Here is a 71,588-nt window from a genome sequence, read left to right as displayed (position 1 = left end):
CTCTCCAAAAATTGAATTTCAAAACTTCAACTTTAAAGTTTCATATTTTTATTTGTATTTTAGTTCTTGCAATTACACATCAGATTATGATTCTTAATTATTTTGTCGTTTATCATTGTATTCCTTAAAAGTTTTATATCTTATAATATTTCAAATTTCTTTTCTAAATTTTATTTTTACACATAAAATTAAAAAAAAAACTTTAAAATAAGATTTAAATATTCTAAAACTAGATTTAGACAACACAATATTACAAAAAAAAATACATATCAATTTTTTTTTAAATTACACGAATAAAAAATTATTACAAAAATTTAAATACTACAACAACACTTATAGTCAGGTAAATTTGATCTGAAACCTTCAAAATCCCAAAAATACTGCCCAAAATGTTTTTGTATAACCAAAATATTTATTGTTGTTGTTCGTGATGTATTTTGCGTCAGACCAAATGTAATCACAAATATTAATTTCAGCGATAGAAGCTAACTTTTTAGCAATATTTTATTTTTTTCTTTTGCTTCTTTAAAAGCTAATTGTTTACCTTCATTTTGCATTAGTAATTCAATCATCACATAACTCTTTCTTGTTACACTTTCTTATAAAAAATCAAGGATTGTTATGGCTGATAATATCAAAGTATCAACGGCCGAATTATGACCTTTGGTAGTCTTCTTTTGGAGTTTTGCTTTCTTGGATCCAATAGAACGTTGTAATGACTAATGAGTTTGATTCTCCATTATCAAAACTTTAATTGATTGAAAACAAAGGCATTCTCGGAGATTGTGATGTCGGAGAGACAGAAGTATTTCTTTCAGTGTTAAGAGTATATAGGATACCGATGTTGACATTGTTTTTAAAAGACATCGCTCATCCAGCTAATATGTGTTATCATTTAGCTGATGGTATTTATCCGAAATGGTCTGACTTTTGGTCAAACAATAAGCAATTTCCAAGGTCCAAATAAAAAAATTGTTTGCAACGAAACAAGAAGCATCGAAAAGAGGTTAAACGTGTATTTAGAGTTATGTAATCCAAATTTGCTATCATAACATGATCATCATGTTAAACGTGTATTTAGAGTTATGTAATCCAAATTTTTATATATATATGCTAGTTATTTATAATTTTTTTATAAATTTAAATTAATTATGACACATTTAAGAATCATAGTATAAAATACAAATACTTTTAAAATTAAGTCTGAAATTTTATTTTTGGAAACAAATGCCATCAAATGTAAAATATGAAATTTTGCAAACTTCAAATAGAATATTTTTTTTAGAAACGCTCATCGCTCATTCGTTTTCTTTGTCGTCTTTTTCACCACCAGTGTTTGAATCCGACGAAACTTTATTTTTGTTTATGTTTACCATGATCTTATTTGTAGACTAGTATATCACAATAAACTTGCAGGAATTTTTTGCAGGAATTTTTTAAAACATTTCATGATTTTGATAGGATTGTTGGCTCTCATATCATATTAAGAAAAAAAATATTGAAGAAATTATCTTCTTAAGGTTAAAGGTAATTAAGCACTTTTGAATTAAAATAAAAACAAAAAAAAGGTTAAAGGATAACGAAATAAATATATTATGGCAGACCAACGATCTTATTTTAAGGCGAGAATTGATTTACTCTGATCAATTAGAACTTAGAATAAATTTTCTATGCATGCCCATATCATCAAAAAGTTTATCACAACAGAATTCTTAGTAATTAAATTTACGAAAACAATAAAAAATAATAAGTCAAGCCATAAAGTTCAGACCCCATGCAACTCTTCAACCATTTTCACCATTTCACTCATAACGATTAACATTGAGTTAATTTCATTTTTGCATAAGACAATATGCGTATAAATCTAAACAGACAAGTTCTCTGTTTTGCTGCAAGGGAGAGAACATCTATTGATTTCATCCGTAGTTGTACGTAAAGTAAGTTTGCCTTTGGGCCTTGGGTCCTCCTGCTATGTTTATGGGCTAAGTTAACTGAATCTTACTCCAATTTCAGGAATCAAGATCTTAGAAAAGTATTAAAATTATTTATTTTATTTTACTACAAACGCCGTCCAGAAATGCCATCATCTTTTATTAATTGTAGACCTTTCCCCTCAACCAGAGACTGAATTTTGTTTACTACTTCCACGAAAAATGCACATGCACGTACCATTAGTAATTATTATCAATCCAATTGAGCAAATGATGCGACGATAGAACAAAACAAAACTGAAAACATCATTTTGTTTTAATTAACAGAAATCAAATATTGACAATACATATATATTTGACCAAAAAGAAAGACAACACATATATGCTCAAGAAAAACTAGTGTTTTGATTTTCTTTTCATATTTTAAATCAGCTAATACTCGTACGTATTTAACCAGTAGAACAACAAAATACTTGAAAAACTTTTGAGACAAAACGAATACTATGAGGCACCAAAAATACTTTATGTCTGAATTCAGATACCTTAGCCACTGACATCGATCAGCCATTCAGGCCCCATTTTGCTCACCAAAAGCCCCACTCATGTTTTCTTCTGGCCTCTATTTTTATCCTATTTTCATAAGAAAATTTTGGGTCTAAGAAACATTTTTGTTTTAAGCACTGTGATATTTCATGTTAGGTTAATGATATCCGAATTAAATATATAGATGTCATCTTCTCCTCCCGCTATTTGATAAACTTTCAGATTAGTGTTATACAGTAAAGGGTACAAAAGAAAACCTTTTACAAGTAAAGTCAGCAAATGCAACAGTGAGACACCGTTCCGGGTTCTTGGTCGTCGAGGAAAATTGTGTCACCAACTCTTATTATACTACACATAAATTGCGACCGAAGTCGGCTATCTTTTTTCACTATTTGAAAACATGTTCTCATTTCTAAGACAAATGGGTATAAAACTATTTATCACATTTCTTTAATAGGGCACTATATTTGAATATTTGATAGCTGTATGATATTAGATTAGACCACATAAATTATAATATCTTGGAAGCAATTATTGTCGGCAGCCCATAACTTGTTTGCTTGATTCACCTTTTTATTATGTATATCTTGTAACAGAGTATGCGATAGGTTGTGTACAACGTGATCAAACACGTCGTCTTTCGTATTTTAGAAATTATAAGTCAAATAATATTCATCGGACAAAGATAAATTCGTTTACATGTCAATTAGTACAAGCTTCTTGAACTCAGTTTCATGATTTAAATTAATTGTATATTAACGAGATAATTGTCGCACAAGTCAATTCGACTATTTGCTGCTTTGTCAAAGCCTGAACCAATTATTATTCCTCTAATAAATAGATAAAGCCAAGTTTTACCCAAAAAAGTTATGGATGTGGGGGTTATGCTTGAGAAATGATACTCTTATTTTTTATGACAAAAAGATGATACTCTTATAATAGACAGTATAAAGATAATAATTAAAGATTGGCATCGCCTACATAGATTTCCTGTCGCTGGAATTTTGTGATGCATAAGTACTGAAAAAGTGATGACCGGTGGTTAGTAATTGAATAATTTATCTTGTAGACTCTTTTATATATTTTTGATAACTGTAGATGTCTGGCCGAAATTTAAATAATTATTCAGAAGATAGATATCTTTTTTTTGATGAAATGTTAAATTTATTGATCATCAATGAAAAGAATATTTATGTACAAAGAATTTAGAAAAAAATGAGACTAAGTATGTGCTTGAAACCATTTCTACATTAAACCTCTCAGCTTCGGCTTCTCCCAATATCTAGTAGCCAGGATCCTGTTGTGCACTGTCTTGTCAATAATCTTAGCTAACTGGTTATGCTGTTGAGGCTTCTTGAGGTGCTTTCTATCATTTCTTTCTCTCCAAATCATATAGATTGTAGCTTGAAATACCAACAGCAAAAGAATGTAGTGAAGATAGGAGAACATATGAGTTGTGAGATGTTCAAGAGTAACCTAATCTTCAATTTCTAAATAAAATTTGAGACATGGTTTCATGTCGTCTGATTAAACAAATGACAATTAGTTTCTAGTAAGAATCGAATCCATGAGATTCTTTCATATATTTGAAAAATTAATTAAAATCAATATGGGATAGTCGCTAGTTAAAACAAGTTTTATACCTTTTTTGTCAATATATAGTATGGAAATTTTAACGTCAATTATTAGATGACATAGATATCAAACATCAACATTAGTTTTTAAACATTTCTATGATCTCATGTAACAGTTTGTTTTATTCTTTTTCATCATTCAAATATCATTTTAAACTATCATATATAAATTGGATTTTGTGATAATATTGTAGTTCGGTGTAGACGTGTATACATCATCTCTTGTGTGTGCTACTAGTTTAACACACATTATGTGCCAATGTGTACATAAAGGAGCATGAAGTAGAGGATGCATGGGACCGGACGTGTTCATGAAAACGCGTGAGCGCGCCAATGTTTCTCTGTTGATCGGCAACACCAGAACATGTCCATGTCACCCGCTCTCTTTTTTTCTTCTTCTTTTTGTCATTCTTCACTTCCTTTTCTTCCTCTATTTTAAATTTGATGAAAACATGTTCATCTTCTTCTTATTTTTTTCTCTTAAAAGGACCTACCACTTAATGGTATTGGACGTCACAGATATGTTACCTACATCCACCGGAGAAAACATTAGTAATTTAACTAAGCAGTGGTAGCTTGATGATGAAAAAAAGCATTTGGAGAAATACATAAATTCGTCGGTCCTGAATTTGAATCTTTCTAAAATATTAAATTATTTGTTTGATCAGATGACATGGCATCATATTTTAAACATTATTTTAAAACTCAGAACAAAATTAAATTATTCGTTGATATATATTTCTGGTGCCAAGAACGCAATTGAAAATTTGATTGGAAACTTGAAGACGAATATTTTTTGGCGTTCGAGACCTGATACAGCGTAAAATTAAGATAAAATGAGTTATTTTTATTTTTATCATTATAATTATTTATGTAATTATTTTAGATATTTAGATAGACTTTGATTGGTTTTTAAGTTTAACTCTTAATATTTGATATTTATCCAGTAATAAGAATTTTGCCTATAAAGCTTTTATACTTTTCGTTATGCAAATGAGATTTATAGCGCCGAAAAGAGTATTTCAGGTTTTAAATAATTTTTGATTAAGAACTGAAGAAAATATTCTCAAACTCTATAAATTTCCACTAGATCATTGTCCCTTTTGAAAAATTAATTAATTATACACCAAGTCAATAAAAAGTATTTTAATTTATAAGTATTGAAAAACTTGGATTGGCTGAATACACCTATACTGTTTTAAATCATTTTGAAAATTAAAAAATCATCATATAAATATATAATAATCTATAGATTACTTGATTCATTTTTTGAACTAAAAAAAGAAAAAAGAATCAAGTAATTTTTTTTTGTTATTTGATTCCAGAGAATTTTCAACATTTTTTAAGGAAAACCAACAATTTAAATTTCTTGAATGCAATTTTTTTCTGATTTCAGTGAGAATTTCGATGTAACATGTTCTTAATTTCAACGCAAATGTTGTTAGTTGTTAGTGAAATTATAAACTTGCCTGCTTATTTTAATTAACATTAGTCAAAGGGCTTACAAGACAACATGCTTATATGAGGAGGAGGAATTATGTAGATATAAATAATACAATAAAGATATAGATCGAAATTAAACATATAAATATAAAGAATACAATAAACATTTTGGGTCAGTAAAAATATAGATAGAAGTATGTAATATTTGTTTGGTAAAATACTATTGTCATTACATAAGGTAAATAGTTATACCGTATACGTGGAGGTGTAGCGGTGGAGGCCCATTTTGGAGTCTTACGTACTGTCCATGCTCTTGACTTTTCTCTGCCTCCACGACTTTATGTTTAGCTAATTAATATCGTGAATAGGGATGGGCACGGGGATACCTTGGTGGTATTTGTGATTTTTTTTGGTGGATATCAAATTTTTTGATTTGTTTTACTTAAAAAAAATATGGATATCTAAAAAATCTGATATTCAAAAAATATGTAGATGTTTCCGGATATATCATTTCGTTTTAGTTAATACAAATAATCCAGAAAAAATAAGCTAAATTTGTTCTTTAAAATATTTTACATGAAATATATAAGAAAAATAAAAGAAGCTGTGAAATTATATGTTTGTAAATTTTAAAATTAATTATAAGAAATACAAACTTAAGAAAAAGTTAGAGATATTATAAAAAAATATTTTTTTTTATTTTAATACCCTTTTAAATAATAATGTGAATATAATTTATTAAATCATATGTTAAAATAAAAATTAGATAAACTTATACATTTAAAACTCTACATTTAATTAATATATATATATATATGTATATGTATTTATAGAGCTGTCAGAGCGGAGCAGATATCTGATTATTAAAATCTTAGTATTTGTGATTTGTTTCGTTTTTAACGGATATTTATTTTTATTATTTGATTTACTCTGAGACTTAACGGATATCCAAAAAATTTGGATTGAATCGAAGAAAATAAACTATCGAATCAAATTTAACGGATAAATATGTCTGGTCTTAATCGTGAACATGCTTCGGCTTGGCATAATTCTAAAGATAAAACATTGACAAAATAAGATAATTTGACAAAATTAAGGGTCTTGTGATACAATATGTTAAAAAAAAAATAACTTCAATTCATTAATTTTTGGGTAGAAGAGCTGCAAATAAAAGTAGAGTTTTTAGTCTTGGATAGCTCATCACAGAAATTGTTGAAACTTCAACAGTGTTCAACGGAAAAAGGTGAACGAAATTACTAAAGTAGAATACAAAATTTAACTAATGTTGACAATGTTTGGATATCTAATAAAATAAAATAAATTCTAATTATTTTCCATAATAATAAATTTGAAAAAAAAAATTTACGATTCTATATGGCTAAAAATAGATAAAAGCATAGTGTTTTGACCATTTTAATGAAAATAAATCTCAGAAAATAATTCCTTTTTCTTTTATTTTGGTACATTTTTTTAACTGCAACTTTTATTTTGGTATATTATTGTTTAAAAGTTACAACACAAATAATCAAAATCATATATCTCTCTGTATTTACTATTAGCATTAACAGTTTTCACCAAATTTATATAAAAAATTTTGAAACTTTTTTCCAAAAACTTAACAATTATTCAAAAATAGAAATTTATGAAAATTGCTATAACTTTTAAGTTACAAATAATATTTCCGGTTTTTCTTGAAGATATATGTGATTAAATATCTTATAAAAGCTAGCTTGTATTTTTTTTTTACAATTGTAACAAGATTTGTATATTATCGCTTTACCGTGAACACATGATGAATAGTGTGATATGTGTGTGTGAAAAAAAGTATATGATAAAAAAAAACAACATCTTTAAAAAAAAAAATCCAAAGTTGAGAAAATATCGACAAAGTATACATTTTTTTTTTTTACCAAAAAAGTATACATATTTTGTTAATGAACCAGAGCGTTAGTAAGACACTTTCTTAGTAGAAATTGATTTCACTTGTCATAACTCAAACTAGATAAAAAGAAGACTCCAAAATAAAAAGAATGAACCTAAAAATGTGAAACTTGTGAGCCTAACATTTGGCGGTCGCGTGATGACCGCCGTTGAAAATGGTGGCCGGCGGCTTCTATATTTTGAAACACATAAACTTCAGCAACACCAAACTCCTCCCACGTGTTACATCGTATCTAATATACCTATCCCAAGAGATATAATCAGCCTACCTAACTAATTAACTAAATTAATCTAGTAGTATTAAATTGATTAACTTGATTCACTACGTACATAGGACTCAACTTGATTCACTAAAGATTATTCTGATTACTGCATACTTGATTAAACAGTCTTTGTCATCTCGTTCATGACTAATCCCTTTCTTGTCAAGTCAAACTTATCTTCTTCGTTTCTTTCTTTTCTTTTAGTTTCATTTGATCTTTTACCTGGACCTCCTTGCAAACCAATATAACCTTTTTAAATTAATATTGTATAAATTAATATCCACTAAAAACATGTATAAAATAATATAATTTTATAGTTTCAAATTAAGTTTTTGGTTCAATTAATATATCGATAAATTAATCTCTATAAATTAATAAAAAATTATAGTTTAGTGTAATCCCAACATTATTAATTTATAGAAGTTTCACTGAACATTTCACATTTTGGAATAACAAGTTTTTGATAATGTGTATCTTTCTGCAATTAATACTTTCACTTTTCTTCTTCTGGGTGCTGTCTAAAATTTCCTAAATTCATTTTTCATATACAACTAAAATTGTCAAGAATCTTATTAAGTGTGTACATAACTTTGGAACATTTGATTTGTGCTCCTCAATTCATTTTTCCAAATTACTATATAAAAGAAATTTCATGGATTTCTTTTCAAAAAAAAAAAAAAAAAAAGAAATTTCATGGAAAAAAAAAGAAATTTCATGGAAAACATAATGTTTGAAAATTCTAACCTTATCGTACTAATTTGCTATGCATGCATGTGGTAGAGTCTCACTTTAGACTTCTATTTAAAAGAAAGAAAAACAAGCCCAAAAGACAAATAGTGATTCCACCAATTCATTAATGAGTCGCCTTTTATCAACATTCTAAAACAGGATCTCTCTCTCTCTCTCTCTCTCTCTCTCTCTCTCTCTCTCTCTCTCTCTCTCTCTCTCTCTCTCTCTCTCTCTCTCTCTCTCTCTCTCTCTCTCTCTCTCTCTCTCTCTCTCTCTCTCTCTCTCTCTCTATTATATCAACTATATATACATCATACTTCATGCTTTCATATCAACCTCAAGGCTAAGAATTTTATTGAATTCATCTCTCTCTCTCTCTCTCTCTACTATTTCTCAGAATCTGATATATCAAAAGCTTTTCATGGCCGTACGTTTAGTGACGATCTGGCTTTTCATAGTCTTAGCCGTCATCATCGTGGCCTCGCCGTCGCCTGTTTTTTCAAGAAAGCTGTTGGAGATGAAGAAACAAGAGAACTTGACGGTGAGAGAGGAAGAAAAGAGTCACATGCCTCACGTGACCAAAACCACTACCCTAACTGCTCTGCCAAAGGGCAAAATCCCAAACTCGACGCCGAGCAAAAAGGGTCATGCCGCCGTCATCTCCACCGTAAAACTCCGATCTCGACATCTCTCCACCGTTAGCCGGTTTCTTCAATCCGTTCCCAGTCCCGGTGTTGGCCATTGATAGTCTCCGTTAGATTCCTACTTCATTTTTCAAAAAGTTTAGTGCATTCTTTTCTTCTAACTATCATAATACGAAATTTCCATGAGACTTTACAAATTGTTTTGTTTTATTTTCGTTTAAAAGTACATTTATTCAGGTATCCAAATTTTCCTTCTGTAAATTAGTTGTTTTCAATATCACACGGGGTTTTAACATCCCATCTTGTAATTAATTAATGAATGTTATTTCACTTTTCTTCTAGCTGTCTTTTATTGGCCAAGATTAGCAATTCTTATTCAGTAGACGTACTTAGTAAGTTTAACATTTATATACAGCCACGGTCTTGAAAGTGGCAACTCGGTTAATAATACAAATGAGAGATCTCAACTTACAAAAAATATCAAAATATCTCAACTAACAAAAATATCAATATCGCATGGTTCTTGTCGCATTGTTTAATAATGTACTATTAGCGACATTTCACAAACTAGTCAGAAATATTTGTATCCAATATTATTTAAGTCCACGTTGAAGATTCGAATTTATAAAAATTATTGGATATCTAAACCTATTTTTAATTCTAGGTTCGTATTTAAGAGTATATACTTATTATATGAGATATCAAAAGGAAAAAGGTGTTGTTAGTTACTAGTAGAGGTGCATAGGGTTGAACTGGCTCCCCCTAGGCCACCGCTCCATTCAGAGATTGGTATATTTTTCTCTTGATGATGTTCAAATTCGAATTGATTAGAGATGTCATCGTCCTAGAAAATTTTCGACTGTAGAAATACGGTAAACTGAAATAATGTAATAGTGTTCTTCGATAAGTACACACATCTAGCGCACAGTTCTTTACATTTTATGATACCATTGTATTATGTTTCTTTCTTTGATATACCAATTTTCTCGCGTATCAATTTTTGGTTAGTTTCGATAGATCGCTATATTAGTACTCCGTGAGTAAGTCTAGAAACTGTAAGTGTTTTCACAATTGTTTGAAACCAAGTTGATTTTATGGACTGTATTGAATCCAACGTCACTATAAACGTTAGCACATTTTCCCCAAACTCAGTGAATCCTTCTCTTATTGAGGTCAGAAATCCACCAAAACATTGCAATCGCTTTAGTAATCTTTGAAAAGGCTAGTAAGAAGTTAGACATGATATGTAATTTGAGAAGGTCAATGCAACTAATTCGATTAATATGTTATAATCGTGGACCGAATGTTTTAGGGATCGGACGTTGTTAACTGGAGAACCTTTACCGATGGCCGTTAAACTTTTTATTTATTTCTGTGTTACTGAAAGAAGTAGTATGCTGCAGGGGCGTATCTAGGAGAGTTTTTAGTTGGAGCATTAATTTTAAGTTTCCGTTTATGCATCGTACATTTGGAACATGGCAGAGTGAGATTTCAAATTGAGAAGAGTATTAATTTCTGATATATTGTTAAAAAATAATTAAAGGAAGTGTAAAAACAAAATATCCATCAACCAAAAAATCAATCAACTCCACGCATGAGTTTGGTGTTTTAAGGTAATTAGTTCGGTTGACAAAAAAAGAAGAAGGTAATTAGTTCAATTCGATAAGAGAATCAACCAATGGGCCCAACTGATTTACAAAAACCCAATTGTTGAGTCTATTCCGTTGCATAATCTATTGTATTATTTTGGAATTAACAAAAAAATTCTAAGCAATATTGAATGACAGATTTTTAAAAAGAATTCACACACACAGACAAACATATATATATGATTGGTAAGTGTTGTACCTTTATATTTTTTGCTGTAGAATTTAATCTGTATATTTATTTGCTGTAACTTTACTTGCTGTAGATTTCTAAAGCACTAATTTTTTGCTCTGGAAATAAAGCTCTCTACAGCCATATTTTGATTTTGTAGAGATTTTTTTGCTGTGAGTTTTTTAAGGAAAGCAAATCTCGATTGGTTGACATATATAGTTGTAGACTAAATTTTGGCTGTCCAGAGCATCTACAGCACCAACCAATCATCCATATCAACCAGAAAATACTGTTTGATAGACGAAAATCAAAATTTATGGACAATCCTAAAAAAGATACAATATGTTTACATGTTTTGAACTGTAATTTTTTCTACGCAATTTTTACATAAAATTTAAACATTCGCAAAAGCGATTACAAATATGTTGAAATGGTAAAGGTAAGAAAACAACAAACGTGGAGTCTTCCTTAGCTTTCTCTTAAGCAAAATACCCCACAAAAAGTTTTTGTGTTCTCCTTTGTCGTCGACGCCTATCTTCCGATGCATAATCCCATGTTGGGTATCGAAAAACCGCCTACTTTCAGCCTTTCTTGTTAGCTGAGAAAACTCATCCATTAATTTCAATTCCAAATACCATTGCTCCTCCATGAGCTGTAGTTCATGGTGAAGAAAAGGCTCTTGACCTACCAAAATCTCTCTCGATTCCTATACCTCTATTATTGGATTTGAGGCTAATTTCAGTTCAATATATGCAATTGGGCTACACTCTTTGTCTCTTTGATCTCTGTGTGTTGATTTGGTTTCTTTCAGATTCAGCGATACATTTCTCGCTTTAGTGTGATTTTTTACTGTAGTATGCAACCTATTTCTTGAATATATTCCAAATTCCATATAAAATGCTTACTCCGAAAACACTAGCGTACGGTCTAAATATAGCATATACTCAATTTCATTAAATTTAATATTCAATGCTATATTATTATTAAAAAAACAACCAAAATTTTCTTAATCTTCAATCTTCACTAATAGATTTTGGAATGACTCTAGTGATGAGTTTCTACTATTGTGCTCCTGCAAGAATTTAAGTACAAGAACACCACATATAATTGTTTTGTGGTAAGTTCAGTTCAAAATCAAACTTATCAATAATGACTATCCTTAATCTTCCTCTTCTTATATATATCTCATCGTTTCTTCTTGAGATGTTTACCATCTAAGGCATATTTTGAGTCCTTTTAACATCTAGAAACATATTGGGCTTTTGGACATTTTATTTGGACAGCTGTCTTTTTTTCTTATCTTTATGCCCTCAAGCCTAGTTAGTTATATTTTGTATGGTTAGGTTAAAGTAACTCAGCTGAATTGTGGACATTAAAGAAGTTCGGTATATGGAAATGTGTGTTTTAATCTGAGCCACAAGTTTGAAATTGCCTAAAGAGATCTAACGGCTGGGAGAGGTGTACAATGTTTTTGCTTTAATAACGATGGCGACGTGCATTTATCATCAGCTCGTCATAGGTTTTTGTCTTCGGCTCTAGCGTTATCTAAGATTTGCAAGAGACATGGCATTGACGTGCCGCCAGGTCAAACAACTTCCCAAAACAAGAATCTCTAATCGTCTGAAACTCAGAAGTGCCGCGGAGAACATCACAGACGAATGCGAGCAGATCTGGTTTGGAGTAAATGTTGAGGCGACGAATGGGGAGTCTATCGGTAGCAAACAGCCTCTAAGGGAGACGGTTGTCGGGTTCATCGTCTCATAAGATAGATAACCAAAAAATTAGAAGAAGGAGGTCAGATATAGGATTTTGAAAATTGTTTCTGTTTTTAAGAATAGATCTATGAAATCAATAGTTTTTAAGAATAGATCTATGAAATCTGAAGAAGATTTAAGAGGACAACAAACCTTGCATGTCGGAGAGCCGATTCACATGGAGGTGATATGATGAAGTCAAACCCAGAAATCTAGAATCACGATGGACGGAGAGAAAGAAGAGAATAGAAAGGATGAGACTGAGATCTAGGGTTGAGCTATTGTGAAGGCGATTGAGTTCCGACGGGATTAGGGTAAAATTCACACACACGTGTGAGACAGTATGTGCGCGTGTTACAGACAACGAAACTGTGGTTTGGTTAGGCTTAGGGGTCTTTATGTCTTTACTCTTACACAATGTGTGTGCAATATCAAATGTGTACCCTGCAGTAATTGATAACTGATAAAGTGTCTTGATGGGTAAAATTCTCTTTCTTCTTCATGTATACAACAGCTCAATTTCTCTTCTTCTTATCTCTATTGATAGCTCTCAAAATTCACAAAGAAACTTACAAAGAAAAATATCATCAAAGTTATGAAACACGTCATAAGATGTGTGTCCAAGTTGTGAATGCAACAATCAGTGTCTTGAAATCTAAAAGAGGCAGCGAAATCCTTAAAAAATTGTGAATGCTGAAAAATGAGTTCTAATAACAAGTATATCAATGAGAAAGTCTCTGAATATTTTCATTTTCGAAGATGAGAATCGATGCTATAGGAAAATATTTTGTTGAGATTTCAATAAAGTCAAAATGAAATGAGAAGAAATGTAACAAAACATTGTTTCAATAGAGGAAGATCATGTTGATGAGAAAGTATTTCTTTATTTGACTGATTGTGAGCAAATAAACTTTATCTATTTTGTTTGTGTTTTATTTGTCTTGGGTGTTCAGATTTATAAAATTTTACAATTTAGTAGAAGCTTAACAATCTTCATGTTGAATATGTTGGTTGAACATTATTTACCATTTAAGTTATAACGTAATGACTGTATTTTGTTAAACCTATTTGTTGAATCTTCTTCAATAATTTTCCAGCAAAGTTGACATTAATTTTGGTTTTTAAAACTATGAGTTTATAGTTTCAATATTCAGTGCAAGATAAAACATTAAGGTATTTTGAGCAGTTTTTGAGCAGTTTTAATGCAATAACTAATTAGTTGATTAAAATAGTTTATAATATACTTTTCAATTTAAAAATAAACATGCAAGGCATTGTCTATCATTCTTTTCACAAATGAATTTACAAATATATATCATTTACTTTCAGTCTATTGTAATATAAGATAATTAACCATTATTTCAAATTTGTGTATGTCTCTTTTAGTAGTGGATCAATATAAAATATTTTTATGATTGATTTTTCTAATCAAAAAAAAATTAAAGCGTTTCACGGATTGTTTGATTGTTTTGATGATTTCATTGAATGGAACTTTCTCTTTTTTTTTTGTTTCATTATAAACAACATTCATTTTATTTAAAAATCCCTCAAAACTTAACATGATATTTTTAGATATTTTAATTATTTGTTTTGATTTGCTAGATATCATTGATGTAAAATAAATTATTTACTTTCTTTTTTTTTTTAGAAATTTCAAATCAATGACTCTATTTCATCTTTCTCCTTATAAATATTCTTCATCTTTTTTTCATGTTCACACCATATCTTTCAAAAAATTTTATTTTTTTTTTCTCAATAACAACCATGAAAACTTCAATAAATGACATCATTAAGATAATCTTCAATGGAGACTTGAAAGTGAAATTTCACCGACTACTTTCTCAATGGAAAGCTTCTGCTTCCTTTTCATATTTGAAGAGGACCAAGTGGAGTGAGAACAATCAAACCAGAGTGAAGAGGAAATACCTCAAACCCTTGTTGATTGGAGAAGGAGAATAACAAGTGAAGAATTAAGAACAAGTTTATGTGTGTTTGTTTTTCTCTGCTAATGTTTGTTGTATGTTTGATGTTTTCGTATAAGTTTAATAATGTTTATTTTTATCTATCGAATGTAGTAGTTCAAGTATCATGTAATGTTGTTTGTTGAATGAATTTTTGTGTTTATTTACGAACCTGTGTTGAACATCATACTTAAGAGTACAAATTGCATACACGTTAGTATTTTCAAATAAGATTGCATTGAAAATAAAAAAGAAATAGTAATTCATGTTATATGAACATTGTTAAAGCCAATGATCAAATTACATGCATGATAAGTCAATAATTGATATTATTTCCATGCTATATGAACATCATTAAAGCAAATAGATCAAGCAAGAAAACACTATCTCTCAAAAGTTGAAATTTCTCTAATAATCTTCCAACAAAGTTGAAACGACTTTGGTTTTACAACAATTCTAATTGATATCTAAATTCATTTATAGTCTTTAAAAATAGGTATAACAGTTACGGTTTCAACAATAATGAAAGATAAAATATTAAGAGGTAGCAAGATTATTAATCGTTGCATTGCACATTTTAGTGCAATAAATTATTAATTATTTTAACTATTTGTGTTATCATTTTCAATTTTATAATAACTATTTGAAGTATTTGTCTATTAATCATTCTAAAGTAAAATTATGAATATATATCATTTTACTTTCACTATATTGTAATACAAGATTATTAATCGTTGCTTCAAATTAATGCATATCTATTTTAGTAGTAGATTCATATAAAATATATTTTAAAGTTGTCTTCTTAATCATCAAAGCAATCAAGTAATTTACAACTTATGGATTGTCTAATTGTCTTCACTGGATGAAACTTTCGTTATTGGTTTCTCTATAATCACCATTCATCTCTTCTTTTTTTTTTTGTCTCCACACATTTCAATTTCTCCTTTCTTTCATATCTCTTTGATTTCTTTCACTAAGAAATAAAATGCAACCAACAATGAAGTCCATTAACTCATTTTATCAATTAATCCATTTATACCCATTTTTTCATGAAGATCTATGATTTCCATTGCGTTATTTTTACTGTTTTCACACCTAATTAAGGATTTTTATTAAGATATGTATTTACTTTAGTTTTCTACTATAAGTTTATTATAAATATATTTTATAATCATCAATATTTTATGTAATTATTTCTTTGAAAATATTATTATGAAATAAGAAATAAATACAAAAATATAATGTATTAGAGAATTGATAAAAAAACACATGTTTCTTCAAATATTTATACTAAAACTACTTCGTAATTTTTCTGAACGTAATAAAATAGAATATAAAAAATTTAAGTTAATATTAAATATTAAATATTAAAACATACATCAACGTTTACTCTCTGAGAAAAAAACGTAACTGATATTAATGATAATTACTTTAGTTTGTTTAAGTTATGTTAACAGAATCAAAAGTGTTTTTATAATTATATTGACATTTATTGGCTTATAAATATGAAAATTAAGTTGGATATAATTATTCTAATTTTTTATAGATTTATTATTTTAAAACTAAAATTTATATAATACTTAAAAAATTGAAGTATATTAGACTGCTCGTTGCATAAGTTAAAAACGGCTATGATTAGTTTATCAGAATAAGCTATCATATTTTCCAATAACCACTCAACAACAAATGTTCAAAAAAGCACTCTAGAGAAAACCGACTTAAAAACATAGTACAAGAAAACACTTAATGTGAAGCATACTCTTCTCGCAAGATATTGTTAACTCAACCCAAAAAGACTACCTCACTATATCCAAAAATAGAGAACCCTTGGTATACGTAGTGTTATGAGTGGATTAATCTTATCTATTAAACCACAAGTCATGATTCTTTTCATATGTGTTTTTTATTTGAACCATTATTTAAACTTTTATTAAATGTATTTTTTTGTTTTCTTAAAAATAAATTCAACTTTAAATTTATATATGTATTAATTGTAATTTACATTTTATGCCACTAATTTTTAACCAAAACATAATGAATTCATTAATTAAAAATGACATTTATAAATTTTGTATGCTTAACCCTAACATTTGATAATTATGTATTAATATTTCATACTACATCGTTGACAAGAGTGTGGGTAAATATGATCGATAAATTTGAACTATTTCATTTTGAAAGAAAAATGTGTTTTTACCATTTTGCTGGATATGTGTTTATTTGTTAAATAGCCCCTCCCGGCGCGGATCCAACTTGAGCAGCGGAAGACTACTATCACTCTTTTTTCCACTGGGTCAACTCTACGTTGATAATTTCAACTATTTAAAATAGAAATAAATAGAAAAATTGTTTAATATTTGAATCAATTTGATTAAAAATATTAATATACTAATTTTACGGACAAAGACAACCACAACTATGAATCAACATTTAGTTTATAAATCATATTAAAAACAGATCTAAGAATTTAAACAAAAAAATAATCCAACAAATTAACATATCTGGTTTAATTATAAGTGATAAAATATTAGAATATTCCTATAATACTTTTCTAAAAAAAAATAATATAAAATATTTTTTTAATAAACAAATAAAGATTTTAATTTAAAAAAAAACACAAAATTCATTATCTTACCATTTATTTTTTGATTATACCTAATTAACTCATTTCTAATTTGATCATTGGATATCCAAATGTTCAAATAGTTGTATTTCCAAATCCACAATATTTCATATTAACGATTCCTCAATAATATATGGTAACTTAGTTAATACCAATTTGTTTGAAAAGTTCTAAACACACACGCTAAACTTATTAAAATTCCTTATGAACTTTGAAATTATTTTGTATATAAATAAATTTTGATTCATTATAAATATCTCTATAACATTATTTGAGAAGTCAATTTCCTATGTGTCGCGCTTATGTTAATTCTCACGATGGTTTATTACATTGTTAACTTTAATGAATTAATATTATTTTTTAATTGTCATTATCAAAAAATTTATTTTAATTTTTATTAATAATTTTTTTCTTATGTAAAAAAGGAAAATATCTATATTTTTAAGAAATATTTCTAAACTATTTTTATTTTTCGTTTTAAATATATATATGTATGTACATATATATAATCATATCAATATCATAAAGACATTTAGTATCAAAATGGAAATATCTTAAAAGTAAAAATACATAATAGTTTGTTATATTTAAAACATGTAATTTGACAATAAAAATTCTCCTTTTATATAAATCCCAATTTCATAAACTATTTACTAATTTCCATTACTAATATATCTATTTATATTTTCTTTTTTTGTAATATTGTTTTTATAAAATCATATCAATATCATAAAGGAATTTAGTATCATAATTAATATCTTTAAACAAAAATATAGTGATTTTTGATATTAAAACATGTGATTTTTAAAAAAGCAGTTTCCTTTTATATAAATCTCACTTTCATAAAACTTTCTTGATACTTTTTGTTTAATAATGTTTTCTACGATTGTTAATAATGTTAGTTAAATATTGTTCATTTTAAATATAATAACTCTTTTTCATAAGAAAAAGTCAATTCAATTACTAAACCAGTATTTACTTTTAATACACTAAAGAAAATTATTATTTTTAATTATAAATTTTCTAAAATAATATTTACTTTCTGGATAATTATTCAATCTCTTATTTTAAACAAATTCTTTCACAATTTCATACAATTTTTATTTTCATATTTACAGATTCTCAAGCCTAATATTATGTGAATGTTTCAATATTTATAAAAATAAACAAGTAATTATCTTAAATCCAATTCCATTAGAAATTGTTTTCCTATGAATGTGGTATTTGATAAAATTAATTAGGTTACTCTTACATTCTAAAATTCTAATGATCCACATGTTTTAAAAATATTTCAAATTTGATTCACTTATACAACTTCTGATTAACACTTAAAATTTTTTCTCATAAATTTAAGCCAAAACAAAATATATCAATTTAAAAATACATATTTACAAATCTTAGAAGGATTTGAGGGTTTGATGGGGGCAAGGAATGTACGGACTACTCTCTCTTCTTCATGCAGAGATGGAAGCGTTATTATGGGCTATGGAATGTATGAGAAAGACAATTTCAGGTTACGTTTGCAACAAATTGTTCTCAATTGGTGAAGATGATTTTGGAACCAAAAGAATGACCAACTTTTGCAAGTTATTTGGACGATATTAAGAGCCTGAAAGAAAGTTTTCTCCGATCAAAGATTATCTATGTACCAAAGACACAAAATAAAAAGGCGGATAGCCTAGCACGTAGTGCCAAGAAGTAAACGTCTTTCGTCGTTCATATGGATCAAGATCTATCGATGTGGTTCACATAGTCAATATGAATATGTAAAGTTGTCGACAAAAAAAAAATAATTAAATTGTATATATAATCTGATTTAGTATAATTAAAATTCAATTGAAAAATTATACAACTCAACATACTAAAAATAACTTAATCGATCCAAATTATTATACCCAAAATTATATATTTAATTAAGATAATGTAGTAATATAGTTTAAAACAATGTTATATTTGTCTTTCTAATATACAAACTACAAAATAATTTAAAATTATCAATAATTAGAAATCAAAAGTTAATCAATTATAATAATTTTATTATTTTGTAAATATTTGTATCCGTGCATGCATATGCATGCAATCACCTATTAGCATAATATTTTGCTATGAATAATCGACACAATCATACTAAATGGTATGTTTTATAAACAAATACATTAAAAAAATTTTATTAGATTTATCAGATGAAAAATGATTTATATGCCATGTAACTTTGCTTTCTTGATTATCCAAAACCAATGTAAACATCATCCCACACCATATAAAAACAGTAAAAACTTGATCGATATATTAAATTTCAAAACAAGAATCAGAGATGGTTGAAGACTAGCGATGGCGAAATCTTAGAGCTTCTAGCGGTGGTTGGTAGCGAAGTCCGGCGGGGGCATGGCGGTGGATCGCCGCCCGGTGTTGTCCGTGTCACACTATTTCTATCTCGTGTGCTTGCACGTGTCTTCTGACTTCTATGCATAACGTGGCTTCTTTTTGTTCTTACATTTACCAATAGATTGGATATATTGTAAGTTGTGTTAAAATCTTATCAAGTATGTAAACGGTGGAATTTTGGGCTAGCCCAATCATCTCTGTAATGCCCATTACGTGCACTTATAATCCAGAAAGCGAGGTAATTCATTGATCGGTCGACTAACGCCTCCGAGTTTCCATGTTCGTCGCTGTTCTACGTAGTCTCAACTACACTTGTAAAAACCACCATTATTATAAATGTATTAATTTTTTAGATGTTAAGTTTTTTCCCCAGCTTCATACACAACTGACTTAAGGTAGGGAATCAAACAATTAATTAAATGCCTGATGCTATTGACGAGAATTATACTTCATTCTATATATATACGTCCTTCACTCCTCCTGGTCTATATAGTAATTTGTAGGAGTATTAACTTTCTTTTGGGTCAAATATTCTTTGTATTAATTAAGATCACTAAATTAACGATTCTATCAAAATTCGCAAGAATTAAATACTGTGTTTAATAATATGTCGTGTTCTTTGTACGTTGCCGACCTAAATAAGTTGTTCACCAGTTGGTCAAACAAAACTAAATAAGGGGCAAGTAGTGTTTTATTTACGAAAATGCTAATCGAAATCTTACAACATACTGTAAAAGAAAATATGTTCACCAGTTGGTCAAACAAAACTAAATAAGGGGCAAGTAATGTTTTATTTACGAAAATACTAATGGAAATCTTACAACATACTGTAAAAGAAAATATGTCGATACCAGTACTGGTTGATACATACATACGAGACTCGTAAATAGTATTTTTGGTAGAAGACATATTGACTAGGAGTCGGAATGGGTAATTGTAATTAATTTATGTATGTTCCTTAGAGAATTAGAGAATGATTAACCCTAAGATACCCAATTGGATTCTTAATGATTTTTTAGTAATTAATGGTAGTTAAGAACTTGTGGTTAAGATACTTCTAGTTTTTGAGCTCCAATGGCAGGTTCTTAATTTGTGGTTCTTAAAAAAAAAATTATTAAACAAAATTTAATTAAACATAAAATTTATTTATTAAATAAAATATATTAAAAGATAACATTTTAAACATAGATAAAAGAAAAAACACGAAAAAAGATTAGTAAAATAAACGAGAATAATTTGAAAGAAGCATCCAAGCTCAGTTGTTATATTCATCACGTCCGAATTTATGCCATATATGTTCAACCAGATCAGCTTTCAGTTGTTGATGCATTTGTTTATCACGAATTCTAGTTCGAACAACCATCATATTGGTGATATTTGAAGGGTACTCTGTAGAATACGTGAGATCGACATGTGAACTTCCGTTGTCCTCTGCTTGTTGGAACTCTGAAACGTCAAATTGCGTATATCCATCTCGTTCGTCTTCTACTATCATGTTATGGAGTATGATACATGCTCTCATAATCTTCCCAATTTTGACTTTATCCCAAAAAAAGGCCGGATTTTTAACAATGGCAAAACGAGCTTGCAAAACTCCAAAATCACGCTCGACATCTTTTCGAACAGCTTCTTGATGTTGAGCAAATAAAACCGCTTTCGGACCTTGTGGTATTGGAATTGATTGAATAAAAGTTGTCCATTTCGGATAAATACCATCGGTGAGATAGTAAGCCATATGATACTCTCTTCCATTGACATAGAAGGTGACTTGCGGAGCTTGACCTTTTATTATGTCATCAAAAACAGGTGAGCGATCAAGAACATTGATATCATTTAAGGTACCTGGAGGTCCAAAAAACGCATGCCATATCCATAGATCATACGAAGCAACCGCCTCTAAAACGATTGTTGGTTTACTTGAACCCCGAGAATATTGGCCTTTCCAAGCGGTGGGACAATTCTTCCACTCCCAATGCATACAATCAATGCTTCCTATCATCCCGGGAAATCCACGATGCTCACCGATATCAAGTAGCCGCTGAAGATCAGTCGGTGTTGGTCTTCTTAGGTACTCATCGCCGAATAAATTTATAATTCCTTCCACAAAATGTTCCACACATGACCGAGTGGTAGTTTCACCGAGTCGGAGGTATTCGTCAACAGCATCAGCCGCAGTACCATAAGCCAAGACACGAATGGCTGCTGTACACTTTTGAAGAGGAGAGAGACTACGCCTTCCGAGACAATCTGTCTTTTGACGAAAGAATTCAACTTCATTTGAGAGTCGATCAACAATATGCATGAACAATGGTTTGTTCATTCTAAAACGTCGTCGGAATAGATTACGAGAGTATGTTGGAGTTTCACTGAAATAATCATTCCATAAACGCAGATCACCTTCTTCACGATTTCTTTCGATATAAACTCTTTTTTTTCTTTTTTTCTTTTCTTCTTCTTGATTACCGATGGTTAAATTTTCAAAAGTTTGATCAAAATATTGATCAAAGTATTGATCAAAATATTGATCAAAAGCCTCATCAAGTGACTCGTCAAATGGGTTTTGAGAAGAAGATGCCATGAGATAGTCTATCGACTTTGAGATGAGATAGACTTGTGTAGAAGAAGTCAAAGAAAAATCTTTATAAGAAATTTGGTGTTGAGCGAAGTAGAGAAGAAGAGAGAACAAATAGTTTTTTCTTGACTTATATGATTATATAGAGAAGGGGAGAGGAAAATATATCAAAAATTTGATAAAGTTTGTTTTGATTTATATGAATATTTAGAGGAGGAGAGGAAGAGAGAACACAATGTTGATCAAAGAAAAGAAAAGCTTCTTACGAATACACTTTCATTTTACAATGTCTATATAAACTCATAAAACATGAGAACCAGACAAATCCGTGACTGATGCATACAAACTGACAAACCCTATACAAGTCCGTGAATGATGCATACAAACTGACAAACCCTATACAAGTCTGTGGCCTTTCTTTGCAGAAGAATACAAGACCAAGACAGACAGTAAAGAACATGTGAACGAGACAAGAAAATTAAGACAAGTCTGTGACTGTGAGCTCTCCGTGACCTCCCAATGCTACACACTTTAACGCTTTTTTTTTACCTGAAAATAAAGACAAGGAAAAGACATAAGAACACAAGCATATGCAAAATGAGAGAGAAGCAAACATAAGAACACAAGCATATGGAAAATGAGACAGAAGCAAACATAAGAACACATGCTTCAACAATTTTTAACAAGAACTTCATCATAATTCAGCAATATTTAACAACAACAAACAGAAGCAAACATAAGAACATAATACAAGAACTTCATCATAATTCAGCAATATTTAACAACAACAAACAGAAGCAAACATAAGAACATAATACAAGAACCAGCCGAAGACTAGAACACAAACTAATTAGAGATTTTTTAACAAGTACCAAAGAAGACAAGTACCAAAGAAGACAAGAACAGAAGAATTCATAAGTTAAGATAACAGGTCAGTGACAAGCCTCTTCTTCAGAGCTTCTTCATAGTCCGCTAAAGGTTCTGGTTTTGCGATTAGACTCTCAAGCAACTTCATCTTTGACAGCTTCTCTTTCATTGCCAAGTCCTCTTTCTTCATGCTCCACATAGTTTCAAACTCATATACCGCCTTCCCCTCTGCCAAATCCTTCTTCTTCCCCTCTGCCAAATCCTTCTTCTTACGCTGGCCCTTTGCTGCCTTAACACCCGGTGGTCGAGTGTCTCCTTGATCATCTTCACCATTGGTCGTTTCTGTTGCGCGAGAGGTTGATGAATTCGCACCATCATCACACTTCCTCCGTTTAGCGCTTCCTTGTGTTTTTGATGTAGAGAGCTCACACCATTTTTGATCATTACGCAACTCCTTCCAAGCATGCTCAAGGTTGAATTTTTTTTGGTGGTTGTTGTAGAAAATCTCATGAGCAAGCTTGAGGACATCAGTCTCATTTTGACCAGAACTTTTATCTCTACTTGCAGCTTCAAATGCGCCACAAAACTTGTTGACAGTGTCGTTGATCTTCTGCCAGCGTTGTTTACAGTTACTAGGCTCTCTGTGTTCAGAGCCTGCTACCTTAGGAGATGCGGCAAAGTAGGCCGCAATCCGCTTCCAGAAAGTGCCACACCTTTGCTCATTGCCAACGACAGGATCCTTACTTGTGTTCAACCACGCGCTGATGAGTACAAGATCATCGATTGGCGTCCACGTCCTCCTCTCTCTACGCGCTGCAAGACTCTCTTCAGTAAAGTTTGAAGCTTCTTGGACTTGAGTTCCAAAATAAGGGACGTGAGATGAAGATAGTTCAACACTATCTTCACCAAAACCAAACACAGATTGTTGTTGACTAGTAAGCAGATCAACAAACTTAGACGTGGGGTTATAAGAATTAGAATCCATATCGGAATATGGATTAAGGAGAAAGAAACAGAAGCTCAAGAAGTGTTGTGTTTTAAAGAAGAGAAGTGTTGTGTTTTAAAGAACCAGCCGGTGTTGTGTTTTAAAGAGGAGAGGAAGCTATGAGCAATTAACACAAAAGATGAACTCATTGAACACAACCAACGCTTTAGAGTGGACATTTATCTAACAAAAAGCTTTACTCATTTCCACAACCAACACATTAATCACACTTAACATCGACTTATATCTAACCATATTTATAACCACACAGAAGCATTATCAATTTCTAGCTAACGATCACATCCTCAGAAGCATTTATTACCAAATCTCAACCATATTCAAACACAAGCAGTACAATTCATTACAGACAGGAAACAAAATCAAAGAGACAAAATGTACCTGTATTGCAATTGTCTCTTGATCCACACTCTTGATCAGTCCTCATGTCTATTGATCCATGCTCTTGATCAGTCAATGTTAACACACAAACACTGGAACAAAACAAATAGAATCAAAGAATTACTCACCAGACATAATCGACAGACACAAGTAATATCTATATCATTCAACCAAAGATGCAACCAACACAACAAACATATAAACAAAGAGCGTATTTATTTTACTTAATCAAAAAGGGTTAATCATTTCTTTGAGACACAGACCAACAGAACACAACATGCAACACAACAAACAAAGCTAATGCATGCACGAATTGAAGAATTTAAACCTAGAAACCAAAGAACTTAGCTTTAGAGGTGGAGTGATTGTGATCAACCGAGGAAGAAATCAAACGCGGAGTCATTCTCCCTCAGTCAGAGCCGCCGAGAGAGAGACGGCGTGATTCTTCCTGGGGGAGAACCACCGAGAGAGACGTCATCGTTTTTCCCCGTCGACGAGAGAGCACCAAGAGAGAGAGAGTCGGAGTCTTCGATCGAGAACCGGCGTGATTCTTCGTCAATCGCATCGACGGAGAGAGAGAGCGTACAGAGAGAGCCGTAGTCTTCGATCGTGGAGGAGATCAACGGACTGATGGTGATGAATCGTGGAGGAGAAATCAATCGATGGAGATGGAAGAGGTGGAATGAACCGAGGTCGTTGAAGTTTCATCACTCGGGAAAGAGAAAAGAGAGAACCAAACGCTCATTCTTCTACCACGTGTCCCACAAGATCCGCTTCTTCCTCCTCTTAATTAAGATCCAACTCTTATGATAATTTTTATTTTTTATTTATTTTAACCCCAATTAAACCTTAAGACCCTTCTTATTTATTTTTATTTTTATTTTAACCCTTCTTTAGAACCAGGGTTAATGCTGGTCTTATATGCAGTAATGATCCAGTAACTAAATATTTTTATTGGACTAGCATTTTTTTGTTACTGTTGGTAAAAAGGCTAAAAAGGAAGATGGAATGGGACAGAAAGTAGATTATTATCTATCCGTTACATATGTTTCAAGTATTGACTTTACTCAAAATCAAACCTTTCGCTGGAGAAAACTTTCTTTAGAGAGAGAGAAAAAAAACTGACAGCGAAGAAAGTGAGAGAGAGCCTTTTCTATTTTCTCTCTGACGCCTTCTTCTTCTTCTTTCCCAGAAAGTAACATTAATCCCTTTCTCACTTTCGCATCTATGGTTTTCAGTTAGATTCTCTTCTTCCCATATATAACACATAAATCTCTATCATCGGATTCAATGGCCACCGCGGCTGTATTCTCATCGCTACGACGGAGAAAATCACCGTCACTAGAAGCTTTTCTCGCTCCCGTCGACCTCTCCGGCACCGCTCTCATCCAAACCCTAGCTTCAATCTCCACGGAGATCATTTCCTGTTTCGCCGCCATAAGATTCTCCTTCCAACGCAGAAACGCTCGTTCTCTGATCCGCAAGATCGAAATCTTCCTCGTACTATTCGAATTCCTCGCGGAATCACGTTGGGGCTCTTCGTCGTCGTCGTCGACGGCGTTGCTGTGTCTCAAGGAGCTTTACCTTCTCCTCTACCGTTCCAAGATCCTCCTCGATTACTGCGCTCATTCCAGTAAGCTATGGCTTATCCTCCAAACTCCTTCCATCTCCGGCTACTTCCACGATTTGAATCAAGAGATCTCCACTCTCCTCGACGTTCTCCCGATCAACGGCCTTGATCTCACCGACGACATCAGAGAACAAATCGAGCTGTTACGGAGCCAATCAAGAAGGTCGAGATTGTACATCGATAACCACGACGAGTCGTTACGCCAAACGTTCTACTCCTTCCTCGACGGATTCGAGAACGCAGAGATACCTAACGCATCTTCTCTGAAAACGTTCTTTCCAGAGAAGCTATCCATTAAAGATTCGGAATCTTGCACAGCCGAAATCGAGTTCTTGGAAGACCAGATTGCGAATCACGACGGAGATTTAGAGCCTACAGGCTCCGTGATCAACGCCTTCGTAGCCATCGCAAGATACTGCAGATTCTTGTTATTCGGATTCGAAGATGATGGATTTGAGTGGAGACATAAACCTAGCAAAGAGGAGATTGGACGAGGAGAGACGTTAATAACAGTTCCAAAGGATTTCGTTTGCGCAATCTCTCTTGAATTGATGTTAGATCCTGTGATCATCTCTACTGGGCAGACTTATGATAGGAGCTCCATAGCTAGGTGGATTGAGGAAGGGCACTGTACTTGTCCCAAGACAGGGCAAATGCTTACAGACTCTCGTATTGTCCCTAACAGAGCTCTCAAGAACTTGATTGTGCAGTGGTGCACAGCGAGTGGCGTCTCTTGTGAGTCGGAGTTTATTACGGATTCGCCTAACGAGGGGTTTGTGTCAGCTCTTCCGACAAAAGCTGCGGTTGAAGCTAACAGAGCTACTGTTTCGATTCTTGTTAAGTATCTAGCGGAGGGGAGTGAAGCAGCTCAGACCGTGGCGGCGAGGGAGATTCGTCTTTTAGCCAAAACCGGGAGAGAGAACCGGGAGTGTATCGCGGAAGCAGGGGCGATACCGCACTTGCGTAGGTTACTCAAGTCTGAGAACGCTGTTGCGGTAGAGAACTCTGTGACGGCAATGCTTAATTTATCAATCTACGAGAAGAACAAGAGTCGGATCATGGAGGAAGACGGTTGTTTGGAGTGTATAGTAAGCGTTCTTGTCTCTGGTCTGACAGTGGAAGCGCAGGAGAACGCAGCAGCCACATTGTTCAGTCTCTCTGCGGTACACGATTACAAGAAACGGATAGCAAGTGTTGATCAGTGCGTTGAGGCGTTAGCGTCTCTGCTTCAGAATGGGACTCCGAGAGGGAAGAAAGATGCGGTTACAGCGTTGTATAACTTATCGACGCATCCGGATAACTGCAGTAGAATGGTTGAAGGAGGAGGAGTGTCGAGTCTTGTCGGAGCTTTGAAGAGCGAAGGTGTAGCAGAGGAAGCAGCAGGAGCCTTGGCTTTGTTAATGAGACAGCCTCTTGGAGCTGAGGCTATAGGGAAAGAGGAAGCGGCTGTGACGGGGCTCATGGGAATGATGAGATGTGGGACTCCGAGAGGGAAAGAGAACGCGGTGGCTGCGTTGCTCGAACTCTGTAGAGGCGGTGGAGCCGCTGTGGCGGAGAGAGTGTTGAGAGCACCTGCCATTGCGGGGTTGCTGCAGACGCTTTTGTTCACCGGGACGAAGCGGGCTAGAAGGAAAGCGGCTTCGCTTGCTCGTGTTTTCCAGAGGCGGGAGAATGCGGCGATGCGGTCAGGCGGGTACGGATTTGTAGGGAATGGGAACGGAACTAGAGACGGCGGCAGTTTTACGACGGATGTCTCTGTTCCGATGTCAATCTCCATTTCAGTTCCTGTATTGTGATCTATGTTTCAGTTAGAAAGTTACCAAAAGGTAAATATGGTGGTGTTTTGTTTCACTGTTTGTGTATATTATAATGGAATACATTTATTGGTTGGGAGAGGTATAATCCAAAGTAAAATTTTAGAGAAGATATGCTTAATGCATGTATCTTCAGGAGAGGCAAAAACAAAAAAGTAGTTTAGTGTATGGTCTCTTATGTGTATTGTATTGTTATGTAAACTATGAAACCTCTATGGTCTCTTATTTATGTGTATTGAATTGTTATGTAAACTATGACACCTATTGCATTTTGATAGTAACTAAAAGGAAGGAAACTGTGCGTGTTTTTAGTTTTCTGTTAATTATTTTCATATGGTTATAAATTAAAACACGGGGGGAGGAGATTTGCTTGCAAAGGTAAAAGAGAGAAGAACAGAGCATGTATATTAATATTTTATTATATAAAGCTTGATTTTTCAAAGTTGTTAATTAACATGATTGTGACATGTGTCAATTAATTTATTAAAATTGTGATATGTGTCAAAAATATGTTACAATTCTCTTTTATTAGGATTTAAAAGATTTAGAAAAATAAAATTATTATTACATTTTTTTGGACACTAGAAAAGGAAAATTATTACAAAAATATAGTTTATTATTTTTTTTAGGAGTTAAGAAAATAAAAATTACTATTACATAGATTTTTACAATTATATTTGTATGGCTTTTTTTATAATATTTTAAAAATATTTGATAGTAAATTTAATTTTTGAAAATTCTATAAACAAAGAATAATTGTAAAAAGCTATTTGAAAGTATTTTTTTCTTTTTAAAATATTTTGTATATTTTCATCTTTAAAGATACTAAAGAAAGATACTATAAGATAAAATATTAAGTTTTTTTAAAAAAAAAATAAATAAAAACGAATTATAAAAACTTACAAGTACAAGAAATTATTTAATAAAAATCAAATAGAAAAACTAACTATAAATTAAGTGATATTCCTTTTTTTTTAAAACCTAAGTAAAAAAAATGTAAAAGTACTCTTATTATTTTCATATAAATAACTAACTTTCCTTTTTAACCGATAAATGTATGCTACAAAAATATAAACCAAAATAAATATTATTTTCACATCTATATTTAGGTTTAAAGTTCCTCATATTATTTTCACAAAAAATAGTATTGACAATAAAAATATTATCTGAGTATTTTCTTTTAATTTCTCTAAACAACTCAATTTTTTTTATCATTATTTTTACATCTTATGACGCTAACACAAGTTTTTTTTATTATTATGTTTTTATCGTACATAAGTATGTGTAAATATGAGAAATATATGTTTGTATGTATAAGACAAAATATAATTAACTAAAAATAATTTTTTTATTGAAAATATATTAGTTATATAAAATTCTTAAAAAACAAGAACAAATTATAGTTGGAATTTTACTTTTTTAAAAAATTTAAAGTAACCCATTTCTTATAAATAACTAACTTTTCTTTTTAGTAGATAATTTTGTGTTAAAAATTATAAACCAAAAATAACTTCAAATATTTTACCCGATATGATTGTGACATTTGTACAAAAAAAACATTGTGTATGTATTAATAAAATTCTATCATTATGTGAAAATAATTTTCTTTCCTAAAATCCTAAATAAAAGAAATTTGAAAAATAACTTTTTCCTCTTTTAATCTTAACCAAATAAGATTTTTTCCTTTTAAATCCTGACCAAATATAATTGTAAAATTAATTTTTACTTTTTAAATTTAATGATAAATATGATACTGAAATATCTAATTAAAATATTAGTGATAACGAATTTTGAAAATAATATGATACTGAAAATATTTAATTTAAAATATTAGTGATATTGAGAAAACGAATTTTAAAAATAGCAACTTTTAAAAATAGTTAATATTTGCTGGAAATAATTATTTGATAGTATTTTTATTTTCTAAATCCTAGAAAAAAATAATTATAAAAGATTATGTAGTTTTAATTTTCTTTTCTAACACCCTAAAACTGTAAAAAATATATTTGATAGTTTTTTTCCTTTAAAAAGAAAATTTTAAACAAAAGAGATTTATATCATATTTTTTAATTCCTAACCATAAGAGAATTGTAAGAAGTTATTTGATAGTATAGAAAATTTGATGATGAACATGATACTAAAAATTATTTAATTAAAAATGAAGTGTTAAAATAGTATTGATATGAACCGTAAAAATCATAATTTAAAATTATTTAATAATAACTAGAAATAATTATTTGATAGCAATAAGATTTTTCTGAAATTCAAAACATAAGATAATTGTAAAAGTTTATATGATAATACTTTTCCTTTTCTATAATCCTAAACAAAAATATAAAAAAGTATTTGATAGTTTCATTTTTTTTAATTTTAAATAAAAACAAGATTTAGAAAATATTTTTTTTCCTTTTTAAAAAATCCTAACAAAAGTAAACATACCTACTTAATAGTATTTAAAAAAAAAGATTTTGATAACGAGTATGATGTTAAAGCTATTAAATTTATAAAAAAATCAAAACTTAGGATGTTGTCGTGATTGGTATTTATGTGTTTGGTTATACGAAAATCAAACACATGTTTGATATGCATTAGTTTATAATTCATTTAAATTAAAATGTTATTATGAAAATATATCATTAATAAATAATGAATCAAGAAAATTATTTAACATCAGATAAGTTTAATAAAATATTAAATTAGTACATAAGAAAGTGTATAATGTTGTCATTGCTTCTTGGCCTTATTTAAATTCTAAATTCCTTTTTATTTCATTATAATTATTATTTTGGGTTGGATCCGGTTTAAATTTTTACGTTTGAATGTTTTTTCTAGCTCTAACAAATATTAACTGAAACTTATGTGTGTAAACGAGTTCTTAACTATAAAATAAATTTCACATAACATATGAAAAATTTAAAATAATAATTTTTTAAATATTTTTTATCAAATTAAAATATCAAATAAAGTCCATTGTAACGCACGAATCCAAATCTAGTGGTTTAATAAAGGTGAGTTATACATAGATTAAAGTAACAAAGACTTCAGAGTATTGACTAATGGAGAAACATTCAACAAAAGGAATAATTACACAACGAAGAAAGAAGAAAATTGAGGGTTGAAGTGTGATTTGGGTGGTCTCTCCACTTGTGAAATTGATAGTAGAATATTATTACATAATGATAAAAGCATTATGAGAAAAGGGAGTTGGAGATGTCTTTTATATGCTTACTAAGTGTGGATCTCACCATTATAGCTTTTTCTTTTATTATATAACTGCATTTATGTGTTGCAGTTTTATTATTTAAAATGTGAAGTTTACCGATTTCAATCTCAAATTTGATTAAAAGATATATTTTAAATTGCAGAAGTCTCTATTAAAACACGATGTACGTGCATATTGAATATGTCATTGTATGGACACTATATTAGGAAAAGAGACTTAAAAATCATCATAATGATTTATAATTTTACTTGGTGAATTTCATGAAATATAATTTGGAGATATATATGGTTACAAATTGACATGAGATAAGTGTCATCCACTTTTTTTTGTTCCTTTACGAAGTGGATGTGACTTATTGTGTTTTTGCCTTTTTGGGGGCTAAATCATCATGTGCGTATGCGCATTATCATCCAACTGCGCATTATCATCCAACTCTCTTATGATTCATTTATTTACTTCATACGTTATGTAGTTCTTTTCGTGATTTCAATATCTATGACCATGAGGTTACATATGTTAGGGTTGTTCAACGGACTCAGTTCATTTAGTCTCACTTACATCCTACTTGGTAGGGGTGGGCACTTTGCCCGATACCAGAAGCCGCACCCGAACCGACCCGAAAAATCAGAACTGAAATCCGAACCGAAGTAGCAAAATACCCGAACGGATATTAAGTTAGGAGAGATTGGATATCCGAACCCGAACGGATAATATCCGAATCCAAATGAATATCCGAACCCAAATGAATATCTGAAGATAACCGAACATATATATATATATATATAAAGTTACATCTCTTTTTCTAGTTTACATCTCTTTTTTTTTTAAATGTTTATATTGATGTTACACATACTTTAAGATCATAAGTATATATATAATTATGAAGAAAATGATTTGATATTCATTTAAAATGCATGTTAAACTTTTTGTTTCATGTATTAACAAAAGTTACATTCGAAGTTTAAAAATAATACCCAAATTAGTATATATTTTTTTTTGAAATATTATCTCTAAACCTATTAATTATTAAATCTATAAAAAATAAAAAATAAAAACAGGTAAGTGAAATCTATATTTTTAAATACAAGAAACTTAAAAAATGAAAAATTTAAGTTTTTTTCATTTTAAAATCTAAATATCCGAACCCGATTCAAAATAACCGATCATGAACTAAAAATACCCGAACGGATTCTCTATCCATGTACCGAAATACCCAAAAATCCGAAATACCCGATTCGAACCCGAACGGGTATCCGAACACCTACCCCTACTACTTGCCATGGAAAACCAAACAACTTTATAAAAACCAAAAAACGAAAAATAACCCTTTTGGACATGCATGGAACGACATTTTGCACGTATAACTTTACGAGCTTGGCTTTTCTTTTTGTTGTTTATATACATTCTTTGGTGTATTACAACTTGTAAGAAATGTGTAAACATTTTTTTCCATAACCATTCACTTTCAGATGTATGGATAAGAGATGCGTAAAACATCAGGATAGAGTGTTCTGACATGCGCACATGATGTAAGCTTACTTTCTCTTTCTCCGTTGACTAATTATTACAAAAAGTTAACAAAAATGGTGAACTAACGTGGACCGCAATGGTTTTTAAGCACCAACCAAGGCTAGTACGGATCTACCAATCTAACACAACGTAATTACTTAACATTTGACAATTGTATCGTTTCTATTAAATATTTGATTCATTTTATACAGAAAACCATTGTACTCGTTCATATCGTGGTTTTTTTCAGATGGAATGGATGGATTATTTAGATAACTGATATAAGTAAAATATACACACTTAAACATATTATCTTGTTGAATGATTCAATGAAATATCATATCGGCATGCATACGCAGTTTCTTTTCTTCCTAGTTTTGAACAATAATGTAACATTCGTAGTGTTATAAGACACTCAGGCTGGTTCTTGGATGTGGAAGAAAATGATTAAACTTTGGGATACTGCAAAGGGTTTCTATAAGAAAGAAGTTGGGAATGGATATAATACTTCTTTTTGGTATGACAATTGGTTTACTAAGGGTGTTCTGGTTGAGATCTTGGGTCCAAGAGGTGTTATTGATATGGGGATTAGCAATGAAGCTACGGTGGCTGAAGCTGTTCTCGGTGTAAGACGTAGAAAAAGGCATCGTACTGAGTTGTTAAATGCCATTGAGTCTGAGATGGTTGCAGTTAAAGAAAAGTTGTGGGAAAATGTGGAAGATGTCAGTCTCTGAAGAAGAAGCTCGGGTTTTAAAAATAAGTTTTCTACCCAGGAGACTTGGCTTTTAACTCGTACCTCTTATGCTCATATTGATTGGGTACAAGCTGTTTGGTTCTCGCAGATTACACCCAAGTATGCTTTTATTACATGGTTAGCCATGTTGGATAGGCTAACTACTATGGACAGGGTTGCGAGATGGAATAGTGGTGTTGATGTTACTTGTGCTCTTTGTAAGAATGCTGCAGAGTCTCGTAGTCATCTGTTTTTCGAGTGCTCTTACTCTTCTCAGATATGGGAGCATCTTATGCTTGGCATCCTTAGGGGTTCGTATACAACTAACTGGAATGCAATTGTGGCTTTGCTTAAACAGTCTGATAGAGATAAGAAGAGATCCTTTTGTTTGAGATATGGCTTTCAAACCATTATCTATGTGATATAGCGTGAAAGGAATAAGATTAAGCATGGAGAAAGCCCATTGCCTATGAATACAGTGAAGAAGCTTATTGATAAGGGAGTTAGGAACAAGTTAAGCCTATTGAGATCAAGAGGAGGTAAGGGTATAGAATCTGCTTTTCAATATTGGTTTAGCACAAGGACATGAGGTTTGGAAGCTTGGGAATATTTTGGAGGTTTGGGAGGGTTTGAAGTTATTGAGTTTAAAGATATGATTTCTTTATTAAGGTCTACATTTTGATGTAAAAAAACTTTTTTGATGAATAAAATTTAACATTAGTTCAAAAAAAAAAATATAATGCACATTCAAAATATTGACTTTGACTCCACCGTCACATGCAAGTTTTACTAGTAGTAGTACTTGGAAAAAATAGACTGAAAATCTAAGATGGATTCAGACGTCGTCTCCACAATCCCTCTATTGACTTTTACAGCTGGAGACAAGTTTGCAATTTTCTAACCCGTTTTAGAAGTTATTTAGAAAGATTAAACTCTTGACGACTGACTAAAAGGTTTAGTCAAGCTTTGAAATCGTGTTAAGCCCAAAGCTTTAAAATCTTTAATAAATCGTTTAAACACTAAGGCAAGAAAATTTTCCGTTTCTATAAGTTGCATTGATGAAATTGGAATTGCGTGTTCCCTAAGTTAATAGAGGAGGCAAAAGGATGATGATGGTAGTAAATACATTCAGAACATATCCATTTCCTCTTTAGCCTCTCCACACAAACCTTCTCTATAACCGAAAGAAGCTGATTAAAACAAACTCACTTTCTTTATTTAGTAAGAGTTTTGCCAGAGCTGCTGGGTTTGGTTCGAGGGCTGACTACCAGCCTGAGCCCCTGCACCGTCTCTAGGGTTTTGCTGCTGGCGATCAACGGACATTTCTGTTTGGGACTGATAGTAATTAGGGTAGCCCTGAGATCCATAATGCTGTTGCTGCTGAGCTTGACGATACCCTCCTGCTGCTTGCTGAGCCTGTTGTAGTTGTTGTTGTGCTTGGAGGTTGTAGTATGTGTTAGCCGGAACACCAGACATGGTTCGAGAGCCATGACCGTGATGCCACATTGCCGAGTTTTCGTTCTAAATGGTTAACGCAGGAGGTAAAAAATGTCATCAAACGGTTCTTGTCTGAAACCAAAAGAAAGTGTAGGGAAGTGACCACAAAGAAGTGATACCTGCTGCTGTTGCTGCTGAAGTGCTAAGAGATGACTACTCTCTTTGTACTGAGAACTAAGAACATCTTCATAACCCATCGTTGTACCGGGAGGAGTAGAGTGTTGGTTAAGAGGGAAGTTTCCAGCGGATCCAACATTAAGAGCTGTTGCAGAGTGAGGCAAATTACTGGGAGAGAGATTGGTCTTGTACTGGGGAAGCAATGCAGCTAGTTGCTGCTGGTATAAGCTGTTCCCAGCAAAAGTTTGAGGGAAAGCTGATGGCATGTATGGATAGTTCTGAGGCATTAGAGGATAACCAAGCATGTTTGCAAAGTGTGCTAGCGGCATTGTGGGTTGAGAGTAAGGATGCATTGGAAGCTGTTGAGGAGGAAGAGCTGGTCCAGTTGCCATGTTACCACCGGGTAAGGTTTGCTGACTTGGCTGCGTTGCCGGAACTCCACTGCCACGGAGCGCCTGCATTGTAAAGAATATACTACCTTTCAGTCAAGCAAACAAAACAATACTTGACGATTAACAAACATGATTACTTCACCTCTGGCATGGGAATGCTTTGGCCACCAAGTGGTGAAGCATTGTTGTTGTTTCTTGACTGCATAGACTGTGCAATAGCATATTGGAAATCAAGCTCCCTCGCATTTTGTGCCAATAAATTGTTGGGAACTGAGTGTGGATACCCCTGCTGAGGCAAAAACAAACAAGAACCAATGTTAGCATTGGCCATTCGGAGAATTTCATAGGTGGTATTACTAGCCTCACAAAACTACCTTTTCAGCAAAACTATGAACAGATAGAATAATGCACATGTAGCTTACCATCACATTCGATAATGAAGCAAGATTCTGCATCTGATTCTGTGCATTTGTCTGTGAGGCATCATCATATGCAGTATTCAGCTGCTGCTGCTTACCATACCCTGGCTCAGATTGAGCAAATGCGTACTGGTTCTCCTGAGCAGTCTCGGAGTTTTCTTGTTTCAGAACCTCCGGCCTAGATTCCAAAGAATCATCATAACTTCCAGCGGCAGGTGCGTGGCCCATATTTCCATTGGCTCTACTTCCAAGTTGTTCATCTCCATAGAACTCAGTATTTCTGCAAAAATGAGAGATAAAAATGAAACCCACAGTATATTTTGGAAAAAGGATATATCATCAGTTGTAATGGGATACCTAGCATCTGAATGTTCGACCTGTTGACCTACAGCAGGAGTCTCTTCTGCGTTGTTGCTCAAAGTCATTGATCCAAAACTTCCAAAACTTAATTGGGAGCATTCTTTTGTATGGATCAGTAAATGATTTGGAATGAGAACAGCAGGTCTATCCTCTTCATGCGAGGCTTCTTGATCATCTACGGTTAGTTGTTGCAACTCGGCCGAACCAGATGAAACCTCATCTTCATCTGAAAAGTGATAATGAGACAATGAATAAGATATAATCAAGAACGCCAAAAGATCCTATCATATGCTACTGATTTTCAAACTTTATATTTTATTTTTTTTACAGAACTTGAAATGTTAAACATCAATTCCAAAGATAATTGAGAGAAGAAAACAGAATAGACAAAGTATAGTTTCAGAACAAACCAAATAAACAAGAAGCTTTCGTCCACATTCAGCAGAAATAGAAGTGTTTATGTATTCACATAATGAATAAAACACAAAGCCCGCCCAACTACTACTGATCATAATGGCAAACTACTCGTAATCATTGTGATTTAACAGATGAAGAAACATAAATACAGAGAGCGCTCACATAGCAATAATAGAATAAACACGCACTAAGTTTTGTGTAAGCAATAAAAAACATTAATAAAGATTCAAGATATTACCTTTGTGGTGCTCTACACGATGGCTATGCGTCTGATATGTATACTGATTACCATTAAATTCAGACGAAACTCCAGACTCATCTTCTTGGACATTTCTACCAGCAACCGAGTCATGTTCGCCTCCAAGATTCTCAGAAGGGCCATTTTCTGCTAAACGTATATCTCCTAACCGGTGACTCAGATGCTGATCGGATTGGAAATCAGCTGGACCACTGCATATCTCTGACTCTGCTGGTGCTACCGATACAGAAGATGTACTAGGAGCCGGTGGCTTTTCAATCGATGGCCATTCGTCTTTGACAGGGACCTGGTGATTTGCATTAACTTCTTGCTCGTGGTTAATCTCAGAACGCATATTGACATTTTGCTGTGAGTTTGTTGTCTTGCTCTGTGGTCTACCCATCTTCACAATGTCAGCCATAGACATCTTTCCTGGAGCTCCGAACCAAGCAGTTTGATGTCCAGAAGCAGACTGTGATGATGATACTCCATCGCCCGAGGGAGCAGATGGTAATTTGTTTTCTGTGACAACAGAATCACTGCAAAAGATATGCACCATGGATCAGAAACCTGCAGCACAGCCCAAATGGAAATAATATGTACAAAAACATAATTCAAGAAGAAGAAAAAAAAAGATAAACAGCTGAAAAAGCTACAAAAAGACTTGAAGAGAAGAAATAGTATATTCTCACACTTACAACTACACTCAGCATGTAAAACCTTTTCAGTGCTTCTAGTTAATCAAATATACATGAAGAAGAATTGAATAGTTATAAATCTCAGATCTTTCAGAGTTTAAAGACTTGCAGTAAATCAATCAAACTAATTGTTTTATTCTACTACATACCTAAGCCATAGCCACAGGTCATATAGACACTTTATGCCACAGGCAGAGTTTTAAGCAACTAAAGCTTTATTTTCAAACCAGGACAAGGGCTAAGATCGTGATATTCCTTAAGCATATCACTTTGGAATTCTACGAAATGGATTCTACAAACACAATCGTTAACTAAATGGGTAAGAAATGAAACCAATTATCTGATTCAATATGAAGCACACAGAACTTCCACTGATTTTTTTTTCAGTTTGCATCCAAACTCCCAACTGCAAAAGAAAGAGACAACTCAAGGGAAAACCTGTGGGGTGTCTGATGGTGGTTTGCCACTCCAGAGGCAGAAGGCCAAGAACTTGTGTAACCTTGGGTTCCACTCTCTTTCTTGTCTGTAGATTTTCCCTGGAAGTTTCCAGAACCTGAAACAACGGAAGCACATAATAAGCATGAATCCTAAGGTTAAATTTTATGTATCCAAGAGATCGAAATGTATACCAGTAGAGCTGAAATGGCTAGATCCATTTCGTCCAGCATAACGGTTAGAAGCACCTCTACCACCACGGTTGTATGCGTTATTAGCACCACGCAGCCGGGAATCCGGTATATCCCTTGTCTGACTCTGAACAGAAAGAACAAACTTCAAAAAAAAAATCTACAAAGTAGGAAACGTTGGCAGGGAGTAAGTAGTCCTCACTCCTCAGCAACGAAAACATAATTGCTACAATATTTTTGATATCATTAGACGAGTCAACGTACAAATTATGACTAGAAACAGAAGACAATACTAATGCCAGCACTGGACACAGAAAGCACACAAGACATTCACTGGACGAGTTTGAGCAATGACTCACCTCTTTCTTCTTTTCTTTTTTGCTCTTTACCTCGTGAAAAGGATCTGTGTAGAGAAAGAAAAAAAACAAAGTATCAATCAATATCATTAATAATAGACGCCAACTTTTACAAAGACTTGAAGCAGAGACCTAACTATAACAAGAAAGCAAGAAAACAAAAAAACGAACTTTCACCAAAGTAACAAAAGAACAAAACTTTCATTAGAAAGTATGAAAGAAAAATACCTTCAACAGGAAATGGTAAAAGAGCTTTAGACATTTTTGCACAAAAAAAAAAAAAAAACTCAATACCCTCAATAATCAGTAAATTTCGATTAAAACCTCGTCGGGACACATAGCAATACCTTGAGAGAGGAGGCGATGAACGGCTTCGTTAGGATCCATATTACACTCTTTGAGCATAGCGTAGATCTCAGCCTCAGGGGAGTTTACAATCTCCTTCAAGCTCTCTACTATTTTTCTACACCCAGACGGAATATCATTATTGCCTTTTCTCCCTCCGCCGCCGAGGCTGGCCTTGCTGCTGCTGCTCATCTTATCTCTCTCGGATCTGGACAAATGCTCTCTCTGTGGCCTTTGTCAGTCGCGAGAATACGAAGAAGCGAAGAGAGAAATAGGAGAAGATATATATATGTCTGTAGAAGGAAAACCCTTTTTCTCTCTCGAGACAGAGAGATATTGAATAGTGCTGTTTTTTCTTTTCTTTTCAAAATTGTTAAAATTACTAGACCGTTTACTTACGGTTCTCTTGTTTAAACCAAGCGTTTCTCAATTAAACCGAACCCTAAACTATAAACTAAAAGCTGTGACGCATAATGAAGCCGCGTCTATTTTCCTCTGCGGATCCAACGGCTACGATTCATTTCTCCTGCTAAAATAGTTAAAAGGAGTATATTAAACAATGCGCGTTACTTGTAAGCTGTAACAGAGGGTGTGGGTCTTTGAACTCTTGTCTCTCTAGTGTAATCCAATTTCATACGTATGGTCAAACACTAGCCTGTCCATTTGTTCTCTAAGTTCAAGAGAGCATCAACAAAATTTACTCCAATAATAAAATAAAAAGCAAATAGCTGATGAAACTAAAAGGGCAAAACAGTAAAAACGTGAGCACGGAAGAGATAAGTCAAAGCTTAAAAAAACGTGAACGGCAGGATTCGAACCTGCGCGGGCAGAGCCCACATGATTTCTAGTCATGCCCGATAACCACTCCGGCACGTCCACTTCTGTTCAAATGTTTCTTAACTCAAATATAACTCTTAGATTGGTACTCCAATATGCTCTTATACTGCTTCAGGTAAAGGAAGCTGTCGCCTCTCAGCATCATCAGGAACAGTCAGGTGTGTTTCTTTTTCCACTAAGTTAACGTCTTAACCTGCCCAGACTAAATGTGAGAAAAAAGTAATACTGAATATATCTATGCTGAATGCAGTACAAGCCCGCCAGGTCAACTAAGTCCACAAGATTTGAACTCCCCACCCTCTACTTCTACGTTCCTACCGCCAATAACAACTTCATACTACAGGCATACACCTTACGGCGCGGGAGAGCCAACCGAGCTTCGGAGTTCATCAACTCATGCGTCACATATTTACAGGAGTTGGGATACTAGTGTCACTGCTCAGGCAAAATAATCTTTGAATCCAGGACCTTACTCTCATCATCGGTTCTCTTTCTATAATTCATATTGGGAAGTATATTTATTTATTAGGAATTATTACAAAATCGAAGAGCTTATGTTATATACATTCTTGTAGTAACCTGAAGGATAATCTTGTCTCCACAGTTTAAGTATAAAAATACTTAGCGAGCGGTTAAAATAACTGAGACCTGGATCTTTTCTAAGACAGATTTGAGAGTAGTCTGTTTTTCTAACTGTACAAACTGCCAAAGCTTTTTTTGATAAACAAAAGAGGCAACAAAGAGTCACAGAGAGAGTTGCAACATAATATACCCACATAAAACCGGGAATTCATGGTTTCTTAATATACACATACTCCATGAAACCAAAAAAGAAAAACGTAGTAGATAGATACTCCAGCTGCAGCATTTTAAACCCGCAAATCGAAAAAACACACTTTGCAGGGTCCCGCATCAGTTAACGCTGCCTTTCACCTATATATATATATATATGTACGGTTGAAAATTAGTACTTCAAAACAGCCACGACCACAACACCTAGTCTTCTTTACTCTTGTGTCACCACTTCCCTCTACCATCATCATCATCAAGCTCAGAGTCACGGAGATCCACACTCTTAGTTTCCTTACCGATAACCTATAAAGGACAAAAGAAACACCATATCTTCTCAACCCCAGTAACAAGTCTAATAGATAATCTCCACTATTAACTTCCTTAGGGATTATCTGGACTGTAGTTGTTTCAGACCAAAGAATAATGTTTTTAAAACAGGCTTTACCTGGTGAACAGAGTTTGAACTGTTAGGTGTGTCGAAGATAATGGGACGGCAACGCATGTCTTCATTCATCAAGCTTGAGTTCTGGAAATGGCTTATAAGAGCAGATTTTCCTTGTATCCGAGCGTAAGCCAATGATGCTACTTTCTCACTGTTGAACTTCTCCCACTTCTTCCCGTTAAACGCCTGCATGTATATATGGATATGTTTCATGTTTGAGTTCATCTTAACTGAATTTAATCGTACTTTGAAGCAAAGCAGATAGAGAGAGATGGGGGACCTCGTAAAATGGAATGATGAGATCTGGAGAGAGTATGTTGATGAACGCATAGCCAACATTGCATTTGTTCTGCAAGACCATCAAGATTCATTAACCGCTCTCATTGTAATCAGTCAGTGAATCTGTATTGATGAGTCTTTTTTTTTTACCTTAAAATCAATGGGCAGATACAGAAAGTTGTAAGTTCCTTGGTTCTTTTCATCAATCGCTGCTAACAACATCTTTGACGTGTATCTGTTGATAAAAAAAAAAAACATGAAACAAAGTTAGTTATATTCAGCAAGAATTAACGGTAGAAAAAAAGAAGAAAAAAGCTTACTTGTTTGGAATGTTCTTGATCATCAAGGTAGTCCGAGAATCCTCACCTTTCATAATTTTGTCCAAATCCAGCTGAAACTGCTTCCTGCTTTCCACCTGGCTCGAATAGCTCTCGACTCTACGCGCCCTTTCATTCTCATACAAACCATCAAAGCCAGAGGTGGTGAACTGTCCCGGGTTTAAGAGGCTGATGAATCTTGGTGAAGACACCATTCTGTACTCGACCAAGATCCCATGACTTGTCATTTTTGACGGGAAGCTTCCACCGTTGAGACCAAGAGAGTTTATGAACATAGTTTCCTTTGAAGACTCTGGGAAGAATCCAAAACGCTTTTCAAGAGGAACACCAGATGGTGCAGACCCAACGTTGTGAGTCTGATGCGGAGATGGAACAGACCGGTGTACAGGAGCTGAGGAGAATGGAATGCCACTGGATGATGTTGACCAAACAGAAGAGTTTGAAGGTTCAGAGCGTGAGTTAGGACTTCCCCAGAGAAACTCTGATCCTGATAACGTCTCAATGCTGCCTCCATTTGAGATCAAAGGACCAGAAGGTGAAACATTCCCAGCGTACTTGTGATCCATCTTCGTCTCTTGGAAGACGCTGCTGCCAGTCTGACCCCTGCCAATGGGTGCAAGCTTGGAGTTTGGTGCTTGTGAGTTTAGAGCAGAAGCCAAACCAGACAAATGGATGTTCCTTGTAGGACTAAACCCGAAAACCGGTGACCTACTCATTACACTTTGAAGCGGACTACCCTCAATAGGACTGTTCATCTGCAGCCAGTTACCTGCCACCACATCAAACAGTCTTAGCCTTAAAGGATGTAAGAATTACAACTTTGTTTGAAGAGAAGCATGAAGTTTATAAACTAACTTGGAGGAGAATTTGCCATTGGTGAACCAAGCAGTGGTAGGTAATGCAAATCATCATTCTCAAGTTCTTGGTTGAGTTGCAACATCAAGCTATAAGAACAATTACATAGTCAGAAGAAATATCATACTGAAAGTGACGACTCAAAGAAAGAAAGATACAAACCTTCGGCGAGCTCCTCCAGGGCGACTAGGTTCAACTTTTATACGTTTTCCAGCAATCTCACACCTATTCAAAGCCTTTAATGCTGATTCAGCTGCTCGGACATCATAAAACTCGACGAATTTGTGATGCCACTTGTGCGGTGTTTCCCTTATCTGATTTTCAGTAAGAAAAAAAAAAAGCACTTAACATGAAAGTTTGTTTTCTTCCAAACGTTCTGATATGAGAAAAGGATAAACAGAAAGATATGTATCACCTCTTTAATCTCGCCATGGGCACCAAATATTACAAGCAAGTCATCGTTAGTTATAGAAGGATCCAGGTTAAACACCACTAACGTCCCCTGATTCATATCCTTCTCAGATGGATTATCCTACAGATAGATACAAATTAGAGCAGCAACAAGAAACTCAAGAGATTTTTAACAAAAAGACACTAGTGAACCTTGGGAATTGAGAAGTGAATATCCAACTTTCTACGTCTTAATGGCTTGTTCTGTAACGACCGCATAGCCATTAGAGCAGCACGGATGTCATAATAAGATATCATGACAAATCCCCTATGCTTACAAGTAGTATAGAGCGTCCTAATGTCACCGTATTGCTGCCGCATATCACCACAAAAAAAAACATAACCCATCAGCGTCTGTAGAGTAAGTTTGTTATAGTGCAGAGAAGTTACCTGAAAGAGAGCCTTGAGCTCGGAGTCCTCCACATTGCTGTTAATGTTCCGGACAAACAATGTCCTGGAGGGGTGTTCACCATAAGGATGCTCACCAGTAACCGTTCCCGGTCCAGCAAGGCTTGGAATGGATAACCTTGGAGGACCACCACTCATGGTAAAGCCGTCTCGAGAATCGGTGTCGAGTTCCATTCCTCCTCCACTACCGAAAAGATCATAATCATCAGCAGAATCTGGTAACTGGGTAAGGTCAAGATCATCCATCATCGCTGTCAGAAGATCCTCTTCATCAGGGAGCATGTTTCCAAAGGGATGAGAACCAGCTGCATCATCTGTGAATGAGAAACCATCCCTGATGTCACTTGATTGCACTGCAAAGAAGCAAAACATGTAAGCCACAGAGAGAGAGAGAGGGAGAAGATATGTGTTTATATAGCATATATATATAATGGTTAAGGGACTTGGTTTATACGTTTTCCATGGGGAAGAAGAGGTAAAGAAGTGGAGAACAAAGAAGCATCAGTGGGGAGATGGTTGTGGCGACCAAATCTAGAGGGAAGCCCCCAAGCTCCAGCTACTTCTTGTGGGATATCCATTCAGTAAGTTACCTCTTTAATCTGCTAACTGAAGTTCAAACACACACATTAGGCCTCCTTTATACATCATATCATATTCAAGCTGGAACTTCACAGGTCAGATACAACTTTGAAAATCAAGAGACAAGAGTGCGTGTAAGTGTACCCATAAGACAATCTCAAGTCATGTGTTGAAAAATTAACATGCAAGCAAGAAAGAGTTATTTAAGGAAGCGATCAAAACCCACAAACCAACAAACCAACAAACAAAGCTTGATCAATACGAGATTAACAATAAACTCTCTGCAAAAGCTCAAAGCTTTTAATCAAACATGAAGTAGAAAATCAAATTTACATGGCATGAAAGTAATCTTCTTCTTTTTTTTGCTCTGCTCGAAGAAAGTCTAAAAATTTGAGTAATTTGACTAGCAAAAATGTCAATTGATTGAAGCTTCAGCATGATCAAACGCTCAGAACTAGGTTGTTTCCGGATCATCAAAATCTGAGACTTTTCAGACACAGTATTGATCGATTTCATCGCAAAACCCTTTAGAGAATTTCAAGAAAGGGTTTATACAAAAACCTGGAAAAAAACATTCAACTGTAAGAGTTGTTACCTGAAAATGTGAAATTACCAACACCAACGACAATGATCACGATACAGAGAGCATCCAGAGAAATAGATTCTCACTACCACCAACAAAGAAAGAGAGGGAGGAAGGAGTTGGGAAGAAAAACTGGACTTTTCTAGCGGGTTTAATAGAGAATAAAACAAATAGTGTGGGAAAAAATATCAAAAGACAAGAAAGGGTGAGATTTGATTGATTGGACTGAGCTCGAGGATGTTTTTCTTTAACTCTTATTTAAATATATATACATCTTTTGAGTCCGAATTTCGACACTTTTTAAAGATGATTTTGACTCCATATGTATTTATTTATCTTTTATTATCTCCACTTATTATCCATTAGTGTGTTCTGATTAATCAAATCATAAATTAATTTTCTTTACCACACGCATAACGTTAGTTTTCAATTTTAACCAATATTCTAATAATCGACCGGTTATGCGCTACGCGTCACTCTTCCGTCTTAATTTATGTCAAATCGGTTAAAAAAATCAGTTATACGATTTTTTCAGCCTAGACCGCATAGCCGCCTAATCTATTTTTTTATTTTTTATTTTTATTTTTTTAATAATATTTTTATTTATTTATTTGATCTAAAATTTTATAAATATCATTTATATTCAAAATTTTGATGAAAATTACACTATATTAAATTTATATATTTTATTTGTGCGTTTTATACAATCTTAAACATGAAAATATATTAATGTTATACACAATTAAATATTAACATGTTTTATAACATAGTAAACAATCTAAAAATTCTGTTCCGCATTATTTCCGATTAATCCCGGATTTTCTCTTTATGTGATAGGTCCAACCCAACTGTCCGACTAGCGCCTAACGCGTTCCCGAACAGGGATTTTAACATATACTCCCAATATCTCCTACGATTAGGGTATGACTGGTTTTTCCGTTACCACCCGCAAATGCAGCTTTTGCGGTTGGTAGTGGTTGTTGGTGTTTTGCAACAATCACTCAAACCATACTCTAAATCGTTTCAAACCGCTTTAAACCTTATAAATTCAAAAGTTGGTTCTATCTAGCGTTTGCGGGAGGACAATTTTTTTCTTTAAAAAAAAATAATATAAATACAAAAATAAAAATATTCAATAATGGAATTATAAAAATACTCAAATATATCTATTATATTTTAATTAATATTATAAAGTTTTAAAATAAAAATATTTTCTATAATTTTAAAAAATTTAAAACTATATATAACTTTCTAAATATATTTTTTATATTTATTATAATATTATAATTTTTGATTTTTTTATAATTATGTAAAATATAAATATTGTTAATTTATTATTTAACTGTTGAGCATTTGATAGTTAACCAGTCATAAGTATCTCGCAAACGCACTAATTTCTAACCATATAACCAATCGTATAAATCTCTTAAAACCGCTAAAAACCGCAAACTCCCGCAACTGCAACCAAAGTGTTTGAACCAGTCAGACCAGACCCCTACTCTATAATTGTTGGGATTTAACCAGCTACATATTTTTTTTAACAAAAAAAAACAGCTAAATATTTAAGATTCCTTTTGTAAGGTATATTAAAACGTAATTGTTGTATATTACCTGAGTATATACCGATTGATAATTAAAACCATACAATTTGCCATTAATGATTGTACTGTTTATAAATTATGAAGTAATTTTCTAAAGTGTAAATATTCACGTTGTTTTGGGTTACAAATCAAGAATATTTTCTTAGTGAATAATTTATATGATTGGTCGTAGATCTAGTTGTAAATTTAGTTTGGTGACATTATACTATTAGTATCACATTTTAGTTTATAGAAATCTCTAAATTGTATTATATGTAAAAGACAATTCAATTTAGTGCAACCTTTTATATAACATATATACAGATTAAACTAAAGGATAAAAACTATGATTTCGAGTACAGTGTATTCATCGTAAACACAACTTGGTTTGAAAAGGAAATATATGGAAATGATTTTTTTTTCATCTGATTTTCATTAATAACATTAAAAAATATAAGGTTGAAATACTGAATCTCATAAAACAATTATACCTCTCCAGAAACTAAACCCAAAAGAAGGGATCTAAAAACCAAACACATGAGTGACACATGAATTACTGAAACATAAACCAAATCCTAAACTCGTTCAACAAACCCCATAAACAAATCAACACTAGATAGAAAGGGCACAGACTTAACAATCTATGACTAGCCGGTTTTCTTACCGTGAACTAAGCAAGATAGCACTCAACACAAAAAACTTCAACAAGAAGAGCAGAAACTTCATTTGAACCCCAAGTTCACAATGACAACGCCTCCACCATCAATACCTCATATGAATCACTTATTCACGATGACAAGAACCGAACCCCAACGCCAAGGCACAAAACCCTGAACAGACAACACCCGAGATAAGCTTCACTTCAACCACACCTTCATCTGAAGATCTTTAAGCCTCCACCTCGTTGTATTACTTCATCATATGAAGCCATAGTGGAATAACAGAGACTAAAAGCACCCATGAAGAAAATTTATTCAAGGTGTGAGAGAAGGACCTTTGTAACCGAAAGATAAAGAGGAAGCCTGAAACCATCTTCATCTCAACGACCATGACCTTCACATACTCACCACACACAACCAGGACACTGCTATACCGTTGCTAAATCAAAGATTAGTTAAGGCCGCTCCAAAATCCAAGAGAAATTAACCGGGTTCAACCTTCTCAAATTGTTGCAGAACAACTCTAAACATGCTGTGAACAGCCACCACATCACAAGAGAGCCACAAAGGTTGAAACATTTTTCCTTGATCAGAGACGCAGACGGACACCGGACAAGGGTGAAACCTTATACACCACCGAGAGACACCGCTCCACGCCCACATATCTACCAAAGGTTCATCAGATTTGGAAAACTAAAGCTCTTCAAACTGTTCTGCAGCAAAAAGGTTAACATCAGACAACTCTAAAAGGAGGGGAAGAAAGAATTTGTGATAGACATGAAAGAAAACGAAGTTAGACTAGCTCCGGCGAACGCCAGAGGCAGCAGCCACCGACCTTAGGGTTTCATGCGAAAGAGGTTTTTTTTTGTTTTTTAGTTATTTAGTGTTCAAATGGAAATGACTTTAGAGAGTTTTTTTTTTGTTAAACTGTAAATATAATTAACTAAATGACATGTCTATCCTAAGCAACTTAAGACTTTTACAAACTTATTACTTGGCAAAAATTAGATAAAAAACAAGAAAGTCAGTAGATGATGGATTAGAGGAGGGAGATGTTAAGGTAGATGAGTTTCCAACTTAAAATCAATTAGTGATAAGTGGAGTGATTCATCTACAGTATAACCTCTTTAAATTAATACTCTATAAATTAATATACACTAAAAATCTCTATAAAATAATATAATTTTATAGTCCCAAATTGAGTTTTTGGTTCAATTAGTATATCGATAAATTAATATCTCGATAAATTAATAAAAAAATTATAGTTTTGGTGTAGTCCCAACATTATTAATTTATAGAGGTTTCAATGTACTTATATATTGTTTAGGATCCCTTTCAACTACCGATGTGGGACACTTTGTGTCTAATACGCCCCCTCGAGATGATGGTTCTTTGAGCGTCAATTTCGAAATGCTCGGGCAAGGATCGATGTGGATCGGATTGGACTGTGTGAACCTGACCCTGATACCATGTTAAGGTAGATGGGCTTCCAACTTAAAATCAATTGGTGATAACTGGAGTGATTCATCTATCTTATAAATTGTTTAGGATCCCTTCCAACTATCGACATGAGACACTTTGTGTCTAATAGGAGTCATCTAATCCAAAGGCGCATTTATCCTATGATTTTTTCTTGTGCTGTCTCGTAGTAATGGCATTCTTGATGCCTCTGTCTAATAGCTTAAAAACTTGCTGCGGTGAGAGATGCATGCTGAGCGTTGTTACGCTGTCAAGCATAAGCATATACCAAGTAAATTCTTTGTAGCTTCCTACACAATCTTAATCTCAACTCTCCAGCATATATATGTTTGCTTAATTGACAAAAATATGTGAAATATATAAAATCTAAAATGACGAAAACAAATGCATATAAAACCAGAGATATAATTAATTATTAGAATTTAGTTCAGAGTAACAAATACAAACAAGTGAGTTTAGAGTGAAAAGGCTTTGTGAATTGTTAGTTAGAAAACAGTTCAATTCCAAAATTAAAATGGAATTTTGATTAAACTAATTAAATTAAAATATAATTCATTATTTACCTGATTACAAATTAATATTAGAAAATTTATCTCGAAACATAATGGAAAACGTGTTTGAAAAAAAAAAAAAAAATTTCATGTATTTGTTTAGTGTTTATCTACATCTTTCTTTCTTATTCACTAATTTTTATAATTAGAAGTATATACATATAATAATTAAATTTATCATTATACTAAAATATTAAAAATTGGGTTATAAAAAATAGTAAAAACTTGATTTATATTTGTTTTTAAACGTAATATGTCTTGAAATATTTTCTAAATTATTAAAGTTATTTTAGTATCTATATACTATTATTTGAGAAGTGAATTTGCTTATTTGTCACATTCTCCATGATTTTAGGCTGAGTCATTAATTTTGATTAAATTAATTAAATTAAAATATAATTCATTATTTACCTGATTACAAATTAATATTACAAACTTTATCTAAAAAATAATGGAAACGTGTTTGAAAAAAGAAGATAATTTCATGTTTTGTTTAGTGTTTATCTACATCTTTCTTTCTTATTCACTAATTTTTATAATTAGAAGTATATATATATATATATCTATATATATAATAATTAAATTTATCATTATACTAAAATATTAAAAATTGGGTTATAAAAAATAGCAAAAACTTGATTCATATTTGTTTATAAACGTAATATGTCATGAAATATTTTTCTAAATTATTAAATTTATTTTAGTATTAATACAAAAAAATATATATATAAGCAATACTAATAAATTTGATTTAGATTTGTTTATTATTCGTGATTTTTAAAAATATTTTTATGGGAATGAAGTTATTTTTCAAAAATATTTCAAAATATCTGCCTCCAAAAGAGAATATTTTCAAAATATTAATTTAAAATTAACTCTATTTACTTTTATGTTTTCAAGATTTTCAGAGAATTATAACTTTTTTTAAATTACAATTTATTTATAAGATTATTATGTAAAGAAAAATGTGATTCTATTTTATAAAAACTGTATTTTCAAAAATTATCTGTTTTAGTTATAATTATTAAATTTTGTAAGTTAAAAGACCATTCTGAAAATAAAAAAAATTATGATTTTAAAATAAAGAAATACTATTTAATCTCTATACTTAGAAGAAAATAGCAGTTTATATCTTAAATGAAAATAATAATAGATAGCAAATGTTCTAGTCTTATACATTATATATTAATGTTTTTTTGTCAACGTAGTTGGTCTGTTTGAGTTTTTATTTAGTTATCATGAGAGATATTTCACAATATAATTATACAATATCATTCGTTTTATTTACTTTGATTAATATAATATGTAAAGTTTGATTATGTTGAACATTATTTTGCATTTGATTTATTTGGTAGGTTTTGATAATTTCAAGAATTTGGTTTGATAACATCACTTTATATTAATAGTTATATATTTATTTATTTAATTAGATAATTGATTATACATAATATAAAAAAAAATTAAAGATCACAACATATTTTATAATAATAAAGTATTGATATTGTTATCCAAAATAATGTTTTTAAATTAATAAAAGACAAAATTGAGAAATTGAAAGTTTCATTAAAATATTATAAATTTAATGTTTGATTTAATTTTTTTTTTGTTAAAGAAGATTTGATTTAAAAATTTTGATCTTTAAATCTAATAGTTTTTTTATTAAAATATATCTATAAAAGAATTATGCCCGCATGTGTGGACAAAATACTTATATATATATAATATACGCACACATTATTTTTTAACTAGATTAGCATATAATTTGATTATGCAAATTAGAAAGGGTTGGTGGTTGTAAAACAGAGTAACTGTCGTTAGGATGTCGAATGCGAAGGTGAAGGACATGCGTTTGCTTTGCGCGTTATGGAATACGATATGTATGATGTTATGTTTCCAATTTCTCAGGATTCAAAATGATTACGCAAACTATATACATCACATGTGCTTTTAGTATATCTGTAAACCTAGAAAAGTTGTTGGACCCAAAACACACAAGTGGACAAAGAAGAAACAAGAAATCAAATTCCAATATCAGAAGAATAAAATCATTAATCAATAAAACAGAAGACACTCTTTGTCCTTTTTATATATAGAGAATCGTTTCTAAACATGAAAAAAACAATCTTAAACGCTAGTAAGAACAATGCCATATGAATTTCTTGGATATTGAATTGGCCCTATTTAAAGCCCATAAATAAAAGAGTTTAGTAAAGAAAGCCAAGGCCATATCTAAAGCGGTGTGGCTTTCTGAGAAACCCTAAAACTGATTTGTGTATAAAGCTAAAAAACCTTTTGCTGTCTTATACAGAAAACTTTTCCGGCGGCCTGACAGCCCTTGTTTCCCGTCAAATATTAATGCTAGTTATGTGTTTAGAAAGCCTTGCTAAGTTGTTTGTGAATGGGTTTTGTCGGTGTTCTGTGCCGTGTTTCTTTAATTTTTGGAGAAAGTGATGATATGAAATTGTCGCCCCAGTCTTATTTGCATCCATTGCGATGGATGCAAGATGGTGATTGACTATTTTCGTCTGATTCAATCGAATTCAATTTTTTTGTAATGTTATTATAGGATGTAGTGTTATGGATATGATGAAAAGGCATATAATGTTTTGTGACACCCAGTCTGATCTGCTTCTGCAGTGTGAGTGATTTGCCATCTTCTCTGATCCTACTATTTCATTGATGAAAACTATGTTTTTCTGTTGCAAATATCTGCTTTATTTTTTGTTCGTGTGTGTACATCGGAGGAATGAGGATCTTTATTACCATACGTCTGCAAATCTGAATTACTATGTTGATTCAAAGACATGCACTACCATCTGACCTCTTTCTTTTTTTTTTTAATTTTGTTTCACTGCAATCAATGATGAATAATATCGTCCATATTTAATGATAATCCCGTGATTATTAATCACTAGATCACCATCTTTCGGCTGAGATTGCAGTTTTTACTCTTTTATTTTGTATCTAAATTGCCTATGGTATCTGATGTCCAAATTTATAAAAAAAAATAGTTGGACATTTCGTTTTTCAAAGGCAGAAACTGAATCTGAACAGGCCTTTGCGACACAGCTAGCTTAATCACATAAGCGACTTGTTACTTTTTACCTGTTTACATTCAATAAACCCTTGTGTGTCTATCTTTTTGGTTCATAATATCTTTTTTTTCGTGTGTTTTGGGTGAGAAGAGAACAAATCTATATAGATAGAAAGAGGGACATGGGTTGTTGCATCATAGACGGTGATCTGTATGCAAGTGTAAAATAAATTCATATCAACAACGATTAGTTACTTTGATCCAAAATTGTAAGCGGTGTCACCATTTTTCTTATGACGTATCTATGGGAAAAAAATATTTCGAAACAGTTTCGAAACAGTTGGGAGGTCAAACCCTTCTTCAGAGAACTTTTAGAAAACGGAGTTGCTTATGTAACTTTATGACAAAGCAAAGCTTGTGTTTTCACTTTTCAGCAAGTGTATATCCACGAAATTGTCCTTTTCAACCGAAGTTTAGATGCTTGTAGTACTTGATCCGTTAAATGAGATTCTTTTCCTACTCTCTCTTGGCCATCGCCGTGAGGTTCTGTGTGGCTATCATTATAAAAAGTTTCTACAAATCATAAAGCAAAAGTTATTTTTAAGTTGTGTTGTATCAGTGGCTTGGATATTTGTGTATAAAAACAATAATTTGGATACCTAAACTATGCTCATTTTTATGAAAAACAATAAAAAGTTTCAAAAAAAGAACTTTAAAAACCTATAGAATTTAAAAGAAAATCTTCAAAAATACAAATTCTCTTTTAAAATTTGAGAATAAAACAACTAAAATTTTAAAATTACAAATTTTAATTCTGAATAAAAATAAATTAGTTTTCAACTTCAAAAAAAATCAAAATTTGAAATCAAATTTAACAGTAATATTATATATTTTCAATAATTATCCATAATTTAGTTGCTTTTACTTCTAAAACTCAGAAACAAAATTAGGAATTTTCAGATTTGTTTTTCAATTTTAGAGATCCTTAAAATTTCATTTGAAAATTATTAATATTTTGATTAAAACATAATTTGAGTATTTAAATGAACATATTTTTAAAAGTAAGTGTATAAAAATGAGCAAAACAATTAGGTATTAAAACTTAATAAAATTTACTTATAATATTTTTATCGAATTTTTCATTAGATATATTATCGAGGAATATGACCATAGATCCATGTACGAAGAGATTGAATCTGATTTACATTCAAGTGGTAGTGGAACCTAAGAGGTAGTAATATATTTTGGATGATGAATATGTATTTGTTTATCTAACATCATTGGATAAAGAGCAAAAAAGAAGTGTTTTGCATGTAAAGGACATCAAAGAATTGTAAATAGTTCTAATAACAACAATCAAGAGTTGAGAAAAAAAAGCTCAAATGGTGGGAACTATAGTGAATTGCGAGTGGATTATCCAAACACAAAGAACACAAGAAACATAAGAGGAGTAGGTTGTAAACCTTTCAGTTTTAATGTTTTTACTAGAATTTGACATGTGCGCCTGCACGAATGTTTGATTTAACTTGTGGTCAACGTAAACTCATAAACCGCTGGTTTTATAAAAAAATTTCATGTATATTTTTTTTATGTTTTGTTATTTGGCGATTTAGTTAATCCCATGAAAGAGTTATCCCTTTAATACATGCAATTTATTTAATATTCTTACAATATTAAAAATGGTCAGTATATGAATATCGATTTGGTTGGATAAGTCTTGGAATTGTAATTAATTAGTTCAAATTGATTTTAAATGCAGTAACATAATCTGTAAATAAAAAGAAATACAAAAATGAAGTACTTAATTTACTGTAAATGCAATGGCTAAATGTGTAAATGAAAGGAAATACTAAAAATACTACTATTCATGTTTCCAAACAGTACCAAAATGTACTTCAGTTTTAATAATATAGATTGTAAGAGAAACATTTTAACACTTGGTGAAACTTGTATTTTATATTTGTACAACTAAATAAAACTTTTTTCTTTACCGGTATAACTACGATAGGCAAACTTTGTAAAATTTATAAAATACAAATTTGAAGATACAAAATTTCCAAACTTGTTAATAAGTCATACAAGTAATATGATAGTTATTTATAAGTTATTTTATGTTAATTATGATTTAATCAAATTTAATAAAATTTTCATCTCATTACTTATTAGTAATCATATAGGAAATACATTGTGTTCTTATAGCTTTTCTTTAATATTCACCTTGTTACATTACAAAAGTTATATATGTAATGAAATCAAGTATATTTTTACAAGATCGCATGAAAAATAAATCTAGGAAGCAAAATATAATTGGTATAACCATAAAATTAGTCATTTCATACATAAAAACTAATAAAAATGCAAAAAATAGGAAAGTAAAACTTTGAAGTTTTTTTGTAAAATTTTAAACTTGGTGAAACTTCGACCACAAAAATACTTGGAAAATTTCCCGCCCAACTTTTCAAAATTTCGACCAAATTTTCTAAATTTTCTCACACCCCAAAATCGATGAAGCCAATTAAAACGTTTTTTCTTTGTTTTCCCCATTTCTCTCAACCCCAATGAGAAATATGTATGTCTCTTCTTCCATGACTGGTGGTCGGACACGAGTAAGAATTCTGAGAATACCTTGTAAGTGTAGGTGCATGGAGAGTATCACCGAGCTCATCTCCAAATCCAATCAAAACCTATACCGCCGGTATTATCGGTGTCTCCATGCGGCTCAAATGAAGGTACATCCGTTTAGCTTTAGTTATTGATGACTTGTTTGTTTAAGTTGTCTGATAAAAAATTTGAACAAAATGTTCTAACTTATGGACAAAAATCACGTCTTAAAATAGGTCGCCGAAACTTTCATTGAAGAGATACAATAGTTGGAGTACAAAGTTCGAATGCTATAAGAAGAAGTTCATGTTTTCAAAGCAACAACAAGGAGTGAATGTCCCAAAATTAGGAAGATAATGATATTAGGAGGTTGTCTTATTTCTATCGTCGTTGTAGCTCTAGGAATTTGGGTGTACAAGTAATTTGTAAAGTTAATGAAAAAATTACACTTTTTCTTTTTTTTTCTATGTTTTACGAAGTTGGACAATTTAAATGTAAAAGTTTGAAGTTTGACATATTTATGCAAACACGAACTTCAAGTTTTTCTACTTTATACGAAGTTGGACCATTTAAAATGTACAACTTAGACCAAGCTTTGTCAATTAAAAAGTGAAACTTACATAAAGTTTTCCGAGTTGCGCCATTTAACAAACCAGCTTTAACACACACTCAACATACCACAAACATACTAACAAGTTTCAACAACATTAAAAATAAGATAGGATTACAAAGGCCCCATAGCCCCATGTCTATGAACATAAAGGTCTCTGCATAGTAGTGATTGCCTGAACTCATCAACCTTTGGCAAACGCGGATTGAACCTTCTGTCAGATAATCCACCCTTGGTCTCAAGCCGTAGTTCATCATCATCAAAAAGACCTGTATAAATGAGTTTAGGAAACATTTTCTCAACTAACACAATTAAAACTAAACACATAATATAATACACTTACTTATAAGCCTACAGATCCTCCACATCTTAAGGACCAAAATCACCTCTCCATGATCCCTCCTTTTTCAAACCCATCCCAAAAGACATAAGAATGATCGCTACTTGCCACACATTTTATCTGACTCTCACTACTATGAATAAAACAATGTCTGTCAATTACACTAATGTTGTAAACATTGTTGTGATCATATGTTACTTTGTACTTACATGTTGTCTCTAATGTAAAACACCATCTTTGGCATTGCAGGGTCATCGAAATGGGCTTCCGTGTTGAAGACAACTCTCATTATATATACAAGATAAGTGTTTTAGCTTCTGTTACTTACGCCTACATTATCTGAAATATATTGTAGTAGTTAGCATTTTTACCTATGAGATAGTTTTTGTTCATGATGTGAGGGATATCATTGATACACTTGAATTTCATGTAATGATGATTATTCAGAGGATCGATGATGTGGACTTTAGTATACGGCATAGCAGATAGTCTGAATTGAAAGTTTGTTACCTTGAGACCTGGATAGGCATGGTCAATTTCTACATAAAGATTTCCACCCACTTTCCTTCTTGGTTCTCTAGGTCTCTAAATCTATATGCACTTCCTGTATAAATGGTCATCTCCATCTTGGTTCCCTGCATAAGCAAAGTTTTTAGTTTGATTATTGCATGTTATTAGAAACTTGAGTGATGATGATTTTACACTTACCGCCTCATCCACTAGGATATAACTCCAGTTGGGTTCAATACCAGAAACATATGAATAGAACGAGTGGATCCTGAGTATTTTCACTCTAAAACGCAATGCCGTGATTCTCTTGTTATATACAACGTCATCAAGCATATTTCAGTGTGTCATATTGTTAGAAACTTGAGAGACTAAGAGTCGTTTCTTTACTTTTTGGTGATTTATGTGTTATTTTTTGCAGAGAAATGTTAGTGGGAGAGAAGGAAGAGTTTCAAGAAAGAGACGATTTAGTGGAGTGGAGTTTAAATTTAACGATTTGACTAAACATTACATACAGGGGAGAGAAAGAGATAGATAGAGAGAGAGAGAGAGAGAGAGAGAGAGAGAGAGAGAGAGAGAGAGAGTCAAGTCTAATGATGATTATTTCCAAGAGAGGCAACTGTTGCAGAGAAGTTGTGTCTGTTCGAGACGTCCATCAAATCACTCTTAAATGGAGAAGTTACTACTTGTAATTGGGTAAGAGGGTCATTGAATTAAAGGGTTTATGATATCTTGCATATTTCCATTATCTTATCCATTCGTCCATGTGCATTTTGGTCATATAGACTAGGAGTTAACCATGTTTAGGTTACATTTTGCATACATGAGTCTTTATCAGGTGTTGGAGTGCCACATGGAGTTCTTGGGAACATTTGGATGCATTTGGAGCTCAAAGGAGGTGAAATAGGTGATCATTGGACGAGCAGAGGATGGGAGCGAGGTTCCGCAACGACGTCATGAGGTCGCTCCAAAGCACCTCTCAGAGCGACCTAGCTGGAGCGACCCCGTGAAGTCGCTCGCCATATTCATCCCGTTGGAAGCCCAGAGCGACTTGCCCAGAGCGACGCACCGAGGTCGCTCGCGTCTCTATGGCGAGACGACACGAAGCGAAGCCCGGAGCGACCTCTCAGAGCGACCCACTGAGGTCGCTCCCGAAGGCCGGAGCGACTTGTCGGAGCGACATGCCGAGGTCGCTCCGCGTCTATTGTTGGGTCGATTTCTATTTTACTTAAGGCCCTTTTGGTCATTTCATTATGCACGTTTTACATTTATAAAACCTATTTTTTAAACATCTTTGGTAGCCACTAGGCAGATGATCTTTTGATCTATTGAGAAATACACAAAAAAACTCTCTTGAGAAGTTCATCTCTTGGATTTTGATTGTTATGTTCTTGTGTTATTGTTGATTTCTTATCTATTTCTCTACATGATTAATCTGAAATCCAATATGGGTTTAAGAGGAATCATGGAGATTAGTGAGTAATCACCTTTTGAATTCATGGGTTAGGGAGATCAAGGGTGATTAGGTTAGTTCTAGATGTTTTAGTGTAGATCATTCTTGTTCCTTGTTAGTAGAGTATTCATAATGCATCTTCTGAGTTGGCCACTCAAAAGTTGATCAATAGACATTTCCCACCCAAAAGGTGTTTGATGAAATGCCTGAGACAACTCTCCTAGGCTTTTAGTATACTTTGCCAAAGACATTTGTTGTTAAAGGTGCTAAAATAGTTAATAGACTTGTTAGTAATGATTGCTTTCATATTATTCAACCAAAGACATTTGATGTTTGAGATATGTTAGCAAATGAGCATTCATCTAGACATAGAGCTTGCTTAGAATTGTGTCTAGGCTTAAGGTCAATAGTTTGATTGATCATTTGTCATCCTTAGTTCGAAACTTGATCACCCAAGGTCTAATCCCTATGCCCATGAGTTCTCTTTTTCTTTAGTCAAGAAAGTATCATTCTGTTATTGCTTTTTAGTTTTAGTCATAGCTTAAAACTCATCTAAATCATTGGTTGCACTTAGATTAAGTGAGTACTTGCATTCTCATTGCTTTGATATCCCTCAGAACTGGTTCGACAATCTTTTATACTACAACATTTGTCTTATGAGCCTTGAAAATTCCTAACATCAAATTGGCGTCGTTGCCAAATTCTGAGTAGATTGAAACATTGAGATTTAGTCACTTGCTTGAGACTAAGTCATTTTAAATTTTGTTTTGTTACTGATTCTTCTTCTTCAGAGCTTTAGAGAGAGAGTGTGCTAGAGCTAGAAGAGAAGAAGAGCAACAAGCCCACTTGCAGGAATTGGACGTTGATATGGCAGATCCACAACAAGGGGCAGAACACCAACCGCAGGCAGCTCGACCCATTGGTACTTATGACCGGCCCAACATTCATGGTCATAGATTGGGAATCCGAGCACTGGCTGTGGCAGCCAACAACTTTGAGGTCAAGTCAGGACTCTTCAACGTGATCGAGAACAACAAATTTCATGGCTTGGCTTTAGAGGACCCATTCGATCACTTGGACAGGTTCGACAGCTACTGTGGGTTGTCAAAAACCGATGGTGTGTCCGAAGATGCCTTAAAGCTCAAGCTATTCCCTTTCTCTTTGGGGGATAAGGCACGTCAGTGGGAGAAGTCTCTACCCAGCGACTCTATCACCACTTGGGATGATTGCAAGAGAGCATTCATGGAGAAGTTCTTCTCTACTTCAAGAACTGCTAAGCTGAGAAATGAGATTTCCAGCTTTCAACAGAAGAACTTGGAAGGCTTCAGTGAAGCGTGGGAGAGATTCAAGGGCTACCAAGCTCAATGCCCACATCATGGTTTCTCTAAGGAGCTTGCTGAGCACATTCTACCGTGGTGCTCTTCCTAAGTACAGGGCCAGACTGGATACAGCTAGCAATGAGTTCTTCTTGGGGAGAACTGAGGAAGATGCAGAGGAGTTGGTTGACAACATGGTAAAGAGTGATGCAGTGTACAGTGGAGACCACGACAGAGGCAGTTGAACAGATGATAAGCAGACGAGGAAGGAGTTGAAAGCTCTACAGGATAAGATAGACATCCTCCTTACTGATAAAGCCACACAAGAGCAGCTGCACTTTGTTGGTAACCCAAGCCAAGAGACACCACCTGTTGTCCATGAGGTTGAGGGTTTGGAAGGTCAGGAAGAGCTGTGTTTCATCAACAACAATGGTAGCTGGTACAAAAAAGAGCCCAACTTTCAGTACAACAACTACCAACAGAAATCCTATCCCAACAACCAACAGAGTGGTTATCCGCCTCGAAACAACCAGCAAGGCAGCTATCAACCTCAGCAAAACCCCTCATCTGGTTCCTCTGCTCCTCAAGAGAGCAGCACTGACACCCTGCTGAAACAAATCTTGGAGTCTCAGACTAGAAGTGAGAAGCATGTTGGTTATGAGTTGAAGAACCTTCATTCCAAGATTGATGGGAGCTACAATGAGCTCAACAACAAGTTCTCACATCTTGCTTCTACAGTCAAGAATTTAGAGAATCAGTTTGCTTCCATGAACACTCACCAGACTCGCCAGCAAGGATCTCTACCTGGAAAATCTGACCAAAACCCCAAGGAGGCCAAAGCTATCACCCTTAGGAGTGGTAACAGTTACCTCCTACAACCCTCACCAGGGATGCTGAGAAACTAGGTGAGGAGGTGGCCATCAACTTAGATGATGAAGTGGTGATTGTTGATGAGAAAATCAATGATGAAATCTTGGAGAAGATTGTGGAAGCCAAAGGTAAAGGAAAAGTGGGAGAAGAGAAGAAAACAGTGAAAGATGGTGAAGTTCTTGCTCCAGCAAGTGAGAATTCTTTTGTTCCTCCTCCCTATGAACCCAAACTACCATTCCCTGGTAGATTCAAGAGGCAACTGCTAGAGAAGTACAAGGCTTTGTTTGAGAAGCAAATGAGTGAAGCTCAGGTTGCAATGCCCATCATCGATGCTTTCATGTGATTCCTCAATACAACAAGTTCCTGAAAGATGTTGTAGCTGCAAAGAAGAAGGAAATGGAAAGCATGATGATTCTTACCCATGAGTGCAGTGCCATCATCCAGAGGCTTGATGTTCCAGAGAAGTTAGAGGATCCAGGATGCTTCACACTACCTTGTGCTCTTGGACCTATGGTATTTGAGAAATGTCTCTGCGATTTGGGAGCTAGTGTCAGCGTGATGCCTTTGTCTGTTGCAAAGAAGCTTGGATTCACTCAGTACAAGAAGTGTAGACTCTCTCTGGTGCTAGCTGATCGTTCAGTGAAGTACCCTGTGGGCATCTTAGAGGACCTACCTGTGAAGATTGAAAGGTATGAGATACCTACAGATTTTGTGGTGCTTGAGATGGGTGAGGAGGCTCAAGACCCATTGATTCTTGGAAGGCCATTCTTAGCTACAGCAGGAGCAATTGTTAAGGTGAAAGAAGGCACGATTGATCTCCATTTGGGTAAAGGGCATGTTCTCCACTTTGACATCAAGGAGAAAATGAAGAAACCAACTGTGTTCGGGCAAGCCTTCTACATTGAAGAGATGGGCACTCTTGCTGATGAGCACCTTGAAGAGTTACCACCTGAGGACGACGAGGAGGGAGCATCTCCCTCTACTCATTCCCATAGAAGGTAACCCACTACTTTCCCTTGTATATACCATTTCGTTTTTGCATATTAGTTTTCTCTTTTTGGGTATCTCTCTCTCCTTGACAACACAGAGACTGTGTCATTTAAGTTTGGGGGAGGTACCAAGTATTTGATCACGTTTGCTTTGATGATTTTGAGTCTCATGCATTGCATTATACATATATATTTGCATTAAAAAAAAAATTCATTTAGTTTGCATCATTGGCATTTCTAGGAGAGTCTAGAGCATATAGGTTGCATTTACTTGCATTGGGAGCAATGATTTGAAATGCCTTGTAAAGAACATTACTTTGCACCTGAATAGCTTATGCACCTCTCAAAAACACTTGTATGCTTCGAGCCTTGAAGACTCTTCCTGAAACTTGTTGATTGCTGAAACTCAGTCTTTGAAGCCAACTACAACCTTATTTGAACTGAACGAACTTAATGCTTCTTGCTCATGGTCCCTTGTGTACTGAGTCATGGCTATACACACTTGAGTTGTCACATCCTTTATGCCAATCTTATTTTGACAAACTCTAGTGGTAGACCACTCCCAAAACCTTTCCCTTCTTTTAAGCTTTCATTGTTTGATGAGTGAGGCCTTCTTCGGAAAGTCTTACATGTGCATAATGTTGAGAGTATCGGGAACGACAATGCTTTATCTTCATTCTTGCTAGATTGGGCACTCTATTGTCTAGCTATAGGTGGGGGGTGAGAGTTGTGATTATGATTTGGGAGCAATGAAAAAGGAAAAGAAATGACTCTTTGTGTTTAAGTGAATTGTCTTATTGGGATAAGTAGAAAAACCTCTAGCTCAAGTTATGAAAAGTCTTGGCCCCTATCTAAAAAAAAAAAAAAAAGAAATAAAATCAAAAAGAAAAGAAAAAGAAAGAAAAAGGGGGCTAGCAAAGTTGTTATGAGCTAAGTAATGTTTTGAGGTTGTGGAAAATCTCTTGTAGATTTCAAAGAGAGAGGAGTTAAAGTTCTTAGGATCTTTTGGTGAGAGATGTGAGTTGGGTTTGACATTTGGGAATGATTGTGTAATTGTATGTTGGGAAAAGGTAGAACAATGGAGATTGAGCATTGTATGCATGAGTTGATCCCTTTCTTAGATATATTATGTGCAATGTCAAGGCTACTTGTTTTGAGAGTAAACCACTTTAAAAGATCATGAATTTTGAACCTCTTAACCCACTTGAATAAAAGCTTTCCCTTACTCACCCAAATGATTTGGACCAATTGACCATTTGCAAGAATTCACTTGATGCTATGCTTAATGAACTTGAGAGTTGGCTGATTTGCATGTGTGAATGCATGATGATGAGTGTAGGGATGAAAAAAGTTGAATAGGCCTAGAGAAGCTAGAGTATAATAAGAGAGGGTGTACTAATGCTGAATTTAGATGTTGATTTGAGTGCTTTGTGTGTTTCTTTTGGCTATGAGCTCTCACCTTCAAACCTCTCTCCCTATGAGTTCTAGAAAGTTCACTTGTGGACAAGTAAAAGAACAAGTTTGGGGGAGTTGATATCTTGCATATTTCCATTATCTTATCCATTCGTCCATGTGCATTTTGATTATATAGACTAGGAGTTAGCCATGTTTAGGTTACATTTTGCATACATGAGTCTTTATCAGGTGTTGGAGTGCCACATGGAGTTCTTGGGGACATTTGGATGCATTTGGAGCTCAAAGGAGGTGAAATAGGTGATCATTGGACGAGCAGAGGATGGGAGCGAGGTTCCGCAGCGACGTCATGAGGTCGCTCCAAAGCACCTCTCAGAGCGACCTAGCTGGAGCGACCCCGTGAAGTCGCTCGCCATATTCATCCCGTTGGAAGCCCAGAGCGACTTGCCCAGAGCGACGCACCGAGGTCGTTCGCGTCTCTATGGCGAGACGACACGAAGCGAAGCCCGGAGCGACCTCTCAGAGCGACCCACTGAGGTCGCTCCCGAAGGCCGGAGCGACTTGTCGGAGCGACATGCCGAGGTCGCTCCGCGTCTATTGTTGGGTCGATTTCTATTTTACTTAAGGCCCTTTTGGTCATTTCATTATGCACGTTTTACATTTCTAAAACCTATGTTTTAAACATCTTTGGTAGCCACCAGGCAGATGATCTTTTGATCTATTGAGAAATACACAAAAAAACTCTCTTGAGAAGTTCATCTCTTGGATTTTGATTGTTATGTTCTTGTGTTATTGTTGATTTCTTATCTATTTCTCTACATGATTAATCTGAAATCCAATATGAGTTTAAGAGGAATCATGGAGATTAGTGAGTAATCACCTTTTGAATTCATGGGTTAGGGAGATCAAGGGTGATTAGGTTAGTTCTAGATGTTTTAGTATAGATCATTCTTGTTCCTTGCTAGTAGAGTATTCATAATGCATCTTCTGAGTTGGCCACTCAAAAGTTGATCAATAGACATTTCCCACCCAAAAGGTGTTTGATGAAATGCCTGAGACAACTCTCCTAGGCTTTTAGTATACTTTGCCAAAGACATTTGTTGTTAAAGGTGCTAAAATAGTTAATAGACTTGTTAGTAATGATTGCTTTCATATTATTCAACCAAAGACATTTGATGTTTGAGATATGTTAGCAAATGAGCATTCATCTAGACATAGAGCTTGCTTAGAATTGTGTCTAGGCTTAAGGTCGATAGTTTGATTGATCATTTGTCATCCTTAGTTCGAAACTTGATCACCCAAGGTCTAATCCCTATGCCCATGAGTTCTCTTTTTTTTTTAGTCAAGAAAGTATCATTCTGTTATTGCTTTTTAGTTTTAGTCATAGCGTAAAACTCATCTAAATCATTGGTTGCACTTAGATTAAGTGAGTACTTGCATTCTCATTGCTTTGATATCCCTCAGAACTGGTTCGACAATATTTTATACTACAACATTTGTCTTAGGAGCCTTGAAAACTCTTAATATCAGTTTATCACGTTCTCTAAATAAATTAACGTTATAATAACCATTTTCATTTCTTCTGTCCAACTAATTTATAACTGTTTTCCTTATCCCCATTACAGTTTAAGTCATCATCATAAAATTGCACAAAGTATACTAAGTTATACAATCTAAATTAGTTGAAGTCTTACTTAGTTTTACAAAATTAGACAATCGATACACTCAAAGTTTTACTAAGTATTTCAAAGTTTTACAATCAATCTAAAAAGTTATAAAATCTTAATCAGTTAAAGTTTTACCAAGTAGTTTAAAGTTATACTATTCAAGTATAAAGATGATTATCTCCAAGAGAGACGACTGTTGCGAGAAAAGTTGTGTCTGTTTTAGGCGTCCATCAAATAACTCTTCAATGAAAAAGTTACTTCTTGTAATTGGGTAAGAGGATCATTATTAAAGGGTTTTTCACCTTCTCCAAATAAATTAATGTTATATTTCTTTTACTAATAAACATTTTCTTCTATCTCTTCATTATAGTTTAGGAGAGACATGGAGAACTTGAACTTGGATTCTCTTCCTCCTACCATGCTTGATCAGATTCTCTCCAAGGTAGCAACAAACAATATCCGAGACTTTGGTAGTGCAAGGGTCGCTTTTCCCGGGTTCAATGCAATTGGCAGAGAAGATTACTTTTACAGATCTACAAATCTCATTTTCCTGAATAACTGGATAGAAGAGGTCAATGCTGTTAGAATATTTAGGCTTAGATGTTACCATTTGGGTAATCCAAAGGTCATCTACTTGCGAGGTATGTATGAGTTGTTCATCTTCCATTTAGTTGATGAAGGAAGGGAAAAAATACATCTTGCTGGTGAGAGAGGATGCTTGTTGGCCAAATATGTAGATGGCATGATGAACTTAGCATTTAGCATTGATGATAGAGGATTGGTTCACAACTATCCTGGTTTTACTCGTGAACATGTCGATCGGATGTCTCACATGATCACTAGCTGGAAACTCTCAGGCCATTGGGATTACGATAAAACTGAGATGTTTTTGTCTCAATTGGAAAGAATAGATGCTAACTTCTCATATGCGTGTTGGTGCTACAAAATAGAAGAACCAGTGTTTGTAGTCTTCATAGATGGATCAAGAACAAAGTGGAGATGCGATCATTGTTTCTGGCTGTATGCAGCTTGGAGCTTCTGCAATGAAATACATTTGACTGCTCGTGACTGGCCAATTGGAGATTAGTTGTGTGTTGACATGTAATTTTTCTCTACTTTTACTAAATTTCTGTAAAATACATTTTACATTATGTAATTTTTCTAGTTTTTCTCTATATATTTATCTTTTTTTTAAAAAAAATTTAACTTCAATAAATATATCAATAAGAACTCATGTGTCCATAAAATAAAAGAATAAATTATTGCAAATGTAAAAGTGCTACGAATAAAACTAACATATTAATAGCGACTAGGAAATGCTGCTGTAAAAGATACTATTTAAATTAGTTGAAGTTTTACTAAGTTATACCATTCTGGGTTCGTAAGTTACGGAGAAGAAGAACCGAATTTTATGGGTTGGGTTTGGATTGTCCGCGAAATACCCTTGATAGGCTTGTAATTATGCAAGTTTCTCTTGGTTTCGTGATCTTTTACTAATTTTCCCATTTAAATAAAATTTTATTTTATTAATTTTTGGAGGAGTATGACAAAAAAAAACATTCTTCAGTTAAGAGCACTAGAGCATTTGATTCACCTCTAAAACTTTTGATGGTCATGGCAGGTTTCTGGGTCCCTTGAGTTGTATGTAAGAGCATGATTAACTCGGACTCTTAATTTGGGGTTATTAGCTCATGATTTGACACTTTTTTGTTTTTTTTTTGTTTTTTTTTACACTTTTCGGTTAAGAACCAGCTCTTATATCTCTTATTTAAGAGTCGGCTCTTAGCTTTTCTTAGTTAAAAGCTAAGAAACGGTTCTTAACCGAAACTAAGAACCCCATTCTAAGAACCCGGGTTAATCATGGTCTAATTATCTTATTCAAAACAATATTACTTGGCCTTGTTATAGACTTGCAAACGATTGCAAAATTTCATAGAAGTTTTAAAGGTCATTCCTCTAGAAATGATATTATTGTTTTGATAGATTTCTTGGCTTGAGATTTAAAGGTCATTTAATGATTAGAGAGGAGAAGCTGAAGAAAAAGAAGAAGAAGAAGAAGAAGAAGAAAAAGAAGCAAGCAGATTACATGTTGACTTCAATCAATGAGCAAAATGACCCGTATATCTGTTTGGTCTTCTCTTCCTAGGTGTTCGCCTTCTCGTCTCAAAAACATGATGGTTGCTATTTTCTTCTCTTTCACTCATCAAAGAAGAAGAATAAGCACCAGCAGAAACAGTCAAATGTGGTTCTTCTCTTGCTCTCTTTCTCTCATACCGGGGATCATTAGTCGGAAGCTGGAACCTACAAACAGGACACGAGTTTCTTTTCTCTAACCATGGCAAAATACAATTATCATGGTAAAAATGTCCACATGGAAGCTTCTTCCCTATTTCACCCATCACCATGGCATCTTTACACACAGCACACATCACAGCCGTCCTCTCTCCTTCCTCAGAAGAAGTAGAACCAACCTCAAAAGTCTCTAACGCCTCAACCGCTGACTTCGCAGCTGGTGGTGCTCCTCTCCTTCCTCCAATACTACCGGCGACTCGTTCCAATGTATTTGGAGGCGAAGCTTCGTGCCTAGACGATAAGCGGTTGATTACTCTCTCTAGGTTACTTTCTCTTCGCTGATGGAGCCCGTACGACTGCACTTCAATCTCAGTTGAATGAGCGGCGGGAATCGCCTGGATTAACCCGACGAAACCGTTGTTGCATTCGCAGCACAGGACCTCGTCGTCTAAGGTTCTAACGGCTACATGTTTGAAGCAGCGGTAGCACCAGTATGACTCCTGAGCGTCGGACATGGTTCTTTCTTTGCGTAAAATCGGTTTTGGTTTTATGTTTTGAGTTGTGTTTTTCTTTAGACCATTATAATAATAATAAGGTGGTCATGCTACTTATACACAGCTAAAAGACTTGACTCTTGGTCCAAATTCATTCATAGTTTTATCATAGAACTAGAACAAAATCTGCGCCTTGAACGGGTTGAGTATCGTATATAGAATTTGTTTTTTTTTCTCTTACAAAGATTATTGAATCTGCTTTTCCTTGAAAAAGGATGATTGAAGGATATATTTCTATATACTTATGCAAATATGAAAACAAATATATCATTACCATTTAATCATGGTTCTTTGAACTAGATTTCACATACAAATCCGATCCAGTAAAAGTCCATTCTGATTAACCCGACTTTAAATATTCACATCCCAATTGATTAGAGTCTAACCTTTAATACTACCTCAAACGCGACGATTAGATAAGAATGAATCAAAATCATATAAGATTTGAGGTGGCATGCTTCGAGACAGCAAAGATTAGATAAGACCGTATCAAATTAGTTCCACAAAAGTTAAATATCTCCATAATAATATTTTGAAAGTCAATTTCATATATATACCGCACTTGTGTTAAATTTAAAAACGGCTAATTACTAAATTATCCCTAATAAATTACAAAATTTATATTTAATACCACCATTATTATTTTATTTTATTTTTGATAATTTTGTCACTTTAATTTTAAAATTTAAAAATGCGTTAATATATATATTTTTCATAAAAAGGAAAGTTCACAAAAATAAGATTCATATATATTAAAAAATGTATAATTTCCTTTTTAAAACAATCTCACACATCATAATAGATTTTTTAAAGGTAATTTTTCCAATTAGATTTTAATTTTAAATTATTTTTCTTTACACTGGTTTCCAAATAACATATATAAAATGAAATATCTTTCTAAAATAAAAAGTGTTATGTTTTATATATATATACTTGATTTCATAAAAAACTTCCAAAAATACCTATCATACTTTAGTTTGTAAAAGAATATCATTTTAAACATTCTTTTATAAACTAAAAATCTGAAAGAAAAAAAATTGGTGTATCTTAAAAAAAAATTAATTAATATTTAAAATGATCTTAAGAAGCCTAAAAAATATTAGAAAAAATAAGTAAGAGATTTGTTTACAATAAACCTATTTTAATAAAATAACTAGATTCTTACCTGCGTTAAACGCGAGTTATATTTTTATTATGTTAAATTATTTGAATTTTAAATTTATTTTTGTATAAGAAAATTATATTGTTATTAACTGTTTATTTCAAATATTTGATTTGTTATGATAAATAATATATTAAACATATCATTTTATTTTTACTATATTTTTTAAAAAAAATATTTTATATTTGTGAACATAAACTGAAAAGGTATTTTAAAATGTTAAATATACTAATTCTTGAACACATGAAAAGTAAACTAGTACAAACTTCAAAATTTTATTATAGCGCATATTAATTATGTTTTAACTTCTAATCCAAGTTTTAAATTCAAAATCATAATTTAATAATAATATATAATATTTTTAATTTAAAAATAGTAATTATAAAATATATAATATTATTCATAAACATAAGAAGCCCTTTATATATAGGAATTTACAAAGAGAAAAAATAAAAGATTACAAATATGAAAATAGTACAAATCATAAATCAATAAAAAAAAAAACTAGGGTTTCCTCTCTCTCTAGCCGCCGGCTCTCTCTCTCTAACATATGGGCCGGCTATGGACATCCACAATATGAATTATAACACTTCCCCTTGGATGCCATAACTATACAGAGTTTGTAATACGCTTTGGATGTTGCCTCATTAAAACTTTATCAGGAAAACTCAGTGGGACAAAACCATGATGAAGGAAAAAGAGTACAACACGTATTACTCCCCCTGATATGAACATCATTGAAGGTCTTTAAGTCGACGCATCCCAATCTGATTTTGTGAACATGTCGGCTGAGTTGTCGCTGGAACGCACTTGGACCACTTGGACCTCTCCGGCTTTCTGCAACTCGTGAGTGAAGAAGAACTTGGGCAAAATGTGATTCGTCCTGTCTCCTTTGATGTAGCCGTCTTTGAGCTGAGCAATGCACGCTGCATTGTCCTCATACATCACGGTCGGTTCCTTGACTTCGGACATCCCACAATCTGATCGGTTATGTTGGGTCATCGACCTCAACCAGACACACTCACGGCTCGCTTAATGGATAGCCAAGATTTCCGAATGATTAGATGATGTAGCCGCGATCGTCTGCTTCATGGAACGCCATGATATGGTCGTACCTCCATGTGTAAATACATAGCCTGTCTGTGATCGAGCATTGTGTGGATCTGATAGATAACCTGCATCAGCAAAACCAACTAATCTTTGTTTTGGTTAGTATAAAATAGACCCAAGTCTTTCGTTCCTTGCAGGTAACGAAGAACATGTTTAATCCCGTTCCAGTGCCTTTGGGTCGGACAAGAGCTAAATCTAGATAATAGATTCACGGCAAAACATATATCAGGCCGTGTGTGACTTGCCAAATACATTAAAGCTCCTATGGCACTGAGATATGACACTTCGGGACCAAGGACATCTTCATCGTCCATCTTGGGACGGAAGGGATCAGTGTCCAGGCCGAGGGACCTCACGACCATGAGGCTGCTTAAAGGGTGAGACTCGGTCATATTAAACCTCTTGAGTACTTTTTCTGTATATGTCATTTGATGCACAAGGATTCCATCATTTATGTACTCAAGCTGTAATCCCAAACAGAATTTCGTTTTTCCAAGATCTTTCATTTCGAATTCTTTCTTAAGATATTCAACTGTTTGGGAAATCTCTCCAGAGGTTCCTAGGATATTCAGATCATCAACATACACTGCTATGATCACAAAGCCCTTATTGTCGAATTTCTTTATGAACATGCATGAACTGATTGGGTCGTTTTTATAGCCCTCTTTCACTAGGTACTCACTCAGTCTATTGTACCACATTCGACCTGATTGTTTCAATCCATAAAGAGAATTATTCAACTTTATACAATGTTGTTCTCGAGAACTCTCTTTGTTTTTTAATTCAATACCCTCTGAGACTTTCATATAAATTTCATTATCCAGTGGCCCATATAAGTATGCAGTTACAACATCCATTAACCGCAAGTCTAATTTTTCTCTTATAGTCAGACTTATCAGGAATCTAAAAGTAGTAGCATCCACCACAGGGGAGTATGTCTCCTCATAATCTATTCATAGTCTTTGTGAGAATTCTTGTGCAACAAGCCGTGCTTTATATCTAACGACATTACCATGTTCGTTTCTCTTTCTCACAAAGACCCACTTATGGCCGACTGGTTTAACATCATAAAGTGTCCGGACTATTGGTCCAAAGACATCTCTCTTCTTTAAAGAGTTTAACTCCACGTTTATAGCTTCTTTCCATTTGATCCAATCTGATCGTTGAGTGCACTCATAAATAGACGTGGGTTCATGATCCTCATTATCATCCATGATTTCAAGTGCTACATTGCATGCAAATATATCATCAATGTCGACATTCTTTATGTTCCATTGTATCCCAGACAAGACAGAGTTTATTGATATCTCATTATTATCAGGACCTTTAGTACCTTGAATCTTGGCGTCCCAAGAATCAATATTAGATACATCAGGGCCGTCCGCATCTAAGCATTCATGATCGGCCGCGATCACTATTAGGGTTTTAGGATCGGCCGCAGCTAAGTCCCGGGATTTAGGAACGGCCACGGTCGTGTTTAGGGTTTTAACAACCTCGGTTTCAATCTCTGCACCTTTCTTAGTTTTCCGAGGGTTCTTATCTTTGGAACCTATTGGTCTACCACGTTTCAAACGTTGTCTAGACTCTGTAGCAACTTGAATGTGTCCCTCTTGAACATCAATTCTTATTGGTGCATTAGCAGCTGGTATATATTACTTAGTCACTCTTTTCGGGTCAGCAAAGGAATCTGGCAATTGATTAGCTAGCTTTTGTAAATGTATATTCTTTTGGACTTCTAAATCACACTCTTGAGTCCGAGGATCTTGCCAAGATAAGGATGTTTGATTCCATGTAATTTCTTTTACCAGTTTACTGCTATCTCCCCCTAATGTTGGATGTTCGGATTCATCAAAGTGACAATCCGCATACCTGGCCTTAAATAAATCACCCGTAGTTGGCTCAAGTTATTTTATAATCGTGGGAGAATCATATCCAACATATATCCCTATCCTCCTTTGAGGTCCCATCATTGTTCTCTGTGGTGGTGCAATTGGCACATAGACGGCACATCCAAATGTCTTAAGATGAGATATGTCTGGCTCATGACCCGTAAGCAATTGTAATGGGGAATATCTATGTTCACTAGACGGTTTTATATGAATCAGTTCGGCCGCGTGTCCCCAAACTGTGGCCGGAAGCTTAGACCTCATAAGCAATGGTCTAGCTATTAGTTGAATTCGTTTTATGAATGATTCGGCCAAGCCATTTTCTGTATGTACATGTGCCACGGAGTGTTCCACACTTACCCCCATGGACATACAGTAATCATTAAACGCTTGGGACGTGAACTCACCAGCATTGGTCTCTATCATTCCGACCTTAGCATAGTAAAAGGCCAGTAGAGAGCGCATGTATAGACTCTAGGACCTTCTTATAGCCTTGGCCGATCTCTATGATCTGAAGGTACTCTTTGTATCCTTCGTCCTTAGTCTCAATATGAAAGCCATTCATTTGAATGTCTTTAAAGCTCAATAGGCTTCTCTTAGAGCTGTGTGAACACAATGCATCAGATATCTCTAGATGTGCACCCTTAGGCAACATGATATTAGCCTGGTCGTAGCCCTCTATGAGACTTTAGAGACTTTTATATCAAAAACTTTCATTCATTAATAAAATAAGTTCAAAGCAATCAAAACATAGAAAACACAAAGCAAATAACACAAAAACATAGATGTCGAATTCAACTTCATTCTTTTAAACAATCAGACGTTTCATACTCCATGAGATCGTCTTGTTCATGATTGAAATCATCTTCACCATCTTGATAAGTCATATGAGCTTCAGGATTCTTCTCTTTCAAACTCTCTTGGTAGAGGTCAACGAGATGTTTGAGAGTCCTACATGTCTTAGCCCAATGATTATCCATACCACATCTATGGCACACGGATTTGGTCAAGTTTTGTGGTTTAAATGATGTACCACGGCCTCGGCCATGACCACAGCCTCCATAAGAGTTTCCTTGGCCACGGCTA

The 71,588-nt window shown here is 33.5% G+C and overlaps 7 protein-coding genes and 6 non-coding genes across 18 annotated transcripts; 7 read left to right on the top strand and 6 right to left on the bottom strand.

The window, feature by feature from the left end:
* The first annotated feature begins 8,792 nt into the window (after nt 1–8,792).
* Nucleotides 8,793–9,475, top strand: LOC106373739 (precursor of CEP14-like). Its single transcript, XM_022706633.2, has one exon. The coding sequence runs from the start codon at nt 8,906–8,908 to the stop codon at nt 9,227–9,229; it is 324 nt and encodes a 107-aa protein (XP_022562354.2). The 5' UTR covers nt 8,793–8,905; the 3' UTR covers nt 9,230–9,475.
* A 13,685-nt stretch (nt 9,476–23,160) lies between these two features.
* LOC106373740 (glutathione S-transferase T3-like) lies at nt 23,161–24,093 on the bottom strand. Its single transcript, XM_022713793.1, has one exon. The coding sequence runs from the start codon at nt 24,091–24,093 to the stop codon at nt 23,161–23,163; it is 933 nt and encodes a 310-aa protein (XP_022569514.1).
* Nucleotides 24,094–25,566: 1,473 nt separating this feature from the next.
* LOC111208188 (U-box domain-containing protein 17-like) lies at nt 25,567–28,191 on the top strand. Its single transcript, XM_022706992.2, has one exon. It carries the CDS (start codon nt 25,783–25,785, stop codon nt 27,916–27,918), a length of 2,136 nt encoding a protein of 711 aa, XP_022562713.2. The 5' UTR covers nt 25,567–25,782; the 3' UTR covers nt 27,919–28,191.
* A 4,920-nt stretch (nt 28,192–33,111) lies between these two features.
* LOC111212306 lies at nt 33,112–33,828 on the top strand. Its single transcript, XM_022713803.1, has 2 exons — nt 33,112–33,390; nt 33,511–33,828. The coding sequence occupies exons 1-2, from the start codon at nt 33,112–33,114 to the stop codon at nt 33,826–33,828; spliced, it is 597 nt and encodes a 198-aa protein (XP_022569524.1).
* Nucleotides 33,829–34,373: 545 nt separating this feature from the next.
* On the bottom strand, nt 34,374–39,214 carry LOC111212305. 6 transcript variants are annotated; one of them, XM_022713796.2, is made up of 11 exons: nt 38,869–39,214; nt 38,750–38,773; nt 38,525–38,568; nt 38,169–38,292; nt 37,978–38,092; nt 36,842–37,380; nt 36,184–36,412; nt 35,830–36,106; nt 35,550–35,696; nt 35,018–35,470; nt 34,374–34,922 (listed from the first exon to the last, which is right to left on the bottom strand). In XM_022713796.2, the coding sequence occupies exons 1-11, from the start codon at nt 39,056–39,058 to the stop codon at nt 34,620–34,622; spliced, it is 2,445 nt and encodes an 814-aa protein (XP_022569517.1). In that variant the 5' UTR covers nt 39,059–39,214; the 3' UTR covers nt 34,374–34,619. The 6 variants fall into 6 exon arrangements, with proteins under 6 accessions (XP_022569517.1, XP_022569518.1, XP_022569519.1 ...); XM_022713797.2 differs by having other exon boundaries at nt 35,550–35,693; XM_022713798.2 differs by having other exon boundaries at nt 38,169–38,286.
* A 449-nt stretch (nt 39,215–39,663) lies between these two features.
* TRNAS-AGA lies at nt 39,664–39,745 on the bottom strand. The gene has a single exon. It is a non-coding gene; the product is annotated as a tRNA-Ser (tRNA).
* Nucleotides 39,746–40,397: 652 nt separating this feature from the next.
* Nucleotides 40,398–44,673, bottom strand: LOC111208202 (protein MEI2-like 5). Its single transcript, XM_022707052.2, has 12 exons — nt 44,442–44,673; nt 43,722–43,873; nt 43,250–43,620; nt 43,013–43,171; nt 42,825–42,941; nt 42,572–42,723; nt 42,410–42,498; nt 41,537–42,323; nt 41,367–41,451; nt 41,218–41,286; nt 40,941–41,123; nt 40,398–40,798 (listed from the first exon to the last, which is right to left on the bottom strand). The coding sequence occupies exons 2-12, from the start codon at nt 43,843–43,845 to the stop codon at nt 40,721–40,723; spliced, it is 2,214 nt and encodes a 737-aa protein (XP_022562773.1). The 5' UTR covers nt 43,846–43,873; nt 44,442–44,673; the 3' UTR covers nt 40,398–40,720.
* A 6,468-nt stretch (nt 44,674–51,141) lies between these two features.
* Nucleotides 51,142–51,230, top strand: LOC125591015. Its single transcript, XR_007327004.1, has one exon. It is a non-coding gene; the product is annotated as a small nucleolar RNA U31b (small nucleolar RNA).
* Nucleotides 51,231–51,277: 47 nt separating this feature from the next.
* LOC125591019 lies at nt 51,278–51,364 on the top strand. Its single transcript, XR_007327007.1, has one exon. It is a non-coding gene; the product is annotated as a small nucleolar RNA snoR4a (small nucleolar RNA).
* A 73-nt stretch (nt 51,365–51,437) lies between these two features.
* Nucleotides 51,438–51,524, top strand: LOC125590972. The gene has a single exon (XR_007326968.1). It is a non-coding gene; the product is annotated as a small nucleolar RNA Z195/SNORD33/SNORD32 family (small nucleolar RNA).
* Nucleotides 51,525–51,550: 26 nt separating this feature from the next.
* On the top strand, nt 51,551–51,639 carry LOC125590975. Its single transcript, XR_007326970.1, has one exon. It is a non-coding gene; the product is annotated as a small nucleolar RNA Z196/R39/R59 family (small nucleolar RNA).
* A 6,879-nt stretch (nt 51,640–58,518) lies between these two features.
* LOC125590735 lies at nt 58,519–58,625 on the bottom strand. Its single transcript, XR_007326739.1, has one exon. It is a non-coding gene; the product is annotated as a small nucleolar RNA R71 (small nucleolar RNA).
* Nucleotides 58,626–65,597: 6,972 nt separating this feature from the next.
* LOC106373744 (E3 ubiquitin-protein ligase CIP8) lies at nt 65,598–66,305 on the bottom strand. Its single transcript, XM_013813876.1, has one exon. The coding sequence runs from the start codon at nt 66,303–66,305 to the stop codon at nt 65,598–65,600; it is 708 nt and encodes a 235-aa protein (XP_013669330.1).
* Nucleotides 66,306–71,588: the final 5,283 nt, after the last annotated feature.

Source organism: Brassica napus, chromosome C7 (genome assembly GCF_020379485.1).
Source record: "Brassica napus cultivar Da-Ae chromosome C7, Da-Ae, whole genome shotgun sequence".
Taxonomy (NCBI): domain Eukaryota; kingdom Viridiplantae; phylum Streptophyta; class Magnoliopsida; order Brassicales; family Brassicaceae; genus Brassica; species Brassica napus.
The sequence above is the reverse complement of the archived record's forward strand: the minus strand, read 5'-3'. Positions and strand labels throughout refer to the sequence as shown.

Coding starts and splice junctions, on each gene's coding strand:
- LOC111208188 (XM_022706992.2), top strand. CDS start 25,783: ATGGCCACCGCGGCTGTATTCTCATCGCTACGACGGAGAAAATCACCG.
- LOC106373740 (XM_022713793.1), bottom strand. CDS start 24,093: ATGGATTCTAATTCTTATAACCCCACGTCTAAGTTTGTTGATCTGCTT.
- LOC111208202 (XM_022707052.2), bottom strand. CDS start 43,845: ATGGATATCCCACAAGAAGTAGCTGGAGCTTGGGGGCTTCCCTCTAGA. Junction 42,942..43,012: donor TTCACTTCTCAATTCCCAAG/GTTCACTAGTGT, acceptor ATCTATCTGTAG/GATAATCCATCTGAGAAGGA. Junction 41,124..41,217: donor TCATCATTCCATTTTACGAG/GTCCCCCATCTC, acceptor ATATACATGCAG/GCGTTTAACGGGAAGAAGTG.
- LOC111212305 (XM_022713796.2), bottom strand. CDS start 39,058: ATGAGCAGCAGCAGCAAGGCCAGCCTCGGCGGCGGAGGGAGAAAAGGC. Junction 38,293..38,524: donor AAAAAGAAAAGAAGAAAGAG/GTGAGTCATTGC, acceptor CTTTCTGTTCAG/AGTCAGACAAGGGATATACC. Junction 36,413..36,841: donor TCGTGTAGAGCACCACAAAG/GTAATATCTTGA, acceptor ATCACTTTTCAG/ATGAAGATGAGGTTTCATCT.
- LOC106373744 (XM_013813876.1), bottom strand. CDS start 66,305: ATGTCCGACGCTCAGGAGTCATACTGGTGCTACCGCTGCTTCAAACAT.
- LOC111212306 (XM_022713803.1), top strand. CDS start 33,112: ATGATTAAACTTTGGGATACTGCAAAGGGTTTCTATAAGAAAGAAGTT. Junction 33,391..33,510: donor TGTGGGAAAATGTGGAAGAT/GTCAGTCTCTGA, acceptor TGGTTCTCGCAG/ATTACACCCAAGTATGCTTT.
- LOC106373739 (XM_022706633.2), top strand. CDS start 8,906: ATGGCCGTACGTTTAGTGACGATCTGGCTTTTCATAGTCTTAGCCGTC.